At 37.8% G+C, this 70556-nt stretch overlaps 6 protein-coding genes and 1 pseudogene across 11 annotated transcripts in view; 5 read left to right on the forward strand and 2 right to left on the reverse strand.

The window, feature by feature from the left end:
- Window positions 1-3742, forward strand: part of LOC145902599 (uncharacterized) — a 4035-nt gene extending 293 nt beyond the window's left edge. The window contains exons 1-6 of one of the 2 annotated variants that reach the window (XM_082990633.1): window positions 1-22; window positions 915-1066; window positions 1440-1582; window positions 1738-1962; window positions 2019-2195; window positions 2646-3742. The exon at window positions 1-22 is cut by the window's left edge and continues 293 nt beyond it. In XM_082990633.1, the coding sequence (XP_082846759.1) occupies window positions 1759-1962; window positions 2019-2171 (357 nt within the window). In that variant the 5' untranslated portion in view covers window positions 1-22; window positions 915-1066; window positions 1440-1582; window positions 1738-1758 and the 3' untranslated portion in view covers window positions 2172-2195; window positions 2646-3742. Of the gene's footprint in view, window positions 23-914; window positions 1067-1439; window positions 1583-1737; window positions 1963-2018 lie in introns of both variants that reach the window. The other variant, XM_082990632.1, reaches the window with a different exon arrangement.
- Window positions 3743-10432: 6690 nt separating this feature from the next.
- LOC145902513 (uncharacterized) lies at window positions 10433-17248 on the forward strand. Its single transcript, XM_082990519.1, has 14 exons — window positions 10433-10840; window positions 10917-11083; window positions 11476-11650; window positions 11811-12004; window positions 12116-12254; window positions 12798-12849; window positions 13225-13390; window positions 14539-14705; window positions 14772-14952; window positions 15377-15447; window positions 15739-15925; window positions 16146-16247; window positions 16564-16666; window positions 16963-17248. The coding sequence occupies exons 1-14, from the start codon at window positions 10759-10761 to the stop codon at window positions 17103-17105; spliced, it is 1929 nt and encodes a 642-aa protein (XP_082846645.1). The 5' UTR covers window positions 10433-10758; the 3' UTR covers window positions 17106-17248.
- A 12161-nt stretch (window positions 17249-29409) lies between these two features.
- LOC145902291 (pancreatic secretory granule membrane major glycoprotein GP2-like) lies at window positions 29410-37112 on the reverse strand. 3 transcript variants are annotated; one of them, XM_082990215.1, is made up of 15 exons: window positions 37037-37112; window positions 36796-36962; window positions 36468-36564; window positions 36229-36403; window positions 34739-34944; window positions 34488-34626; window positions 33893-33944; window positions 33352-33517; window positions 32044-32210; window positions 31797-31977; window positions 31303-31373; window positions 30823-31009; window positions 30501-30602; window positions 30082-30184; window positions 29410-29689 (listed from the first exon to the last, which is right to left on the reverse strand). In XM_082990215.1, the coding sequence occupies exons 4-15, from the start codon at window positions 36371-36373 to the stop codon at window positions 29547-29549; spliced, it is 1662 nt and encodes a 553-aa protein (XP_082846341.1). In that variant the 5' UTR covers window positions 36374-36403; window positions 36468-36564; window positions 36796-36962; window positions 37037-37112; the 3' UTR covers window positions 29410-29546. The 3 variants fall into 3 exon arrangements, with proteins under 3 accessions (XP_082846341.1, XP_082846340.1, XP_082846339.1); XM_082990214.1 differs by lacking the exon at window positions 36468-36564 and having other exon boundaries at window positions 36304-36403; window positions 37037-37106; XM_082990213.1 differs by lacking the exon at window positions 36468-36564 and having other exon boundaries at window positions 37037-37106.
- Window positions 37113-40347: 3235 nt separating this feature from the next.
- LOC145902532 (uncharacterized) lies at window positions 40348-44711 on the reverse strand. 2 transcript variants are annotated; one of them, XM_082990544.1, is made up of 5 exons: window positions 44397-44711; window positions 42842-43508; window positions 42462-42686; window positions 42229-42405; window positions 40348-41778 (listed from the first exon to the last, which is right to left on the reverse strand). In XM_082990544.1, the coding sequence occupies exons 2-4, from the start codon at window positions 43010-43012 to the stop codon at window positions 42253-42255; spliced, it is 549 nt and encodes a 182-aa protein (XP_082846670.1). In that variant the 5' UTR covers window positions 43013-43508; window positions 44397-44711; the 3' UTR covers window positions 40348-41778; window positions 42229-42252. The 2 variants fall into 2 exon arrangements, with proteins under 2 accessions (XP_082846670.1, XP_082846669.1); XM_082990543.1 differs by having other exon boundaries at window positions 40348-42405.
- A 343-nt stretch (window positions 44712-45054) lies between these two features.
- Window positions 45055-49744, forward strand: LOC145901646 (ankyrin and armadillo repeat-containing protein-like). Its single transcript, XM_082989402.1, has 8 exons — window positions 45055-45634; window positions 45810-45961; window positions 46110-46270; window positions 46385-46467; window positions 46581-47823; window positions 48763-48992; window positions 49362-49487; window positions 49559-49744. The coding sequence occupies exons 5-8, from the start codon at window positions 47777-47779 to the stop codon at window positions 49567-49569; spliced, it is 414 nt and encodes a 137-aa protein (XP_082845528.1). The 5' UTR covers window positions 45055-45634; window positions 45810-45961; window positions 46110-46270; window positions 46385-46467; window positions 46581-47776; the 3' UTR covers window positions 49570-49744.
- Window positions 49745-49885: 141 nt separating this feature from the next.
- On the forward strand, window positions 49886-51642 carry LOC145903200 (ankyrin and armadillo repeat-containing protein-like). The gene is made up of 6 exons (XM_082991267.1): window positions 49886-49922; window positions 50179-50288; window positions 50352-50474; window positions 51033-51138; window positions 51224-51361; window positions 51518-51642. Exons 1-6 carry the CDS (start codon window positions 49886-49888, stop codon window positions 51640-51642), a joined length of 639 nt encoding a protein of 212 aa, XP_082847393.1.
- Window positions 51114-58122, forward strand: LOC145901645 (GATOR2 complex protein WDR24-like; annotated as a pseudogene). The gene is made up of 15 exons (XR_014402561.1): window positions 51114-51138; window positions 51224-51361; window positions 51518-51718; window positions 51837-51891; window positions 51953-53105; window positions 53421-53630; window positions 53989-54132; window positions 54435-54571; window positions 54724-54906; window positions 54994-55707; window positions 56172-56335; window positions 56547-56634; window positions 56779-57047; window positions 57381-57549; window positions 57820-58122. The product of XR_014402561.1 is annotated as a GATOR2 complex protein WDR24-like (transcript).
- The last annotated feature ends 12434 nt before the right edge of the window (window positions 58123-70556 follow it).

Consider the following 70556-nt stretch of genomic DNA (forward strand, 5'->3'; position numbering starts at 1 on the left):
AACTGTTCGTCGCGTCACCTCGGTGCGTTGTTTCGAATATCCAAGGGCGTCGGGTAACTTAAAACCCGGCCTTTTACAATAATCAGTGCGTCACACGTACTGTGAATATCTGCATATGCGTCGCACTGCAATATGTTCATTTACTTATTTGTTGCCACACCGGGATTCGAACCCGCGAGATCCTGTGGACGAATCCCGATCGCTCTTTTGTTTGTTTGACTCGGGTGCTTTAACCGATGTAGAAGTTTTATGTCATTCGATGTGCTCTCCAGCGACACCTATCGCATCAGCCACATATATACAAAGTAATTTCCTTCAATGACGTAACAGCGGTCGGTTTCGCTTTGCAATCAATTGTTTTGATCGCGTAGCGTTAAAATGAGTTGAAAGCGAGAAGTTGGTAAATGATATGTGACGTCAAGTAGCAAATGTGGAGACTCATAGTTTTATGTACGGTTGTGAATGCGTACAAAGCTGTTGTATTTGAACAAGAATTTGTATGTCAAATTTTATTTGTTACTCACGGAAAAGAAGATAACATTTATGATTTAATCGATAGCAAACAAAACAAGATCTTGGTTTATTTACTTGCGATAAAGTGCACAGCAGTAGTTTAGCGTTGATTAAATTATTCCGGCAATTACTAAGTTATTTATTCCAACATTTAATTTAGTTGATTAGCTAATTAAAAAGCATTGATTTGTTTATCAAATGTAGTATCACCCCATATTGTGCATTGTTGGAATGTGGCTGCACCGTATATGCAGAGAAACTTATACGCAGCAAAATGATGTAATATATAATATGCCCTGACGTGGCGTGATAACTTATCATATACCGTTATCATGTTTATACTTACTGGCACGTTTATGTAGGCATAACTTTAAACTGAAACTTTTAATGTTTTGTGGTAGGTCATTCCACACTGTAACGCAAGAATATTGCAATGTCCGTTGGGCGCGTTTGGTCCGGACACGGGGTAAGAAGAGGTTATTTGCTGTGCAATGTCTTGTGCCGTGGCCATGTACCTCAATTGCAAGAGCAAAGTAATTGTCAAATACTTCCGGTAGGCGTTCATTTTTGAAAAGGTAAACAAATTTTGCAAGAAAAAGTAAACATTTTACAGAAACTTATACGCAGCAAAATGATGTAACCCATAGTATATCCTGGCGTTGAAATGGTGATAACTTATCATATACCGTTATCATGTTAATACATAGGCTACTGGCACGTTTATGTAGGCATAACTTTTTTGCTTCAACGTACTGAACAATGTTTGGCGATCTTGATGATGACGTAGATCAAGTATGGAATGAGTGGATCGCAAAATACAGTACGTTTATTCCTGGTTTCCACCAAATTGCTTTAATAGGTTTCATTCTTAATTTACATCGATTTAACATTTACAGTTATGTTGCAGTTATTTCGATGGTTTGCAGATAAACAATATTTAAACGAGGACGAACTTCGTGAAAGAAAAAGTATTTGGGAAAGAAGTTTAGCTGAAGTGAAAGAAGACAATGAAGATTTCAAGACTGGAAAGTTCACATACAGGATTTCACTGACACAGTTCAGCGATCGGGTAAAAAACAACACATGTCCAAATCAACGCAGTAATGTTTCATACAATGGTGGCTGACACAGCTAGACTGCAATACCTGGGCTGCGAAACCTGTTAACCTAATGATTTCCAACTAAGTTTTGAGTAAACGTTTGTTTAAATACATTTCAACACAGAAAAACGATGAACTCCCATGGATGAACGATCGGAATGTGGCAGAATGTTACAGACCACCCTTGTTATTCGGAGCATCGAATCTGGGTGAAGAATGTCAAGAAACTGACCCAGATGTTGACATTGAGGAACTTAACCCTAAAAGTATTGACTGGAGGGTCAAGGGTTGTGTAACACCCGTGCAAGACCAAGGAACTGAGTTACCCGCTTGCTGGATATTCAGTGCAGTAAGCGTTCGTTACAAATGCCTAACTAGTATAGCTACTGTGATTTGAATATGCAGGTAGCAGCCGTTGAATCCCATCACAAGATAAACAACGGAGAATTGGTCAAACTTTCTGAACACCAATTAGTTGATTGTGACGAAAAGGGTGGAGGAACAGGAGATCTGGAATGGGCGTTTGATTACATTCGAAGGAATGGACTCGTTTTTTAACATGAATATCCGTTCATTGGCAAGGTTGATTTAACGAAAATCCATTTTTAATGTTAAACAACAATTGGATCTTTAGTGTGCTTTTTACCTCATAACATACTTCCCATAGACGTCCATTACTAAAGTACCTTGTAGATTGCCAGAGTTATAACGTAACCACCACTAAAGTACTGGTTTCTGCAAATGAGAGTTTAATTGGATCCTCCGGGTACTAGCTAGTTTCGAGAAACCAAACATAAAAATCAGCAAACATTTCCGCTCGCGCAACGCTTTTTAGATAGAACAATAATAATCTAAATTTACGACAAGGTCTTCAGCATTTATATTCGACAACTTAACATAATACATCATGATTTGGCGAAAATATGTGTACGACAATTAGTGCTGTTACATTGGACATTTTTCCTTGTTGCTATAGTCTTTAAACTTCTTACAAATAATTTAAAATTACTCAAATTTCCAATATTTGCTCAGTTGGGGAGTTGGTGAAAATGATTCAGGTTTCAAGACCGAGACAACAATTGTTTTGTTTCTGGACAAGCAATTTATCCTGTTCGCGTGGGTTGCTACTCACCATCAGAGGAAAGCCAGACCACAGTTAAATAATGTCAATGAATTCAGAAGACTAAAAACGTAGCGGACTCTTATATAAAATAGTTATTTTGACTAAAATAGTAAAATAGTTGTGTCCGATTAGTCCGACCACACTTTGTGAAATGCTTGTTACGTAACTACGTAACCTAGCAACCAAAATAACAAAAACCTTGGTTACACACAAAAAAATAAATAATAGATATAGTTTCCCTTGGCATATTGTTTACACGTAATATTGTTGTCATTTAATTTTCTGGTCATTGTTTGTTGGTCGTTTCCATGGCGCCAGTTTTCCTGTGTAAAGTTTAACCCGGTTTTCCAGTATCTGAATGTCTTCTGTTAAATGCTTGCTGTGAACAATACTTTTTTCAGAACCCCTACACCGTCACGCCTCTCTCTAGTATATAAAGTGTGCTTTTATCAGTCTCAGCCTTTACTACTTAACCTAATAGTCTCCGCTTTGTGTGTTAACTCTGTATGCTTACATACCGATAGTGTAGTTGTTAATGCGTGTGTCTAATTCTTTGACTAACTTTGTATCAATGTAGTTTTAATGAAGTAATAAAGATGTATTTAGTGTAATTCTCTGTGTTACATCTTGTTTGCCAGTAATTGCCGATTTCTATGAATGCGCATTTTTCTTTGCACTAATGTGTGTTGCAATATCATACGGTCTGTGACGCAATAATAAGAGACCAAGTTTTAAGTGACAACGCAACGTGGTTTTGTCCTTTTTGTGTCCGACAACTGTGCAGCACAGTGCTACGTCATTTTCATTCTTGCAAAAGGTTTTTGTGTTGCGAGCGGACATTTTCTGGTGAGTCTATTTGTACATATGTGTGAAACTACTCAAGAATCAAGTAACCGAGATGTGTAAATTGTAATTTTGGCTAATTTAACTGCGATGACTTAGAAGTCACAGTATAGTGAACAGTATAGCTGCCCTTGTTAATGTGATTAAGTTTACGCACGGTGTTGACGCTGTCTTTGTACTCACAGTGTCTCTCTTGCATTTGTACACACGTGAAGCGTGCGGTATTCAATCTTCTGTCGCCCAAAGTTATCGGTAAGCATTGTGTGTGTTACGTCATAGAGGCGCATTGTAGTTTATGTTGCCTGTTTCGTTTAGGTGTGATACAGTAACTGCTTGGACCGTCTTTGTGGTCCAGAGTTTCCCGGTTCCCAAATAGTTGGTGAGCCTTATGCTGTAATTATCTACGTGAAGTGTATTTGTTTGACACATTGCCTTCTGTGTAGAAACCGTGTTCTAAGGGTCCACGTGTCCTATACGTGTCTTTCGTCTCCTCCCGACGTCTGTACCGTCCATACTTCGAATACATTCCATCTTGCGTACGAGTGCGTACTGCACATTCGATAACAAACATAACATCAACTGAGTGAGCGAGTTTGAGGCCCATTAAAACTGCGGGAATTCCGCCTCGTGTGACGTCCCGCGCCAAGAACCGGGGCGCGTTCAACGGACGTTACACTCTGCATCAGGTTTTCAATTAAAGTCATGCTAGGGAAGAACATAAGAACTCACGTGCGACTTTATGTCAAATGTACTGAACAAATAGGATTTCACAATTAAATGTTACTCAAGTTATATTAGATTAATGTATCGCAAAAATGGGAAACAAATTATAAAAAATAGTAACGATTGAAGAGTGCAATTCATCATAACGTAATTAAATAATTGGGTAAACTCAGTTTGATCAAATGTACATAAAAAAAATATCAACAGAACAAAAGGTCATGTTTAATATTCACATCGCAGTAATAAATGCTTAACTGATCGGAACCGGGGGCACCCTGGGGTTGTGGATTATTGATTTAAGCGTGTGAGAAGTCACAAGGTTTGTGTTAAAAAACTTCAAATTTCAACATTCTGCCCCAGGCTTGCACAACCCCAGGGTGAACATTTTCGAGGTGCGAGTCAGACAAAATGACGTAAGAATCTGCATTTTGTCTCGCGCCTCGAAATTTTTTTGCTGCATTCGGGCAACTTTGAAACGTAAATTCCAATGCGAACCGTTTGTGGCCTTGTAATTATCATGCTTTTTGTCTTTAGTTAAAATTGAAGAAAGATAATTGTTCATGCCTCAGCGGTTTGGTCTTTCGACAATATCTACGAAGGAATATCAACCGTGAAGTTGTCATAAAATACCTTTGGTTATTCAGCCACAATTTACACTTCCGTCAGGATTTTTATATTATTTGTGGTACAATCTATCCGCGGTGGAGTTAGCTTGGACGTGAGCCACAAGCAAAACGTTGCGCGTCATCTTCTCCATTGTAGTGAATGCAGATATCATAGAAAATTTAATACAAGAGTTACAACTCTGTGATGTTTGATCCCGAAATAAAAGTGAGAACATGCATACGATGAACAAATTCTCCTTAGTTTGTGATCAACGTTGTAATTATCTATATATAGCGTCCTGAAACCCGGTAGAAATAAACATTGCTGGGCTTGCACGCACGTTCAATCTCCTTGCCGTGTTTACTGCAAACTGCTGGTAATTAACATTACTTGCACGCACGTTCAATCTCCTTACCGTGTTTACTGCAAACTGCTAGTAATTAACATTACTTGCACGCACGTTCAATCTCCTTACCGTGTTTACTGCAAACTTGTGATTGCAGTATTATAATGACGTTATGCAGTACCTGGTACAAGGCTTATCTCAGGTTGTTTGGTGGGAGACGAGATTAGAAGATGAAGTAAGCGCTTGGCGCTGCGTGTCGCGTAGTAGCGTTTGCCGCAAAAACTTGAAATTCACAATTGCAAACGCGTTCTTGAAAAAACCTATTGATAAAATTCGGGATGGTTGAACCCAGAATAATAGTTGAATGTGTCTGATATTCTGAATGTAAACGAAGAATAGGAAACATTGCAAACGAATGTCGTTTTGCGAAAACATTTCAACCACATGTCTGTAAAAAATGTGTAACTTTAATAATGACAAATTTATTGCAAAAATAACCTTGATACAAAGAATTCTGTTTAATCTTACCCTCCTGGTATTAAATGCTTAACTCAAGGTATTGACCTGAATGTGGAGTTGTTCTGTCATTAAAATTACCTGTTTGTGTTACTTTTGTTGGTTGTGCTGCAAGCGACGATTTAGAATAAAATTGCTCTTGCAAGTAAAACGTTTGCGCATCACCTCTGTTGCGATGTCTGCTCATATCATAGAAAGCATGAAACATTAAATATTCTGTGCATGGATGCGCGTTGAAATCACCTCATGTTTATTCACATATTCATGATGTCATGCAGTTCCTGGTACAAGATTAGTGCTTGGCGGTGCGTGTCCCGACTGCTGAAAGTAGCAACAACTTCACCTCATGTGGTTGGGAAGTTACCTGCTGCGTGTTTAGTGGTAATGCAGTTTTTCTATAAAGCCGGGAGTCTTGCAGCTGTTTGTCCGCATTCAGTTGCCTGGGACAGGAAGGTGTCGAGGGACAGGTAAAGAAAAGTGTTAAGAAATAATACGAGATCTAACTAACTTGGATGCAAATTACTTGGGTCGTATTACAAGAAATTGTCGATTAACATTGGTAGCTCACCTTGGCATCAGTTTCCTAACATTTAACATTTATCTATGAAGTTAGTCGTAACTGCTTGAGGTAACAACGTTGCTTATCCTCGACAACACGAAGTGTGTACGTCTAAAGTACAACAGGTTATCTTACATTAGAGATAATACAAGCCAGAGAATATGTGAAAAATGAATGCAGGAACCGACCTGTGCAGGTCGCGGTGACCGGTGGATCTGTCTTTACAAATCAATATATTATATTCCTGTGACAATGAGTGAAGCACGATCACCGCTTGTGTGTAATTTTTATTTTTTCTCATAAATAATAATTTCGCCTGTTGGCATCCTCAGTTTCTGTCTTATTCAAATTGAAATGTTTCCACTCCTTTTGGAGTCTCAGGAATATAACAGAGATAATGCAAGTTCACAATTGTTAATGCGAATACAAAACAAAGACGTGAGCAGAAGAATGTGATAAAAATAATGTAGTGTTGATATTAGTCACAAGAGTAAGTTTTGTAGCTGTTTCAAAACAGGTTTGTGTGTAGTTCGATGGAACGGTTAATGAAACACTTCTTTTCTAAAATAGGTCATGCTTTACCATTGCATCGACATTTTCACATGATTGTTTATATCGTTGTCATAGCACCGAAAGCGTGGGTGTGGCGCACCTAGTGGCCATAATTGAAAGTTAATTATTACGAAGTTTTACAATTGGTTTCCATTCTTTGTAACTTCATATGTGGAATTTATTGCAACAAGTTGATTTTTAAGATTCTCCCATCAGTCTTAGAAGTCAGTTCGCTGAACAGTATAGCTGCCCTTGTAAATGTGATTAAGTTTACACACGGTGTTGACGCTGTCTTTGTACTCACAGTGTCTCTCTTGCATTTGTACACACGTGAAGCGTGTGGTATTTAATCTTCTTTCGCCCGAAGTTATCGGTAAGCATTGTGTGTGTTACGTCATAGTGGCGCATTGTAGTTTATGTTGCCTGTTTCGTTTAGGTGTGCGACAGTAACTGCTTGGACCGTCTTTGTGGTCCAGAGTTTCCCGGTTCCCAAATAGTTGGTGAGCGTTATGCTGTAATTATCTACGTGAAGTGTATTTGTTTGACACATTGCCTTCTGTGTAGAAACCGTGTTCTAAGGGTCCACGTGTCCTATACGTGTCTTTCGTCTCCTCCCGACGTCTGTACCGTCTATACTTCGAATACATTCCATCTTGCGTACGAGTGCGTACTGCACATTCGATAACAAACATAACATCAACTGAGTGAGCGAGTTTGAGGCCCATTAAAACTGCGGGAATTCCGCCTCGTGTGACGTTCCGCGCCAAGAACCGGGGCGCGTTCAACGGACGTTACACTCTGCATCAGGTTTTCAATTAAAGTCATGCTAGGGAAGAACATAAGAACTCACGTGCGACTTTATGTCAAATGTACTGAACAAATAGGATTTCCCAATTAAATGTTACTCAAGTTATATTAGATTTATGTATCGCAGAAATGGGAAACAAATTATAAAAAATAGTAACGATTGAAGAATGCAATTCATCATGACGTAATTAAATAATTGGGTAAACTCAGTTTGATCAAATGTACACAAAACAAATATCAACACAACAAAAGGTCATGTTTAATATTTACATCGCAGTAATAAATGCTTAACTGATCGGAACCGGGGGCACCCTGGGGTTGTGGATTATTGATTTAAGCGTGTGACAAGTCACAAGGTTTGTGTTAAAAAAACTTCAAATTTCAACATTCTGCCCCAGGCTTGCACAACCCCAGGGTGCTCATTTTCGTGGCGCGAGTCAGACAAAATGACGTAAGAATCTGCATTTTGTCTCGCGCCTCGAAATTTTTTTGCTGCATTCGGGCAACTTTGAAACGTAAATTCCAATGCGAACCGTTTGTGGCCTTGTAATTATCATGCTTTTTGTCTTTAGTTAAAATTGAAGAAAGATAATTGTTCATGCCTCAGCGGTTTGGTCTTTCGACAATTTCTACGAAGGAATGTCAACCGTGAAGTTGTCATAAAATACCTTGGTTATTCAGCCACAATTTACACTTCCGTCAGGATTTTTATATTATTTGTGGTACAATCTATCCGCGGTGGAGTTAGCATGGACGTGAGCCACAAGCAAAACGTTGCGCGTCATCTTCTCCACTGTGGTGTATGCAGATATCATAGACAATTTAAAACGTGAGTTACATCTCTGTGATGTTTGATCCCGTAATAAAAGTGAGAACATGCATACGATGAACAAATTCTCCTTAGTTTGTGATCAACGTTGTAATTATCTATATATAGCGTCCTGAAACCCGGTAGAAAAAAACATTGCTGGGCTTGCACGCACGTTCAATCTCCTTACCGTGTTTACTGCAAACTGCTAGTAATTAACATTACTTGCACGCACGTTCAATCTCCTCACCGTGTTTACTGCAAACTGCTAGTAATTAACATTACTTGCACGCACGTTCAATCTCCTTACCGTGTTTACTGCAAACTTGTGTTCGCAGTATTATAATGACGTTATGCAGTACCTGGTACAAGGCTAATCTCAGGTTGTTTGGTGGGAGACGAGATTAGAAGATGAAGTAAGCGCTTGGCGCTGCGTGTCGCGTAGTAGCGTTTGCCGCAAAAACTTGAAATTCACAATTGCAAACGCGTTCTTGAAAAAACCTATTGATAAAATTCGGGATGGTTGAACCCAGAATAATAGTTGAATGTGTTTGATATTCTGAATGCAAACGAAGAACAGGAAACAATGCAAACGAATGTCGTTTTGCGAACACTTTTCAACCACATGTCTGTAAAAAATGTGTAACTTTAATAATGACAAATTTATTGCAAAAATAACCTTGATACAAAGAATTCTGTTTAATCTTACCCTCCTGGTATTAAATGCTTAACTCAAGGTATTGACCTGAATGTGGAGTTGTTCTGTCATTAAAAATTACCTGTCTGTGTTACTTTTGTTGGTTGTGCTGCAAGAGACGATTTAAAATAAAATTTCTCTTGCAAGTAAAACGTTTGCGCATCACCTCTGTTGCGATGTCTGCTCATATCATAGAAAACATGAAACATTAAATATTCTGTGCATGGATGCGCGTTGAAATCACCTCATGTTTATTCACATATTCATGATGCCATGCAGTACCTGGTACAAGATTAGTGCTTGGCGGTGCGTGTCCCGACTGCTGAAAGTAGCAACAACATCACCTCATGTGGTTGGGAAGTTACCTGCTGCGTGTTTAGTGGTAATGCAGTTTTTCTATAAAGCCGGGAGTCTTGCAGCTGTTTGTCCGCATTCAGTTGCCTGGGACAGGAAGGTGTCGAGGGACAGGTAAAGAAAAGTGGTAAGAAATAATACGAGATCTAACTAACTTGGATGCAAATTACTTGGGTCGTATTACAAGAAATTGTCGATTAACATTGGTTGCTCACCTTGGCATCAGTTTCCTAACATTTAACATTTATCTATGAAGTTAGTCGTAACTGCTTGAGGTAACAACGTTGCTTATCCTCGACAACACGAAGTGTGTACGTCTAAAGTACAACAGGTTATCTTACATTAGAGATAATACAAGCCAGAGAATATGTGAAAAATGAATGCAGGAACCAACCTGTGCAGGTCGCGGTGACCGGTGGATCTGTCTTCACAAATCAATATATTATATTCCTGTGACAATGAGTGAAGCACGATCACCGCTTGTGTGTAATTTTTATTTTTTCTCATAAATAATAATTTCGCCTGTTGGCATCCTCAGTTTCTGTCTTATTCAAATTGAAATGTTTCCACTCCTTTTGGAGTCTCAGGAATATAACAGAGATAATGCAAGTTCACAATTGTTAATGCGAATACAAAACAAAGACGTGAGCAGAAGAATGTGATAAAAATAATGTGGTGTTGATATTAGTCACAAGAGTAAGTTTTGTAGCTGTTTCAAAACATGTTTGTGTATAGTTCGATGAAACGGTTAATGAAACACTTCTTTTCTAAAATAGGTCATGCTTTACCATTGCATCGACATTTTCACATGATTGTTTATATCGTTGTCATAGCACCGAAAGCGTGGGTGTGGCGCACCTAGTGGCCATAATTGAAGGTTAATTATTACGAAGTTTTACAATTGGTTTACATTCTTTGTAACTTCATATGTGGAATTTATTGCAACAAGTTGATTTTTATGATTCTCCTATCAGTCATTTTGTCGAAGTTGAGTTGTTTTATGTTCAGAATAAGTTTCTGAGTAAAGGTGAAAATATCAATCAAGCCCAACAGCTCAAAGATGTTTAATATCAGACAAATATATTTCGCCTAAAGAGGCATCATCAGTTTCTGTGACTGCAGAGTGTATAAATCAGAAGCAACGTAACCATTTAAGTTAACACAAGGTTTATAACTTCTATTACAATAACTTCTATTCTCTTCAGTTGTCGATGTTAGGAAAAACATTTGAAATGGAAATTATTTTCCTCTTATGTTTGTTTCGGCATGTTGCAGGTTTTGTGCCAGCTGCAGGTATTTATATAAAGACATTATGTTAAAATCGTTATATGTTATTCACGAATATATATTAAACGCCATACTTGTGTAGATTTGATGGCGTCCAAATGCCGACCATCAGCTTATAGTGGACAGAGAACTATTTTCAGCATCTTTTCGTTTTGTCCAACGTTTGAGAAAGGTTTATCCACTGGAAATGATGGGGGAATTGCTGCAATACATTTGTCCTCCAGATCACTCGGCAACAAGATTTGTTCGGTAAATATGTCCGCTCTGTAGTTCTGCTCAACCAACCTTAACTTTGAGTTGTGGGAGATCTTGTGCTTACGTGAACCAAACTTATTACAACAAGTTTATGAATATTCCTGTTCGCAACTGCAATATATAAAAATAATTAGCGTGACGATAAATTCTAACGTTATTTTTGCGGATCGAATATTCTACTTTAACATTTGTGGCATTTTTTAATTATCTGTATAATTTATTCAGGCGTCAGTGGTTGAATTCTTTTCTGATAATGATAATAAAACAACCTGAAAGCGAACCATAGAAATAACTGACTAATGCGTTTAGAGGGCAAATACCGGTATGTGGAACAGGGAAATCCCTATTTTTCATACTAGTTATTTGTATGTTTTGTTATATTGTAGGTTTTCGAAGGAAAATTCGGACCCGGTGACATGACAGGAGCCTTGTTAGGAGAGTTTACTGGTGATGGAAGTGCAACAGGAATTGTGAAATCGGATACAGGTTTCATGTATTTATATTGTTGGTCGTTGGAAGGCATTCCTTCTGTGACTTTTCCCTTCGTTGCATTCATGGAAGGTAAGAAACGTAAAACCAAACAATGTAAGAAACAAGCAGGAAATGTATTTGAATATCATAAATCGATTAAAGTTAAGATGCAACGGCATTCGGCCAACTTTCAGTTTAATTTAATTTCTACAAACTCATGCAAGTACGTAAAATACGAAATGTTGTTTAGTTAACAAACAATCTTGTGATTCGGAGTTGAACGTGGACGATCTTCCAACAACTCTTGTTTTTCCAACTTCGAGCGATGGGAACTTGTTACAATACCTAGCTTGTAATTATACTGTGACAAGCCCAGTGAGATGTAATTTCACAATATCTGCTTCCTCTGTTAGCCATAGGTTTGAAGGCCCTGACGGACTCTATGTAAGCTGCATTCTGAAAGTTTTCGTGACTGCCATTATAGAGACGTTGTTGTTATCTTTGATATAAAACAAACTAAGTTCATTTGACCTACTGTACCTTGTTGTTGGATAGATTTTATCCGATGATCCTTCACATACTGGGGTAATTGATGGCGGGGATCAAATAATAAAACTTCAAGCCCGAAGAATTAATATTCAAATATTCGTATATGACTCTGACATTCCTCCTCCTTCAATCAGCATCAGCTCAGGTTTGTATTACATCAAGTTCGAGAATAATGTGAGGCAGAAGTAATGAAGTGGGTTGAACAAGTTGAGCAACCGATCATATAAAGAGACTTAAACACAAACCGATTACATAATTTAAAAATGCGGACACTGTGTAGTGCACAATGCTTAGTGTGTGTGGATGACGTAGTTATTATGTGTCTGACTTATGGAATTTTCAAACAAATATTTTTCATACAAGTTTGTGTTTAATTACACCCTGTTCTCACGGGGAAAGTTATGTGTCACCATAAGCACTTTCACTACATGGCTTTGCCTATGATATTACGCACTTCTTGTGTTTGCAAGATTTTGCTTGACATTTCGATGCAAAGCTAACTCTGTGATGGTCAGCTGCTTTCATTTTTAAAACTTCCAGTAATTAATGTAAACATAATAGTCAGAAAGATTAACTGAGAATATAAATTGAGACGAAATAAGGTTTATTGACCCAGGAATATTTTTGCACTAAAATCAAAGTAGTTTAAAACAGGAAAAGTGAAACTAGAATATTATTTTATATTCAGATTGCAAGATGTATAACGAAAAGGAATGCAACTCAAATTCTATCAAGTTAAAGTAAGACTTAAAACTTATAAAAATTGCTAGAGGAATAAATATTTTTTTCATGAATTTGTTACTTTGAATTCATCCAAACTGAACCAAAACAATGATATAAAATTTCTTTGTTTTAGTTATAAGTTTTGTTGCTTGCATGAAATTTGTTTTGATAAAACTTCAGTTAATCTAAAATAATAAACAAGTTATGATGAGTAATCACAATCTCATTCAGATGTCGCTCATCCGAACTTTTCTAACTGATTATAAATATAAACGACATCTTACACATCTATTATTTTCTTGTATTGCTTTTTTATACGTTATAAATTAGCGACGTATTTTACAACATCAAGTTCACCAATCTTATGGTTATTTAAACAACTTTTATTCCAGTGTCAGTTCCTATGGGTTAAGAGCATTGGATGCAAGTGGAAAAGATATTTTGTATATTTCAAATCGTCCCATGACAAGTCTTGATTGTCTCCCAGGAAGTTGTAAAGCTGCAGCGAAAGATCCTGTTTTCCAATTTGAACTGGGCGCGTGTTCTTCAACTCTGGAGGTATTTGTATTTAGTGAAGAAATATTATCCGATGTACATCTGAATTTATTAAATCTGGCAGTAACTGAACTGGTCCACAATACAGTTAATAATAACATGGTTATTACATAGAAATGTGGGGTTGTTCAGTAGCAGAAAACAAACTACTGTCGCCCCCCTTAGAGCGACCGAGGGATACGACTGCGTCTCGGGCGTCGCACCCAAAGGGCCCGACTGAGTCTCGATGGCAATTCGGCCTCGTAGGCAACTTGCCTACTCTATCTCAAGGTTACTGTTGGAGTTAAATAACTCCTTTACACAAGTCTGTGCGTCTTCTAAGTAGTCTAACTCCCGGCTAAACACATACATCCACCAAGCTTCAAACCAGTCCAAAGGTGTTCATAAATCCGTTTATTGTCGATAATCCAGTAAAGTAATACAGCACACAGCACAGAAGTTTATTTGACTTTGTTTATGATTTCAGTTATATATATGGCTTTATGGCCTAAATGTCGTGGTTTATGACACAAGTTTAATGTCGCTGCCTCTGCAGGCTAGCATTTTTTCACATGCTACTGACGCCGCTTTGTTGGACATCACAACATGGGCATTCGTTGAACGCGTGATTACAATGACTTTGGTTTTAACTCCCGGCTTGGTTTTAACATAAATTAGCTGTAAGTTTTAGTGCCTTTTTTCTTTGTAAACATGTGTTGTGCAGCGACACTACTGATGCAACCTGAGTCAATAGATAAGTTTCGTGTAAGAGGTGATTTCCATTAACTTAACTTACTTTGCACGTTAATGATGTCATCGTCGTTAGAGTTGTTGACCTATTTTCAAAGCGATAATATTTGACTTCACTCACAACTTAAGGCGTCACTCATGTTATGAAAAGTTAAAATGATAAGCAGCGTAACATGTGAGTGCACGTATGATAAGTTGCGATTTTCTTGATATTTTCTCTGAATTACTTACGAAGAAAACTAAAATCAACCCAAGTTTTGTAAACGAACTTAGCAATTAGGCATATTAATCTTGAATAAGACAAAGCATGTCATAAACCTTTAAAAAACATATAACGATTTTCATTATCGACCAACTGATCAGAGCATAATCTTCATTATTAATTATTCCAACAAAAATATACTTTACATGTTTTTTCGAAGAAATCCCAAAGCAACGTAAGCATCATGTACCAAGTTCGCAATTACAAATTTACCACTCAAGTTGTGAGACGGAGATCTTACAATCCACACTTGGAAATATCGTGCTTTATTTCGGAAATATTAAACAGAGATATCAAAACTGCTTCTAGAGCAATGTCAACTAAACTGTACGCATTGTAATTTAATTACTTTTTTAATTTGGTGACATTTATGCTTTTGTTGAAACTTAACAGGAAAGAAAGTTATCTGACTTCACATCGTAGTGTCGGGAATATTACGATTAGATTTGAGTTGTTTAGTGACGAGCAAATGAAAAATCCACTCAGATCAAATTCAATCGTCCAAGTTCCAAACTTCGTTTACGCTAAGGTTGATTCGGCCAGTGGAAGTGGAAAGTTTCACACATCTCTAAGGGTATGTTTGTTCAATAATAATTTGAAATAAATATGTATCAGTGCATTATTAAGGCTCTGCTGGTCATAAGTTAAGTCTTAGAAGTGTGGCCTGAAATACACATATATACGTTCACACACGGTAAAAATTTTATGCTAAATAAATAAATTCATTGATGGATTCCTCGAAGTCAAGTTTGTGAATATATTAACTTTTAATACAAAAACTTTGTTGACCATTCTACTCCTTTATTACTAAACTTACGTCATAAGTTATGTAGGTGGACTGGATTATTGGCTGGACCTAAATGCGCTCGTTGTTGTTGGCTGATAAAGCGTTGTTTATTTATGTATGGTTTCTATTAGATATATTAGGAATTTTTTTCATATGATTTGTGCAAGGATTCCATGTTTAGCCACTGTTTTAATGAAACTCTGTTTGTCAGTTAAAATCGTGCTGGGTCAGCAACATGGATTCTGATGAAGGAGGTTTGAAACATGAACTCATCACAGAAAGGTAAAATGTCGACGAAAAAAACCTTCCAAATACATTCCTGTCAATTATGTTCAAGTGAAAGTGAATTAAGAATGCCAGAAAACATAAGCACGAAACTTCACATATTTCCAACCTTACCCACTATTTCTCATTTAAATTCAGTGTTTTTTCTACTTCTATTTCATGCCACAATATTAACACAGGTCTATAGAAATTTGTTTTATTCTTGCTCAAAATGTTTGATGGCATCTTATTAGAGATTTGTTCGTGTTAAAATATAAAAAGTTTACAGATAAAATCATATTATCGCAGTTGCAAAGTCGTCCACGAGATGGAGTCTGAAGATTCAATCGTAATTTTGAGAAACTACCAAAGCACTTTCGGATCCTTTAAGTTTCGCTCATTCGTGTGGAACAACGTGCCTGTGAACGAACAATCACTGTACGCTCACTGTTACGTGCAATTATGCGACAACACTTCTGATGGTTGTCAACAACCGGTAAGGTTTTGTATAGACAGTAAAATTGACTCTTTCTTCCTTGGCAGAATTACGTACATAGTAACATATTAGCTGTCCTACACAAGAACAAAACTGATTTTACGAAAAAATACTCACACAATTTTCAATCGAATAATCTTGATAAGCTTCTGGATTTATTTACAAATTTTCAGAGTTTTATTATGAAAACGCAAAACATTTATTCATGTGTGTTTCACAGGATTGCTCACAAAGACGTGAACGGCGATCAGTGGATGCGGATATAGAAGAGATTTTAACGGTTGGACCATTCTACGTTTCAGCTCAGGATTTGTGTGGAAAGGTGAGTAGATGCATTTAAGCTCTCGGTTTATAGCATAGAGCCGTACTTAGTTGTACATCACGTTATATACTAAACGAAAAACAGATTATCTAATCTTCAAAACCACGTAAGCAGCTAAGTTAGTGAAAGGTCCAGTGTGTATTGGTGCGTTCGTATATTTAGTTTTACACATAAACTACTGACAGGGTTATCGATCCACAGTCTACCGGGGCAGTCATCAGTAATTCAGTTTGTTAATTTTTTTTTGCTATTTTTTTGGTTGTACAAATACTCCAGTCTGTTGTCTAGTCTGTATCATAAATATCTTTTATTGTAGGAAAATGGTGGATGCACAGATTTCTGCAACGAAGAACTTGGAGTTGTCCAATGTTCTTGTTTTAAAGGCCGCTATCTCGGGAATGACGAAAAAACTTGCATTGGTGAGAACTTATATCTTTCGCTATTTGAATATCGTCTGATCCGATTTTAAGCTGCAATTTTTGAGGAACAAAATTACCTTTCCAAGTCAAAGAACAACAAAAGAGAGTTCCACATCTTATCTTCAAAAATAATTGAAGTTGTCTGGCTTAAAAATTTTAAAACGTTTGCTGATGAAAATTCTATAAATCATGACAACCAATCACCAAATAAACAATACTGGTATTTCTTTTTCCATACCATGTAACTATATGTCCCAATAACTCTATCTTACCTTAATATATGTGTGTGTGTGCAGAGGTGGAAAAAGCATTGGAATCAGAAGGTGTCCAGAATATGAAAGGTGTTTACATAGTAGTTGGATTCATCGTCCTTCTGCTTATTATTGTGCTTGGGTTGGTTGCTTGGTTTATGAGACGTCGTTTCAACAAGGATGTTTAATGTGATAACTGAAGACATAAGTGTACCCTGCGTGTAACTAACTGATTGATTTAATTAACAGCTTAACGTATATTCGTATAATCCCGTGTATAACGCACACTTTTGTATCTTGCTGCAAAAATACAACCTGGCATATATCTGTGTGTGTAGAATTGCTGCTTTATAAGAGATTAGTTTCAAAGTGCTGCGTTGTCTCCAAGCACAATCCAACCACTCAACTTAAAAGCTGACTCAAAGTTGGTAATGAAACAAACACAACGAAAATATACAAACATAAAAACGCATACAATGACTTCAGCACATTCAGATTTGCATTAATTCGTCAATTTGTTGTAAACCAAAGCAGCCGACCGTGTAACTCCACTTACAAACTAGTAATTGTATTTCACCATAGTAATTGAATCTTAACAGTCTGTTCTTCTGGCACATATATAAAAACGTAACTTTATTCACCGACGTTTCGCCTGTTATCCAACAACGCTTTCTCAGGGTAATGATACAGGTACAGCACACAACTAACGCCAAGAAAACGAAAAAATAACGGTAACACCGCTTGGGAAATCACGTGATGTTATCGAAATACAATATGCCTGACAGCAACAGAAACATAAAATAGTATTTGAACATACGCATAGCAATGTCTATTCATTGCACCAAGAAGTATCAAGATTCACTTTTAACATGAGATTATCGCTATTATGGAAAACGCCGTTTGGCAGAAGGTTATTTAACGAAAGGGAGTTTACTTATCTAAGTAAGGGTCACTTGTTTGCGGAAGAATTTGCTTCATACCATATGGCGCTGATGTACAGCGACATGGTCTATGCCTAGTGTCGCTGCACAACATATGTGCATACAAAAATCCCAAACTTACAACTTTGTTGTGCCTGAGAGTTAAAACCAAATCATTATAATCACGCGTTCAATGAATGCCCAAGTTGTGATGTCAAACGAAACGACATGGGTGAAAAAGTGCTAGCCAGTAGATGCAGCGACATTATAGCTATGTTATAAACCATGTTATGTAGGCAATCAAGCCCTATATAATTTACTTAGGCAACCAAACTAACTACGTAAATAGTTACATTAAACATAGGTACTTCTTTGCAAATAATAAATAACGTTAATTTAAACACAAATACTTGTTTCGCAAATGATAAATAAAGCTAAAATAAACATAACTACTTTCCGATAATCGGAAAACAAAGACTTGGATTTCAACATAAACAACATATTTGGGGCACTTACGTAATCTAGCAATATAAATAACTGACGTAATCGACCAAATCGGTAAGCAAGTTCAAGTTGCGCAATAAGGTGTATTTGGTGGTCATCCACCCCTTTAAAAATCACGAGGCCAGCGTTCACGTCGTCAATATTTAACTGTAGTTCATGCGGATCTAAATATAATAAATGTAGAAATGATTGTGAAATAACTTCAGGAAAGACAAAGAAACAAACAACCAAAATATGTTACGGAGAATTCTTACCATCAACGAGCATTACCAGTTCATCTGTGGTGCAGTTGTCTGACGTTGGTTTATTTTGTATTTGGAAAATCAAACCAAACATACGTTAATGTTGGTTTGTATTCTGTTGGCTTGTTTCGAGCGATGCATTGATAACCGTCGCCAGAACATTGATCCAGACAAAGCAAGTTTTGTGAGCAGTAATGCGCGACGAGAGAAGAAAAACGTTTTTGAGGTCGAACTATGAACAACGCAGTGTAAATACCTCAAACCGTTACCGCGCAAAACAGCAAAGTTATCTGCGTATTTGATAATTTACCCAACACTATATTGTCAATCTTTCCGCTGTCAACTCACTTGCTTTGTCTGCGGTAATATTGTGACTCAACAAATATCAGCTGTTCAGCCAAGCGGGACCCCAGTATTTCCTCTCTCAGCGCTCAACGAAAATGCGGAACTAAATTCACAGCCGTTGATTGAGGCAGCATTTGTAGGGAAACTATTACTTTGTGAAAGCGGATTGATTCCTTTATTTGTTTTTGAGTAAAGATTGCAGCAAGCAAACCTTTATCACAAACAAGTTCAAAATATGTCCAAGCATGAAATTTCGAAGACAATAAAATAATTGTTTAGGCCGGGTCCACACAGAAACTGTCGCGAGCGTAGCGTACGCCCGCGCGCTCACGCGCTGGCGCATTGGCTTCCACACAGAGAGAGAAACTTTGGGCTGGCGAGCTCGCGCGCTGGCGGAAAGAAAAAATCGGCGTCCTCACTCACGCTCGGCGAATTTTCGCTGCCAGTTATCACACTTGGTCCTTTGTTTTGTATGGCTTTCAAAAACGTGAGAAATGTGCTGTTTATTACCGAAGACATTACGGCCGTGGTGAATGCTGGTGTTAATGATGAGAAAGTGCTAAAAGGCAAAAAGTATTGCATTAGTCCAAACCATTACCAAGAACAACTGAAGTATGTTTGGCTGGTTTTGCACAACTCATGCAATTACCACATTCACAAGGCCCTGTTTAAAAACTTTTGCCTGCATCTACAATGGAACAAGAACACCAAATGAAACCTTTTTATTTTGTGGAATTGACTAAAACACAAATGAACAAGTAATACGAGAAATGAAATGAGAAGTTACTGGTTTGAAATCAATGGCGGATATTATGATCATTATGTTTATTAGTACTTTAATTACTGGAGTAGTTCTCATGGTGAACTGGTATTCTTTCATGTTGTTGAATTTATTGGGTTCCTTTTTAAATTTTTCTGAACAATGCTGCTGAGTTTTGGCAACGAGTGCTGAATAAACACAGAAAAATGTATAGGCAACATTGAAGAAAACCTCGCAAAGAAATAAGAGCACATATTTTAGACAAATATACAGTATCATGAAACCAATGTATGTATCACTTAATTAAAGCATCACATCACATGCAATTTTTAAAGCTAAACAGTAGATGATGCAAAAGATAACTATACCAAATATAACAATTCAACATTTTGAAAACATGAGCAACCTTTATTATGGTATGATCAAAACCAGCAACATTTTCTTAAACATGTTGATTGTTAGTGGATGCATGTTCATATTCCAATGAAAGATACTTCACTTTAAAATAGAAAGGAGGCTTGCTTAAAGCATTTCAAATAAAACCACATGAAATACTGCTCCAAAAGATATTGAAATCATGTCTAAATATCAATTAGTTTATTGTACAACAAAAAGCTGTTTGGTTTTTAGGTGAATTGGCCAGCAAGAGCACAATTTACATTTTCTATTTAAACAGCTTTTTCACTAGCTAAATGGAAATACCTAAACTATGCAAAAGCTGGAACCTGGAAGATATAAACATGCCATGGTATAATCAACGTGTAAATTATCTTGATAAGTTGATTTTGCCCTTCTACATAATACTAGACATGTTCTTTTGAAGCGTTAATTCAACTAAAACTGTTCTTACAACTTTATAAAGCTAACATGATTTAACAAATTTCTATTTTGGTTTCAAAGGTAAAATGTCTTGTTAATTAAAGTTTTTCAAAAAAACAGTTTGTGATTAATTTTCGAAAGTAATTAAACTCAAAAAATACTCTAGACCACATCAAACTTCCACTAACAACACCTATACCTTCGACCCACAACCTAATTCCAAAGCTTGCGGGCGTGAGCTAAATCAAAATGATTTCGCCGGCGTATACGCTCAGCGGCAAGTCGAGAGCGTAATACGCCGAGCGCTCGCAAGCCCGCGACCTCTTGTGGGCGAAAGCTCACGCTTCCAAGCTTTGTCCTGAGCGTACGCCCGCACGCCGGCGTATACGCCCGCGGCAATGAAACAAACAAAGAATCCGCAGGCGCAAAGCGTGAGTGTGGACCCGGCCTTACGAAACTTAGTTGAATGCTGCAATATTGGAAGTTGGTGTTGGTATAATTATGTGAAACCCGAGGTCAGCTGTTACTGAAATCGTCAATTGAGGTGTAGTAATGTTGTATTACCTGTAGAACAGAGAGTAAAAATTTTAAATTTCCAGGGTTGCAACAAAAAATAAAGATTGTTAGGTAAAGAAGCTACATGTTTTTTCCAGCTTTTCTGCAACAGTACAGACGTTGCTTTCATGTTTACCGCACAGCTTTGTAAAGATATTGTCGGTAAAGAAAACAATTACTAAGTTCCATGGCCACTTTTCAGGCGCAGTACTCGGCCCGAAGCCCGAAAAACGGAAATGACATAATAAAACGAGGCGCTTTGCTGCGCCTCAACTGCTGATCGGTCGGTCGGTCTAGGGGGTTGTCTGACGGAGTTGAGGCGAAGTATGCTCGGCCCGAAAGATTTCGGTTTTGTTGACGTTGTAACTGCGCAGGTGTGTTGGTGATAAGAAATGGTTCTACGAATGCTGTTAGTGTTGTTTACCTGAGTAGTAGCAATTTATTGAAAATGTTTTCCTTGCTGGGGGACAAAAACGTAATTAGCCACCTTGCAAAAATGCGATGAACCTGATTGTGGTAGACATACTTTACAGCAGGTTGCTGATGAAATTAGAAAGGACACAGCTTCATCATTTATGACTAATTATTTGCAATCTAATTCTTTTTGTCAATTTATGGATAAAGGGTTGTCATGCAGCTACAGGCTTGAAAGTTCAGAAATCAAGTTGTATTTAAAGGAAGGGTTAAAGCGGTTGATGCTTTATTGCGAGAGTCGGAAAGGGGCGAGCAACACAAAACACATGTATATAAGGCGCCATCGCGACACGGGAAAAAGGCAATAGCACGCTTCAATGCACAGGCGAACACTGCAGTTCGGTCGCCACAGGACCTGCCTCCAGAAGCGTGCAAGTGTCACGCTGAATAGCGTTGCGGTGGTCGTACATTGCGCCGTGGTCTGTCTCTCGCTAGGGGTACGGCAACTGGAACTGGTACCGAAATGTCGACGTGAGCCGGCTTAAGGCGGTCGATCGAAATCGTTTGTGAGCGACCTCCAATGTCCAAAGTGAAAGTTTTGTCCGACGCTAGCAACACCTTGTACGGGCCATCGTATGGTCTGGTCAGGGGAGGTCTATGAACGTCGCGACGAACGAACACATATGGGCTGGTCCTCAACGAGGAAGGGACGGACGGCCGAAGGTTGGCGTGACGTGACATCGGCTGCGGGAAAATTTGTTGCAAGGTGTCCCGCAATGACGGCAAAAACTTGACGGTGGAGTCGCCTGCAGGGGCGATAAAATCACCAGGAACGGTCAAACAAGCTCCGCGGAAGAGGCCTGCAGGTCATCTTTGGGTGCGGTACGAACACCAAGTAACACCCATGGTAACTCGTCCAACCAATTGGAGTCAGTTAGACGCGCCATCAACGCGCTCTTTAAATGGCGATGAAATCGCTCCACCAAGCCGTTCGCTTGTGGGTGAAAAGCTGTCGTGCGGTGAAGACAGATACCGAGCAGTTGACCAATGGTTGTCCACAGTTCGGACGTGAACTGAGGGCCACGATCTGACGATACGTGACTGGGAATGCCGAACTTCGCAACCCAATGAAAAACGAAAGCACGTGCACAAGTGATGGTGGTGGCGTCATCGATTGGTATCGCTTCCGGCCATCGGGTGAAGCGGTCGACCACAGTTAATACCTTTGACCTCGACAAAGTGGAAGAGGACCAACGATGTCGATGTTTATGTGTTTAAGTTGTTTCTGTGTAATGTTAAACTTTAGGTGACTTTGCTTACATAAAATTTGTCGTCAGCTGTGACGTCAACAATTTGAGAGCGCTCAGCTCGGTAAATACTCAAACCACCTCACAGATGGTCGATGGGAATTTCCTTGGTTTATGCGTGGCATGGTTAAACCAGCGCGTTCTGCTTCTCTATTGCGAGTCTTGACAAAACAAATCGTAAAACAAGTGATGTCAGAGGTCAGGTGCTTCATGGAACAACATGTTTCCGTCCCAAATTTAGTCAATACGATTTTAGTCAATTTTTGTTAATTTAAATTCTATGCTAGAAGGTACAAACCGCCTGAGGGCGCCAAAGAATTAAATGCAGAGTTACCAAGTTTATCGGCGACTGTTGAGCGGGCAATTATCAAACCGATAAAGGCGTTTGTCCTATATACACCGAATAAAACAACTGATCGGGATTTTGCCCATATTCGAAACGTGCTGGTGCGGCAAAACAATCGATCACATAATGCGTGTTGTAACGATCGTGCTTGGTTGATTACAAGTGTAACGTATTTGTGCAGTAGATCGCCCATGCATCAACATTATTTTAACAAAACGGCAACACGTACGTCTCCTCTTTTGCTTTTGTAATATATATTTCTTGAACTATTTTTGCAATACAAAATCACTCTACCTTGAATCGTTGTGGGAAAACACAGATCCGCTCCGTTGTCGCAATCATTAACCTCGTCCCACAATAGCTGTTGTGGAAGATGACAATATTTTCCACTTCTCCAGCAGAAAAAGCCACCACCGTTTACCCATTCGTCATCTTCAGGGCAACCGTTGCACGAATCACCATCGCATAAAGTTGCACGTGGAACTCACGTGTTGCTGTTCTCACATTTGTAATGACTCGGACAACTGAGGTCAAAAGGTGTCAAACCGTGACACGTGACCGTTTCGTTGCAAATATAATCTCGGTGGATTGAGCAGGATGGCTTCCTCACAGAGACCTGACAACCAAAGTTATTAAATGCAAACATGTGAAAATTTCCTTGAAATTGTTACAGGGGTTATATTTGAGTTTTCTAAATATTTTATCCAGAAGGGAAATGACAACGATGTGATATAAACATAGAAACTAACAATACAATTTATACACAGAAACTGACGATATCATACAAGTATGTAAACTAACAACTCGATACAGCGTAAGAAAGAATGCAGTTTGTTTATGGCATATCTTATCAATAGTGTGATATATCAACAAATATTTCGCACTGATCTGCTTACGGATCATTTAACCGCAAACTGGAAGTTATGCCAAGTTATTTTAATTGTTTTCAGTATCATGAACAAACTTTTTTGCGTACGTAGAATTGGAGTGAGATTGAAAATCACCAAAAATTTGCACCTGATTTGAAGTTTGCTTTTCCTTTCACTCGACTCATCTTCTTAGATCATCGCAGTCGTTAAATCCGTCGCAAAAATTCTCAGCCGAAATAACTTTGCCGTTTTTGCAAGCAAACTCTGGAAAACATAAATATCTTGTTACTTACCCCATAAGTTCATCGTTTAAGAATTACGACTGGAACATTTCCGTATTCCGTAGAAAGTAAATTGACTTGTTTGTTTAATGATATATGGCAACAACTTTGTGTTGTGAAGTGCTACATTTTACTAAATACGTATATTTTTTAATTTATATGGAGCAGAGACATTTGCAACTTGCACACAGACAATATTTTCGCATATTACTGTAAATCCTCGTTAAAAACAAAATTATCTCAAAGAACGTTTTTACCTTTTTCCTCCACGCCATCAAATCTTCCGATTGGAAGAAATCCAAAAAAGAGCAGCAGCAACATTAAGTCCCAATGCATGTTAATTCTTATCTATAATGTGATTCCTCCAACTAGATTAGACTCAAAACGGCAAATTGTTTGAAAAATAGATCAATTATTCAGCTGCTAAAATTTAAAATGCACAGTTTTCAGGACCAATTCTTTGAATTGGGAACTATAGATCCTGTGCGGAAGACATCTGCGCAAAGTAAACATACTTTTATTTGTCCTGGGTGAATTTAACGTTCACCAGATGGATAATTCATTACTGCAGCTAGTGAACATAGAGAAAAACCAGCTTTTAAACTAGCTGGATCAACTCAATTTATATGGGTAACAGAGCCACTGTTTGACCAAATTTGCTTTGTTTATTCTCACGTTGTTTTAGGTTGACTTTTCCCTCTCTCGTCTTTGCTTTGAAGTCTTCAACTACACGAAAAGCTTCGATTGCTTCCAGATCGCATTTTGCTCGCAAACCATACCAAGGTTGTTCAGGAGGTGTCCGTATGCTTGATATTCTGAATCTGCTTTAAACTTCATTGATGGTTGCTTTCGTCAATTGGCAGGAATCGATTAAATCAAAACTCCGTTTGTGGGCCTGAATACATTCGGTCACTTGCCCAGTGCGTAGTTTGTTACATTCTGTACTTGTTGGAGAAAATCACTAATCAAGATAATGACGTATTCCTCGACAATAGGTTTACCTGAATATGAATGTGTTTCCCTTCTGTAGCACCTTTTCCTCGTTAAACATTTTATTGCACATACAACAAGAAACAAACACACAATGATGGTAAGGTTGAAATAAGTGCTAACTATGTCATCGTAGTGAATATATTTGGCCATTATAGGCTTATATTTACGCGCAAGACATAGGTGCAACGGTGAGACGTACTAAACATATTCTGCAATGGTATAGATGTGATAGTCAGATAAAAGCATGCCAGTGTCAAGGACAAAAATAAATATTAAGACAATCCTATGACTGATGTTAGTTTCAGTATTGAGGTATGCTGTCCACCATCCTCCCGGCACGCAAAATGCAGGGGCAAACATATGCAAATGCAAACTAACGTGTTTGTGGGCTTTTGTGGTTGGGTTTAGCCAAAAATTTCGTCTGAAATGATTTGAGACTGAAAGAATAGATAGTATTCAACAACTACACCCTATTTTCATATGGTTTTTCACCCTATTTTCATATGGTCCACTATTTAAGAGAAAGAAGAGTATGGCTTTCCAGATATCACCGCCGGAATGCTTTGATTTCAACAAGCTGGAATGCTGGAGAACATCGATTCGCAGGTTTGAATGCTACAGATCAGCATCTAAATTGTCTGACGAATCAAGTAAAAAGTAAACTGATACACTAATATACCTTATCGGCGATAAGGTCGATGATATTCTGCATTCTTTTGGTATTTCTGATGAAGAAAATTAAAACGTACAACATTGTAAAACGAAAGTTTGATGAATACTTCGATTTTCGTAAGCATGTAATTTATGAACGATGCCAGTTTAATTCACGTGCGCAAAGACCTGGGGAAACTATTGATGAATTTATAACTTCACTATTTTCACTAGTCGAAAGCTGCAATTATGGCGAACTAAAAGAATAATAATAAGAGAGATCGTATTGTGGTTGGGTTGCTTGACAAAAGTTTGTCTGAGCGATTGCAACTAGATCCTAATCTAACTTTGAATAAAGCAGTCAACACATGTAGAAACACTGGGATTGTGAAAAGGCAGCAGGTGGAACTACGTCGCACATCGCATTCTTATGCCGACCTGGAGTGAGATTTTATTTATACACCAAGATTTTATTCGGGATTTGGAAAATTGGCACCCACTTGTGATATAAAACTCATGAATTCAGCAAAACCATTTTGTCTCACTTCACGTCGTTGAGTGCCACTTCCTTTACATGATAACGTAACAACGGAACTAAAAAGAATGAAAGAGTTATTTCTCGTTTACTTTAACCAACTGATTGGTGCGCCGGCATGGTTGTTGTCCCAAAGAAAAACAAACTAAGAAATATGTGAAGACTACACTCACCTAAATAAACATGTTTGTCGTGAACGACTGATGCTGCCTACTGTAGATGCAACACTTGCTCGCCTATCCGGTTCTAAATATTTTTCTAAATTGGACGCTAATTCGGAATTTTGGCAAATTCTACTCTCAAAAAAGTTTCTGTTTTAATACATTACCTTTCGGTATATCTGTTCTGTTCAAACGCATTTTCAAAGAAAATGTCACAAATATTGGACTCACTTCAGGGAGTTTTGCGCACATGGACGAGAACGACGAGCGTTTGATGGGAGTCTTGTCGCGCCTACATCAGGCTGGAGTAACGTGAAATGCAGATAAGTGTATTTTTTCTGCTAAACTAATCAGTTTCTTAAGTCGTATCATTCATGAAAATGGTATTTATCCAGATCCTTATGTCCATCCTTCTCTTCTGTCTAGTAGACCATGGGAAAAAGTAGCAACACATTTGCTGCATTTCCAAGATAAAATATATCTATTGGTCATAGATTACTTCTCGAGGTTTATTGAGTTGTCCCTTCCTGCTCATGGCACGAGCTCATCGGACATTATCAGTCACTTTAAGTCTATATGTTTTTCCCGCCATGGAATTCCACATATAGTGATGTCGGATAACAGCCCGCAATACAATTCCTGTATTTTTACTATTTCGCCAACGAATGTGGCTTCATTCACCCGACCAGCAGCCCACTATCCACAAAGCAATGGAGAAGCGAAGAGGGCTGACGGTAAAATGTCTACTAAGACGGTAGACATTTTACCGTCAGCCCTCTCCGCTTCTCCATTGACGGTAAAATGTCTACTAAGCAAAGCCGAAGGCCCCCATTTGGCGTTACTTTCTTACCGTGCTACAAAGTTGGTTTCCGGATTCAGCCCAGCGGAGTTATGTGAAGACGGTTGAAGACGACAATTCCGTGATGGACGTCGTCCCTTGTCCTGGTCTTATTTATCGAGTTTCAGAGCTAAAGATCTCGAAATCTAGAAAAATCAAAAGCAAAATTACGACAAGCGACATCGGGTACGGCCTCTACCTGAACTTTCCCCGGAAACCTACGCTTGGATCGGTGAAGAGGTTGGCATTGTACGTTCCCAAACCTCACTTCCACGCTCTTACATCGTCTATACCCCAAACCGGTGATTGGGAGGTAACTGTCGACACATACGGCCGATTCCAGAACAACATGAAATGCGTACTCGCTCCGGTCGGTTGGTAAAACCACCCGTTCGTCAGGACTTGTAATTCCGATTTCACATTTTCAGTAAAGAGGGGATGTAGTGTGTTTCGCATGAGTGCTTGTACAACGTGGTAGTGTTACGTGACCCCCTCCTATATAAGTGATCCTCTGTGTCGTCAAGGGCATTCTTTTGTAGCCTACGTTAGTGTGCACCGCTGTTCCGTTCCGTTTATGTTGCACTGTTAAAAAATTTTACTGTGAAAACCACTGGCAGCAGTTTTTACATGTTCAACACGTAAAATCTACTGCGACTTTCACCGTAAAAACTTACGTTCATTTTGACGTTAAAAGGAAAAATTACTGCTTTTCATTGTAAGAAATACGCGTATTTTCCAGTACATTTTACTGCTTTTATCACTGTAAAATTTACTTGCTAAACCACTGGCAGCAGTTTTTACCTCAATTGTCCTGGTAATTTTTACCCCAAAAATAACCGCAAACTGTGCACACAAAAATTGCCAAAAATTTGTTTATTGAATGACTTTGCAAACCATTAAGTGGTACATGAATGCTGCAAAGAATGTATTAGCCTGCCCAAGGCCAACACTTTTGGATGTGTTCCTCCTGCACATCGTCGCTTATTGCTTTTGGAACCAGCCTGATTTATTTCAGCAAAGTATCTGCACAAAACCAAAATTTACTTTCATGTATTGCAACATTTCCAAAAATTTGTCCGCACCTAGCTATAATGTCGCTGCATCTACTGGCTAGCACTATTTCACCCATGTCGTTTCGTTTGACATCACAACTTGGGCATTCATTGAACGCGTGATTATAATGATTTGGTTTTAACTCTCAGGCACAACAAAGTTGTAAGTTTGGGATTTTTGTATGCACATATGTTGTGCAGCGACACTAGGCATAGACCATGTCGCTGTACATCAGCGCCATATGGTATGAAGCAAATTCTTCCGCAAACAAGTGACCCTTACTTAGATAAGTAAACTCCCTTTCGTTAAATAACCTTCTGCCAAACGGCGTTTTCCATAATAGCGATAATCTCATGTTAAAAGTGAATCTTGATACTTCTTGGTGCAATGAATAGACATTGCTATGCGTATGTTCAAATACTATTTTATGTTTCTGTTGCTGTCAGGCATATTGTATTTCGATAACATCACGTGATTTCCCAAGCGGTGTTACCGTTATTTTTTCGTTTTCTTGGCGTTAGTTGTGTGCTGTACCTGTATCATTACCCTGAGAAAGCGTTGTTGGATAACAGGCGAAACGTCGGTGAATAAAGTTACGTTTTTATATATGTGCCAGAAGAACAGACTGTTAAGATTCAATTACTATGGTGAAATACAATTACTAGTTTGTAAGTGGAGTTACACGGTCGGCTGCTTTGGTTTACAACAAATTGACGAATTAATGCAAATCTGAATGTGCTGAAGTCATTGTATGCGTTTTTATGTTTGTATATTTTCGTTGTGTTTGTTTCATTACCAACTTTGAGTCAGCTTTTAAGTTGAGTGGTTGGATTGTGCTTGGAGACAACGCAGCACTTTGAAACTAATCTCTTATAAAGCAGCAATTCTACACACACAGATATATGCCAGGTTGTATTTTTGCAGCAAGACACAAAAGTGTGCGTTATACACGGGATTATACGAATATACGTTAAGCTGTTAATTAAATCAATCAGTTAGTTACACGCAGGGTACACTTATGTCTTCAGTTATCACATTAAACATCCTTGTTGAAACGACGTCTCATAAACCAAGCAACCAACCCAAGCACAATAATAAGCAGAAGGACGATGAATCCAACTGCCATGTAAACACCTTTCATATCCTGGAAACCTTCAGATTTCAATGCTTTTTCCACCTCTGCACACACACATATATTAAGGTAAGATAGAGTTATTGGGACATATAGTTACATGGTATGGAAAAAGAAATACCAGTATTGTTTATTTGCTGATTGGTTGTCATGATTTATAGAATTTTCATCAGCAAACGTTTCAAAATTTTTAAGTCAGACAACTTCAATTATTTTTGAAGATAAGATGTGAAACTCTCTTTTGTTGTTCTTTGGACTTGGAAAGGAAATTTTGTTCCTCAAAAATTGCAGCTTAAAATCGGATCAGACGATATTCAAATAGCGAAAGATATATTGCCGAAAAGTATGAATGTGCCCGAAATATATGTAAGCATTTGGGCCACGGTGCGTGGGAATAATTCAAACTTTAAAGAAAGTGTTTTTGTTGCCAAGTTCTCACCAATGCAAGTTTTTTCGTCATTCCCGAGATAGCGGCCTTTAAAACAAGAACATTGAACAACTCCAAGTTCTTCGTTACAGAAATCTGAACATCCACCATTTTCCTACAATAAAAGATATTTATGATACAGACTAGACAACAGACTGGAATATTTGTACAACCAAAGAATAGCAAAAAAAAAAGTAACAAACTGAATTACTGATGACTGCCCCGGTAGACTGTAGATCGATAACCCTGTTAGTAGTTTATGTGTAAAACTAAATATACGAACGCACCAATACACACTGGACCTTTCGCTAACTTAGCTGCTTACGTGTTTTTGAAGATTACTCAATCTGTTTTTCGTTTAGTATATAACGTGATGTACAACTAAGTACGGCTCTATGCTATACACCGAGAGCTTAAATGCATCTACTCACCTTTCCACACAAATCCGGAGCTGAAACGTAGAATGGTCCAACCGTTAAAATCTCTTCTATATCCGCATCCACTGATCGCCGTTCACGTCTTTGTGAGCAATCCTGTGAAACACATATGAATAAATGTTTTGCTTTTTCATAATAAAACTCTGAAAATTTGTAAATAAATCCAGAAGCTTATCAAGATTATTCGATTGAAAATTGTGTGAGTATTTTTTCGTAAAATCAGTTTTGTTCTTGTGTAGGACAGCTAATATGTTACTATGTACGTAATTCTGCCAAGGAAGAAAGAGTCAATTTTACTGTCTATACAAAACCTTACCGGTTGTTTACAACCATCAGAAGTGTTGTCGCATAATTGCACGTAACAGTGAGCGTACAGTGATTGTTCGTTCACAGGCACGTTGTTCCACACGAATGAGCGAAACTTAAAAGATACGAAAGTGCTTTGGTAGTTTCTCAAAATTACGATTGAATCTTCAGACTCCATCTCGTGGACAACTTTGCAACTGCGATAATATGATTTTATCTGCAAACTTTTTATATTTTAACACGAACAAATCTCTAATAAGATGCCATCAAACATTTTGAGCAAGAATAAAACAAATTTCTATAGACCTGTGTTAATATTGTGGCATGAAATAGAAGTAGAAAAAACACTGAATTTAAATGAGAAATAGTGGGTAAGGTTGGAAATATGTGAAGTTTCATGCTTATGTTTTCTGACATTCTTAAATCACTTTCACTTGAACATAATTGACAGGAATGTATTTGGAAGGTTTTGTTTCAGCGACATTTTTACCTTTCTGTGATGAGTTCATATTTCAAACCTCCCTCATCAGAACCCATGTTGCTGACCCAGCACGATTTTAACTGACAAATAGAGTTTCATTAAAACAGTGGCTAAACATGGAATCCTTGCACAAATCATATGAAAAAAATTCCTAATATATCTAATAGAAACCATACATAAATAAACAACGCTTTGTCAGCCAACAACAACGAGCGCATTTAGGTCCAGCCAATAATCCAGTCCACCTACATAACTTATGACGTAAGTTTAGTAATAAAGGAGTAGAATGGTCAACAAAGTTTTTGTATTAAAAGTTAATTTATTCACAAACTTGACTTCGAGGAATTCATCAATGAATTTATTTATTTAGCATAAAATTTTACCGTATGTGAACGTATATATGTGTATTTCAGGCCACACTTCTAAGACTTAACTTATGACCAGCAGAGCCTTAATAATGCACTGATACATATTTATTTCAAATTATTATTGAACAAACATACCCTTAGAGATGTGTGAAACTTTCCACTTCCACTGGCCGAATCAACCTTAGCGTAAACGAAGTTTGGAACTTGGACGATTGAATTTGATCTGAGTGGATTTTTCATTTGCTCGTCACTAAACAACTCAAATCTGATCGTAATATTCCCGACACTACGATGTGAAGTCAGATAACTTTCTTTCCTGTTAAGTTTCAACAAAAGCATAAATGTCACCAAATTAAAAAAGGAATTAAATTACAATGCGTACAGTTTAGTTGACATTGCTCTAGAAGCAGTTTTGATATCTCTGTTTAATATTTCCGAAATAAAGCACGATATTTCCAAGTGTGGATTGTAAGATGTCCGTCTCACAACTTGAGTGGTAAATTTGTAATTGCGAACTTGGTACATGATGCTTACGTTGCCTTGGGATTTCTTCGAAAAAACATGTAAAGTATATTTTTGTTGGAATAATTAATAATGAAGATTATGCTCTGATCAGTTGGTCGATAATGAAAATTGTTATATGTTTTTTAAAGGTTTATGACATGCTTTGTCTTATTCAAGATTAATATGCCTAATTGCTAAGTTCGTTTACAAAACTTAATTACAAAACTTAAAGTAATTCAGAGCAAATATCAAGAAAATCGCAACTTATCATACGTGCACTCACATATTACGCTGCTTATCATTTTAACTTTTCATAACATGAGTGACGTCTTTAAGTTGTGAGTGGAGTCAAATATTATCGCTTTGAAAATAGGTCAACAATTCTAACGACGATGACGTCATTAACGTGCAAAGTAAGTTAAGTTAATGGAAATCACCTCTTACACGAAACTTATCTATTGACTCAGGTTGCATCAGTAGTGTCGCTGCACAACACATGTTTACAAAGAAAAAAGGCCCTAAAACTTACAGCTAATTTATGTTAAAACCAAGCCGGGAGTTAAAACCAAAGTCATTGTAATCACGCGTTCAACGAATGCCCATGTTGTGATGTCCAACAAAGCGGCGTCAGTAGCATGTGAAAAAATGCTAGCCTGCAGAGGCAGCGACATTACACTTGTGTCATAAACCACGACATTTAGGCCATAAAGCCATATATATAACTGAAATCATAAACAAAGTCAAAGAAACTTCTGTGCTGTGTGCTGTATTACTTTACTGGATTATCGACAATAAACGGATTTATGAACACCTTTGGACTGGTTTGAAGCTTGGTGGATGTATGTGTTTAGTCGGGAGTTAGACTACTTAGAAGACGCACAGACTTGTGTAAAGGAGTTATTTAACTCCAACAGTAACCTTGAGATAGAGAAGGGAAGTTGCCTACTAGGCCGAATTGCCATCGAGACTCAGTCAGCCCCGTTGGGTGCGAGGCCCGAGACGCAGTCGTGCCCCTCGGTCGCTCTAAGGGAGGCGACAGTAGTTTGTTTTCTGCTACTGAACAACCCCACAAATTGTATGTAATAACCACATTATTATTAACTGTATTGCGGACCAGATTAGTTACTGCCAGATTCAATAAATTCAGATGTACATCGGATAATATTTCTTCACTAAATACAAATACCTCCAGAGTTGAAAAACACGCGTCCAGTTCAAATTGGAAAACAGGATTTTTCGCTGCAGCTTTACAACTTCCAGGGAGACAATCAAGACTTGTCATGGGACGATTTGAAATATACAAAATATCTTTTCCACTTGCTTCCAATGCTCTTAACCCATGGGAACTGACACTGGAATAAAAGTTGTTTAAATAACCATGAGACTGGTGAACTTGATGTTGTAAAATGTGTCGCTAATTTATAACCTATAAAAAAGCAATACAAGAAAATAATAGATGTGTAAGATGTCGTTTATATTTATAATCAGTTAGAAAAGTTCGGATGACCGACATCTGAATGAGATTGTGATTACTCATCATAACTTGTTTATTATTTTAGATTAACTGAAGTTTTATCAAAACAAATTTCATTTAAGCAACAAAACTTATAACTAAAACAAAGAAATATTATATCATTGTTTTGGTTTAGTTTGGATGAATTCAAAGTAACAAATTCATGAAAAAAATATTTATTCCTCTAGCAATTTCTAGAAATTTTAAGTCTTACTTTAACTTGATAGAATTTGTGTTGCATTCCTTTTCGTTATACATCTTGCAATCTGAATATAAAATAATATTCTAGTTTCACTTTTCCTGTTTTAAACTACTTTGATTTTAGTGCAAAAATATTTCTGGGTCAATAAACCTTATTTCGTCTCAATTTATATTCTCAGTTAATCTTTCTGACTATTATGTTTACATTAATTACTGGAAGTTTTAAAAATGAAAGCAGCTGACCATCACATAGTTAGCTTTGCATCGAAATGTCAAGCAAAAGCTTGCAAACACAAGAAGTGCGTAATATCATAGGCAAAGCCATGTAGTGGAAGTGCTTATGGTGACACATAACTCTCCCCGTGAGAACAGGGTTTAATTAAACACAAACTTGTATGAAAAATATTTGTTTGAAAATTCCATAAGTCAGACACATAATAACTACGTCATCCACACACACTAAGCATTGTGCACTACACAGTGTCCGCATTTTTAAATTATGTAATCGGTTTGTGTTTAAGTCTCTTTATATGATCGGTTGCTCAAATTGTTCAACCCACTTCATTAATTCTGCCACACATTATTGTCGAACTTGATATAATACAAACCTGAGCTTATGCTGATTGAAGGAGGAGGAATGTCAGAGTCTTCTACGAATATTTGAATATTAATTCTTCGGGCTTGAAGTTTAATAATTTGATCCCCGCCAACAATTACCCCAGGATGTGAAGGATCATCTGATAAAATCTATTCAACAACAAGGTACAGTAGGTCAAATGAACTTAATTTGTTTTTATATCAAAGATAACAACAACGTCTCTATAATGACAGTCAACAAAATTTTCAGAATGCAGCTTACATAGAGTCCGTCAGGGCCTCCAAAGCGGCCAAACGCACTACTGCTAATAGAGGAAGCAGATATTGTGAAATTACATCGCACTGGGCTTGTCACAGTATAATTACAAGCTATGTATTGTAACAAGAATCCATAGCTCGAAATTGGAAGAATAAGAGTTGTTGGAAGATCGTCCACGTTCAACTCCGAATCACAAGATTGTTCGTTAACTAAACAACATTTCGTATTTTACGTACTTGCATGAGTTTGGAGAAATTAAATTACACTGAAAGTTGGCCGAATCAGAGCAAGTCCACTTTTTTCGACTTAGTTTCAGTATTTGACCGAATCTTTAATATTCGACGGAAAAAGTTTAAAGGTGGCAAATAAGTTGGTGTCGTATTGGAGACTAAATCAAACAATTGTTGCCACCTTAGTTAAAAATGTATTCACAAATACAAAAGTATGCTTAAATCTGATCGTGGTGCTTTGGATATCCTGGGTTCGAATCCCGGTGTAGTAAAAATATATGTTTGTGATATGAACTGCGCTGTACGATGGTGGTCAACTGCACATATGTGAAGCTAGTCTGACGCGTTGTGAGCTGACGCATAAGTGTAGCTTAATCCACTATACAGGTTCAGACCGGAGAGTTATATCAGCTTAGCAAAAAGGACGGAGGATGCCTGGAATGCTGAAGGTCAAACGTTTTCGAGTCTAGCCCGGACTTTAGATGAAAGTGGTTTCAATGCAGTTCAGCTCAGATTCCAAGTTAACCAAATATTTATCATTTTAACACATTTTGTGTGGATATTTGTTTCGCAGATGTTTTTCCACCAGCTCGGTTACAAAACTAATTGTTTTTCAAAAGTTTTTGTGTTCACTGTATGTCAAGCATGTTAGATTTATTGCAATCTTTACATCATCTGAATCCATCGATGCCTTACCGAGAGTTTAAGTTTCAATCGAACTTTCTTCAACGCGATTTTTTATCACCAGCTTTAGAATTATTTTCACATCAAACTAATTCGAACTTTAGTTTTCACAAAAAAAAATATAAAACGTTTAAATCTCAAAGTGTTTAATTGTTTTTAAATAAACACCAGAAACATTTTGTTTCTGACGCTGCCAGGCATAATGTTGTAAAACCACATAAGCTCTTGTGGCAAATAATTATTTGCTTGGTCGACATTTCGGTCGTTATGCAATCGAACTTTATCAGGACAAACACCAAAAATTGCTAAAGTCGTTGAGTGATTCATTAAACAATTCTTTCGAAAATTCAGAAAAAATACAATTTTTTTTTGTCTGGGAAACTTCTTATTATATCAAAACCGTGAAGGTTCAGTGAAGCTTGACCGTTTAGCGCTGTTTAATATGCGTCCACAAAACCGATGTTCAACATTTGATAACGAAAACTAAAGAATGCCAATGCATCTTAACTTTAATCGATTTATGATATTCAAATACATTTCCTGCTTGTTTCTTACATTGTTTGGTTTTACGTTTCTTACCTTCGATAAATGCAACGGCGGGAAAAAGAGGAGAAGAAAGGCCTTCCAACGACCAACAATATAAATACATGATACCTGTATCCGATTTCACAATTCCTGTAGCACTTCCATTACCAGTAAACTCTCCTAACAAGGCTCCTGTCATATCACCGGGTCCGAATTTTCCTTCGAAAACCTACAATATAACAAAACATACAAATAACTAGTATGAAAAATAGGAATTTCCCTGTTCCACATACCGGTATTTGCCCTCTAAACGCAGTAGTCAGTTATTTCTATGGTTCGCTTTCAGGTTGTTTTATTATCATTATCAGAAAAGAATTCAACCACTGACGCCTGAATAAATTATACAGATAATTAAAAAATGCCACAAATGTTGAAGTAGAATATTCGATCCGCAAAAATAACGTTAGAATTTATCGTCACTCTAATTATTTTTATATCTTGCAGTTGCGAACAGGAATATTCATAAAATTGTTGTAATAAGTTTGGTTCACGTAAGCACAAGATCTCCCACAACTCAAAGTTAAGGTTGGTTTAGTAGAACTACAGAGCGAGTATTTTCACCGAACAAATGTTGTTGCCGAGTGTGCCGCACTTCAAATGTATTGCAGCAATTCCCCCATCATTTCCAGTGGATAAACGTCTCTCAAACGATGGACAAGAGGTTAAGATGTTGAAAGTAGTACTCTGTCCACTAAAATGATCTGGTGCGCACATGGGGTGTATAAAATCTACACAAGTATGGCGTGTAATATATTCGTGAATAACATATAACGATTTTAACATAATGTCTTTATATAAATACCTGCAGCAACTTGCAGGAACAAACATAAGAGGAAAATAATTTCCATTTCAAATGTTTTTCCTAACATCGACAACTGAAGAGAATAGAAGTTATTGTAATAGAAGTTATAAACCTTGTGTTAACTTAAATGGTTACGTTGCTTCTGATTTATACACTCTGCAGTCACAGAAACTGATGATGCCTCTTTAGGCGAAATATATTTATCTGATATTAAACATCTTTGAGCTGTTTGCTTGATTGATATTTTCAGATTTACTCAGAAACTTATTCTAAACAAAAACAACTCAACTTCGACAAAATGATTGATGGGAGATTCTTAAAAATCAACTTGTTGCAATAAATTCCACATATGAAGTTACAAAGAATGGAAACCAATTGTAAAACTTCGTAATAATTAACTTTCAATTATGGCCACTAGGTGCGCCACACCCACGCTTTCGGTGCTATGACAACGATATAAACAATCATGTGAAAATGTCGATGCAATGGTAAAGCATGACCTATTTTAGAAAAGAAGTGTTTCATTAACCGTTCCACCGAACTACACACAAACATGTTTTGAAACAGCTACAAAACTTGCTCTTGTGACTAATATCAACACTACATTATTTTTATCACATTCTTCTGCTCACGTCTTTGTTTTGTATTCGCATTAACAATTGTGAACTTGCATTATCTCTGTTATATTCCTGAGACTCCAAAAGGAGTGGAAACATTTCAATTTGAATAAGACAGAAACTGAGGATGCCAACAGGCGAAATTATTATTTATGAGAAAAAATAAAAATTACACACAGGCGGTGATCGTGCTTTACTCCGAGTCACAGGAATATAATATATTGATTTGTAAAGACAGATCCACCGGTCACCGCGACCTGCACAGGTTGGTTCCTGCATTCATTTTTCACATATTCTCTGGCTTGTATTATCTCTAATGTAAGATAACCTGTTGTACTTTAGACGTACACACTTCGTGTTGTCGAGGATAAGCAACGTTGTTACCTCAAGCAGTTACGACTAACTTCATAGTTAAATGTTAGGAAACTGATGCCAAGGTGAGCTACCAATGTTAATCGACAATTTCTTGTAATACGACCCAAGTAATTTGCATCCAAGTTAGTTAGATCTCGTATTATTTCTTAACACTTTTCTTTACCTGTCCCTCGACACCTTCCTGTCCCAGGCAACTGAATGCGGACAAACAGCTGCAAGACTCCCGGCTTTATAGAAAAACTGCATTACCACTAAACACGCAGCAGGTAACTTCCAAACCACATGAGGCGAAGTTGTTGCTACTTTCAGCAGTCGGGACACGCACCGCCAAGCACTAATCTTGTACCAGGTACTGCATGACATCATGAATATGTGAATAAACATGAGGTAATTTCAACGCGCATCCATGCACAGAATATTTAATGTTTCATGTTTTCTATGATATGAGCAGACATCGCAACAGAGGTGATGCGCAAACGTTTTACTTGCAAGAGAAATTTTATTTTAAATCGTCGCTTGCAGCACAACCAACAAAAGTAACACAAACAGGTAATTTTTAATGACAGAACAACTCCACATTCAGGTCAATACCTTGAGTTAAGCATTTAATACCAGGAGGGTAAGATTAAACAGAATTCTTTGTATCAAGGTTATTTTTGCAATAAATTTGTCATTATTAAAGTTACACATTTTTTACAGACATGTGGTTGAAAAGTGTTCGCAAAACGACATTCGTTTGCAATGTTTCCTATTCTTCGTTTACATTCAGAATATCAGACACATTCAACTATTATTCTGGGTTCAACCATCCCGAATTTTATAAATAGGTTTTTTCAAGAACGCGTTTGCAATTGTGAATTTCAAGTTTTTGCGGCAAACTCTACTACGCGACACGCAGCGCCAAGCGCTTACTTCATCTTCTAATCTCGTCTCCCACCAAACAACCTGAGATTAGCCTTGTACCAGGTACTGCATAACGTCATTATAATACTGCGAACACAAGTTTGCAGTAAACACGGTAAGGAGATTGAACGTGCGTGCAAGTAATGTTAATTACTAGCAGTTTGCAGTAAACACGGTGAGGAGATTGAACGTGCGTGCAAGTAATGTTAATTACTAGCAGTTTGCAGTAAACACGGTAAGGAGATTGAACGTGCGTGCAAGCCCAGCAATGTTTATTTCTACCGGGTTTCAGGACGCTATATATAGATAATTACAACGTTGATCACAAACTAAGGAGAATTTGTTCATCGTATGCATGTTCTCACTTTTATTTCGGGATCAAACATCACAGAGATGTAACTCACGTTTTAAATTGTCTATGATATCTGCATACACCACAGTGGAGAAGATGACGCGCAACGTTTTGCTTGTGGCTCACGTCCATGCTAACTCCACCGCGGATAGATTGTACCACAAATAATATAAAAATCCTGACGGAAGTGTAAATTGTGGCTGAATAACCAAGGTATTTTATGACAACTTCACGGTTGACATTCCTTCGTAGAAATTATCGAAAGACCAAACCGCTGAGGCATGAACAATTATCTTTCTTCAATTTTAACTAAAGACAAAAAGCATGATAATTACAAGGCCACAAACGGTTCGCATTGGAATTTACGTTTCAAAGTTGCCCGAATGCAGCAAAAAAATTTCAAGGCGCGAGACAAAATGCAGATTCTTACGTCATTTTGTCTGACTCGCGCCACGAAAATGTGCACCCTGGGGTTGTGCAAGCCTGGGGCAGAATGTTGAAATTTGAAGTTTTTTTAACACAAACCTTGTGACTTGTCACACGCTTAAATCAATAATCCACAACCACAGGGTGCCCCCGGTTCCGATCAGTTAAGCATTTATTACTGCGATGTAAATATTAAACATGACCTTTTGTTGTGTTGATATTTGTTTTGTGTACATTTGATCAAACTGAGTTTACCCAATTATTTAATTACGTTATGATGAATTGCACTCTTCAATCGTTACTATTTTTTATAATTTGTTTCCCATTTTTGCGATACATAAATCTAATATAACTTGAGTAACATTTAATTGTGAAATCCTATTTGTTCAGTACATTTGACATAAAGTCGCACGTGAGTTCTTATGTTCTTCCCTAGCATGACTTTAATTGAAAACCTGATGCAGAGTGTAACGTCCGTTGAACGCGCCCCGGTTCTTGGCGCGGAACGTCACACGAGGCGGAATTCCCGCAGTTTTAATGGGCCTCAAACTCGCTCACTCAGTTGATGTTATGTTTGTTATCGAATGTGCAGTACGCACTCGTACGCAAGATGGAATGTATTCGAAGTATAGACGGTACAGACGTCGGGAGGAGACGAAAGACACGTATAGGACACGTGGACCCTTAGAACACGGTTTCTACACAGAAGGCAATGTGTCAAACAAATACACTTCACGTAGATAATTACAGCATAAGGCTCACCAACTATTTGGGAACCGGGAAACTCTGGACCACAAAGACGGTCCAAGCAGTGCTGTATCACACCTAAACGAAACAGGCAACATAAACTACAATGCGCCACTATGACGTAACACACACAATGCTTACCGATAACTTTGGGCGAAAGAAGATTGAATACCACACGCTTCACGTGTGTACAAATGCAAGAGAGACACTGCGAGTACAAAGACAGCGTCAACACCGTGCGTAAACTTAATCACATCAACAAGGGCAGCTATACTGTTCAGCGAACTGACTTCTGAGTCATCGCAGTTAAATTTGCCAAAATTACAATTTACACATCTCGGTTATTTGATTCTTGAGTAGTTTCACACATATGTACAAATAGACTCACCAGAAAATGTCCGCTCGCAACACAAAAACCTTTTGCAAGAATGAAAATGACGTAGCACTGTGCTGCACAGTTGTCGGACACAAAAAGGACAAAACCACGTTGCGTTGTCACTTAAAACTTGGTCTCTTATTATTGCGTCACAGACCGTATGATATTGCAACACACATTAGTGCAAAGAAAAATGCGCATTCATAGAAATCGGCAATTACTGGCAAACAAGATGTAACACAGAGAATTACACTAAATACATCTTTATTACTTCATTAAAACTACATTGATACAAAGTTAGTCAAATAATTAGACACACGCATTAACAAATACACTATCGGTATGTAAGCATACAGAGTTAACACATAAAGCGGAGACTATTAGGTTAAGTGGTAGAGGCTGAGACTTATAAAAGCACACTTTATATACTAGAGAGAGGTGTGACGATGTAGGGGTTCTGAAAAAAGTATTGTTCACAGCAAGCATTTAACAGAAGACATTCAGTTACTGGAAAACCGGGTTAAACTTTACACAGGAAAACTGGCGCCATGGAAACGACCAACAAACAATGACCAGAAAATTAAATGACAACAATATTACGTGTAAACAATATGCCAAGGGAAACTATATCTATTATTTATTTTTTTGTGTGTAACCAAGGTTTTTGTTATTTTGGTTGCTAGGTTACGTAGTTACGTAACAAGCATTTCACAAAGTGTGGTCGGACTAATCGGACACAACTATTTTACTATTTTAGTCAAAATAACTATTTTATATAAGAGTCCGCTACGTTTTTAGTCTTCTGAATTCATTGACATTATTTAACTGTGGTCTGGCTTTCTTCTGGTGTGTAGCAACCCACGCGAAAAGGATAAATTGCTTGTCCAGAAACAAAACAATTGTTGTCTCGGTCTTGAAACCTGAATCATTTTCACCAACTCCCCAACTGAGCAAATATTGGAAATTTGAGTAATTTTAAATTATTTGTAAGAAGTTTAAAGACTATAGCAACAAGGAAAAATGTCCAATGTAACAGCACTAATTGTCGTACACATATTTTCGCCAAATCATGATGTATTATGTTAAGTTGTCGAATATAAATGCTGAAGACCTTGTCGTAAATTTAGATTATTATTGTTCTATCTAAAAAGCGTTGCGCGAGCGGAAATGTTTGCTGATTTTTATGTTTGGTTTCTCGAAACTAGCTAGTACCCGGAGGATCCAATTAAACTCTCATTTGCAGAAACCAGTAGTTTAGTGGTGGTTACGTTATAACTCTGGCAATCTACAAGGTACTTTAGTAATGGACGTCTATGGGAAGTATGTTATGAGGTAAAAAGCACACTAAAGATCCAATTGTTGTTTAACATTAAAAATGGATTTTCGTTAAATCAACCTTGCCAATGAACGGATATTCATGTTAAAAAACGAGTCCATTCCTTCGAATGTAATCAAACGCCCATTCCAGATCTCCTGTTCCTCCACCCTTTTCGTCACAATCAACTAATTGGTGTTCAGAAAGTTTGACCAATTCTCCGTTGTTAATCTTGTGATGGGATTCAACGGCTGCTACCTGCATATTCAAATCACAGTAGCTATACTAGTTAGGCATTTGTAACGAACGCTTACTGCACTGAATATCCAGCAAGCGGGTAACTCAGTTCCTTGGTCTTGCACGGGTGTTACACAACCCTTGACCCTCCAGTCAATACTTTTAGGGTTAAGTTCCTCAATGTCAACATCTGGGTCAGTTTCTTGACATTCTTCACCCAGATTCGATGCTCCGAATAACAAGGGCGGTCTGTAACATTCTGCCACATTCCGATCGTCCATCCATGGGAGTTCATCGTTTTTCTGTGTTGAAATGTATTTAAACAAACGTTTACTCAAAACTTAGTTGGAAATCATTAGGTTAACAGGTTTCGCAGCCCAGGTATTGCAGTCTAGCTGTGTCAGCCACCATTGTATGAAACATTACTGCGTTGATTTGGACATGTGTTGTTTTTTACCCGATCGCTGAACTGTGTCAGTGAAATCCTGTATGTGAACTTTCCAGTCTTGAAATCTTCATTGTCTTCTTTCACTTCAGCTAAACTTCTTTCCCAAATACTTTTTCTTTCACGAAGTTCGTCCTCGTTTAAATATTGTTTATCTGCAAACCATCGAAATAACTGCAACATAACTGTAAATGTTAAATCGATGTAAATTAAGAATGAAACTTATTAAAGCAATTTGGTGGAACCAGGAATAAACGTACTGTATTTTGCGATCCACTCATTCCATACTTGATCTACGTCATCATCAAGATCGCCAAACATTGTTCAGTACGTTGAAGCAAAAAAGTTATGCCTACATAAACGTGCCAGTAGCCTATGTATTAACATGATAACGGTATATGATAAGTTATCACCATTTCAACGCCAGGATATACTATGGGTTACATCATTTTGCTGCGTATAAGTTTCTGTAAAATGTTTACTTTTTCTTGCAAAATTTGTTTACCTTTTCAAAAATAAACGCCTACCGGAAGTATTTGACAATTACTTTGCTCTTGCAATTGAGGTACATGGCCACGGCACAAGACATTGCACAGCAAATAACCTCTTCTTACCCCGTGTCCGGACCAAACGCGCCCAACGGACATTGCAATATTCTTGCGTTACAGTGTGGAATGACCTACCACAAAACATTAAAAGTTTCAGTTTAAAGTTATGCCTACATAAACGTGCCAGTAAGTATAAACATGATAACGGTATATGATAAGTTATCACGCCACGTCAGGGCATATTATATATTACATCATTTTGCTGCGTATAAGTTTCTCTGCATATACGGTGCAGCCACATTCCAACAATGCACAATATGGGGTGATACTACATTTGATAAACAAATCAATGCTTTTTAATTAGCTAATCAACTAAATTAAATGTTGGAATAAATAACTTAGTAATTGCCGGAATAATTTAATCAACGCTAAACTACTGCTGTGCACTTTATCGCAAGTAAATAAACCAAGATCTTGTTTTGTTTGCTATCGATTTAATCATAAATGTTATCTTCTTTTCCGTGAGTAACAAATAAAATTTGACATACAAATTCTTGTTCAAATACAACAGCTTTGTACGCATTCACAACCGTACATAAAACTATGAGTCTCCACATTTGCTACTTGACGTCACATATCATTTACCAACTTCTCGCTTTCAACTCATTTTAACGCTACGCGATCAAAACAATTGATTGCAAAGCGAAACCGACCGCTGTTACGTCATTGAAGGAAATTACTTTGTATATATGTGGCTGATGCGATAGGTGTCGCTGGAGAGCACATCGAATGACATAAAACTTCTACATCGGTTAAAGCACCCGAGTCATACAAACAAAAGAGCGATCGGGATTCGTCCACAGGATCTCGCGGGTTCGAATCCCGGTGTGGCAACAAGTAAATGAACATATTGCAGTGCGACGCATATGCAGATATTCACAGTACGTGTGACGCACTGATTATTGTAAAAGGCCGGGTTTTAAGTTACCCGACGCCCTTGGATATTCGAAACAACGCACCGAGGTGACGCGACGAACAGTTTGAGAACCATTAAATTACATCCTTAAATTCCAACGTTGGTGAGTTGATTGATCGCATGTATCATCATAATCATAAAATCCAATGTTTCTTTTTAACTTCTACTATAACTCAAACCGTTTCCACATAACGTTTCCTCAGTTCAATATGAAAGTAGACCCCTGTCCACTTCACAATAAGCCAGAGTTTCACGGTTTCTTAACTGATTGCTCGCAAAGTCAGCTAGAACAAACTTAGTGACAAATATTAACCCTTGCAAACCTTCAGTGAATCAGCAAACTACTACACACTTAGCAACTGAATGCTGGTTGCGAGGAGACAGGGTGTGTTTAGTTTCAGTGGGTCGTAACCGTTACATAGAAGTTGATGCGTAACTTGAAACCTACACAGGGTTTCGCGTAAGGGGAGGTTCTCTTCGGACACAAATTTTGTTTCTATTTCTGTTTGGAAAATGTATTGTTATGGAAAGAAACAGATAAAATTATGGCATTACAAAAAATCCATAATTTTTTATGGCGTCAGTTAAGAGGCCCCTCAAGACCAACCATTTCTGATCATTAAAAATAGCTGACGTCACTATTTTTGCGAATTGGGAAATCCCCTATCGGTCCAGTGCAAAGTCACGTTTTTAGGAAAAAATGGAAACTCAGAAAAACAAATGAATGATGACTTTTAAGCTAAGCGTCGCAGAGAGTTTACCAGCGAGGTTTAATTCCAATGCTGTGAAAGCTTTTGTGTATTTCTTCTGATTTACAAAAGTTTTGTTTTCACGTTAATTTTAAATTTATATTATCAAGATTTATCATTATCATGTTTTAGGAAAAAATGTCAAATAATTTTGTGAAAATTTACCGATAATCCGCAAAATATTAATGAACTAATGCATTAACATATGAAAAAAACGTCTGCGAAATTAACGATCGCCGAAACAAAATCCTCTGAGCAAAAAACAAACTTTCCACTCTGGGATCCATGTATTGATTTGCTGTGGTTTGTCAACCATTTGTGAATTTTTTTATATATTTTATCTCTCAACCCCGTTGTAAAAGGTTATTAATTTTAATACAAAACCGATGGTGCATTTTTTGTCAACAAAATTTTGTAGCTAATTCTTAAATACGTGGGACAAAACTTTCTATGCATCCACTTTAGGTGGTTATACTTGGTACAATGACAAGTACCTCAATATCATTCCATGTAAATGGACAACTGTATACAGGTTTGTTGAAGCTTATTTGCAAAAAAACTTCTGCGTTTCTTTTTTTTAGCTTTTTAATGCATTTTTATTAAGTTAATTTTAGTTGTTGGCAACAGATAACACAAAAATGTGGACGTCCTTGTTAAAGATAGAAATAGAAATTATTAGTTGTTGTAAACCTATTTGTTTACTTCAGTTGATGATGTGGATACAATGATGAGCCTGAACTCATGGCTCTGATCACAACCAGGACTCACTGGTACAAAAGTGATGTGTTATGAGGGAGGATGTGGATGTTGCGTGGTTGCCATGGAGAAAACTCCTGGAAAGATAGAAGCTGTAAACTCGGTGATTGTTGAAAGTTAAACTTTATGTCTTGGTTTGTTGTTTAATCATAACTGATATGCAGATGCTTCCTATTCATGAACTAATTTTACTGTGTTTGACATAAAAATGCATATTTAAAAAAAATTTATGTATTGACAAATGTATTTAGTGCCTCAGCCTGCTTGCTTCAGTGGACGGGTGCAGAGTAACAACTGTGGAAGGACTTGGGTCAAGAAGAGATGGCTACAATACAATACAAACTCGTGTAGCTGAGTTCGATGGTTTACAGTGTGGTTATTGCACTCCTGGCTTCGTCATGAATATGTACAGGTTCGCTTATAAATTAGAATACAGAGAAAATTTGTGGTGGGTTATTCAGAGTATGTTTTTCTGGCCTTTCAACTGTGCTTATTATACAACGACAAATGTTTCCATTTTGTACAGGATATCGTCCCTTACTTGATGCAATGAAATATTTTGCAACAGATGCTGACCCAAAACTGCTGAAAAAATTTTCAGACATTGAGGTACAACATGCATTAAGTTGTACAAACTTCCTGATTCCTTTTCTGTGACCAACAAATACTTTAAGTAAACAACATTGTATCTCAAGAAATGTTTAACAGTTTTTGTTTCTCAGGATCTTGAAAAGGATTTTTGTCATTAAAAATGCAACAAACGAAAGTTGGTGCAACAAAAAGCAACCAGGCTTGAATTATTTAATGGTGGAACTTCATGGATCCGACCAACTTCATTCAATGATTTAGTTGCAGTTCTCAAATCCCAACCAACTGCTCAAATAATTTGTGGAAACACTGCGTCTGGTAAGTCTAACAAGACAAATTTCTGTTTTTTTGTTTGTGATCTCATGATGATCCATGGGAAAATACTTGAACCTGCGGTATGTGTTAAAATGAAGGCAAAAATGAGGTACAATAAGTTTGGGGTCAAAACAAAGCTGTGATAATGATTAAAGTAATTGTGGTTATAATTCAACTTGCATTTACAATGTCAGAAGTTGACCCAAACTTTGATTTGTCTGTGGTAAGAATTTCTCACCCTATAACCTGAGTATTCAGGCAACTGTTTGTTTAAACAACAAACATCAATAAGTTTATATTGTAACATGTTGCTAGTCATCACCCAATAAAATCATATAGTTGAAATAATTCACTGAACCTAATATTTGACATGATCAACATTCCTGGTCATCGACATGTTAGTCCTAACACATAATTAGCTGATGAAAACTAATGGAGCAGTTGTAGCTTGGGATTTAAACACTCCTGGTCGTGAGAAGAAGCTCGCTATATTGTCTGAACATCGTCGCATGGTCACCAAAGTTTCACAACTCTGATGGAACTCTTTTGCTAAGTGGATCACAGGTGTTATATATATGTATGGTTTTTAAATAAAAATGAGTTTCTTATGTAGATGGGACCTGTCAAGACCGTTAGACCAGTTTGTTTAAATTTGCATTTTTATGTGACACAAGCCTTTTTCGCAATCAGCAAATCTTGTTCGTTGAAGTTTATTTTCGTGCTCAATGTAACTTGTAACACTTCTTACAGGAGCAGAGCATGTACATTTTTCTGCAAGAAAATATATGCATCACAAGTGGTATTTTGCTTTTGGCTGCATACAAGTCAAAGCAGAGTGTAAAGTTTATAAAAATATATTTTATGTGTTTATTCAAATAACAAGCTTAGAAGCCATATTGTATCATTTGTTTTTTAAAGGACGGAACGATGAAGCTGTTTGATTTGAGGAGAAGGGAAAGTACCTACACGTTTCAAAGCAAAGCTGATGGCGTGAGAAGTGTTCAGTTCACTCCTCATGAATATTTTATTTTTGCTGCTAGCTTCGATAATGGTTATGTACAAGTAAGTTTTTGGGGTGTGCTAACTTATATAAAAATACCTGCAGCCAATTTTCGACTGAATCTGGATATTTAATGCTGTCGTGTTGTGAACATGTTATCATGGTAACATGTTGTAAAAAGGCACTAAACCAGCTTATACTTTAAATCTATAATGAAGTGCAGTATTCTGACTTTAAACAGAATCAGTCAAACTACAAAACAAGCACAACGTGTGTTTCTTCCTTACAAGCAGTAAAGAGCCATAATAATCCATGAGAACTGCAGACACTTGCACACAATATTTCATTCTATAAGGTCTCATAAGTGCAGTTTGGTGTGACTGTGGCACTGGGCTAGCTTGTAGACTACCATGCACACTTACACCACAGACACCATGAAGTTAAAATATGTGTCCCTGTCAGTATCCAAGCTGCCCCAGCCAGTGTCACAGTCACCAGCTGCACTGATGAGACCTTTATAGATTGAAACAGTGCGTGCTTGTGTCCGCAGATCTAACACACATCCATAATTACTGTACTAACCAGTATATATCAACCTAGTTTATTTTTACTTTCAACTTGCCGCACATTTATCATATATTGCTAGAGTTGCGTCATCAATTCTAATTGGTCTCAAAAGAAACAGCGACATTATTATATAAACAGGTGTGTGATTCCCAGCGACGTTGTTACAATCTGAGTGGAGCGCATTCCACGTACGATATTCGGGTCTGACTCATCCCTGTGTATATGCACTTATTTAAACTAACCCGGTATCCAACCACTGCTAATTTCGTCATCAATGAAACAAGTACGTCACGAAAATGGGAATTTAATGAAAAACAGCTGCTAATTTTTTACCACACTGGGGTTCGAACCCGGGCTCTCCTTGCTATGAATCCCGATCAGGATTTTTGTGCTTAATATAACGTCGAGCGCCTTCACCAATATTGTTGAAACAGAGACAACGCTATACCACTGCTCGTTGCTGCCTCAAGTGGAGCACTCGATTGCCTCAAATTTCACATTAAGTCTGGCGCCACCGTGCAATCGCGTGACGTCAATGATGGCGGTCCCGTGCAAAGGGCAGCCCTCAGTTACCACACTGACGTCATCAAATATTTGATTAGTTTGGAGGGGAGGAAAGATGGTGATGACGAGGAAAGTTTAAACGTGTGGCCAGCTTTGTTTGGTGAGTGACGTCATTGATTGCGTAATATTTAATAACTCAGAAACTCTGTGTGTGACAAATGTGACAATTTATTGATTTATTTATTATTCCCTAACATTATTGTAACCTCACAATAAGTCACTAAAAAAAGCTGCACTGATAAAACCTAATGGTCGAAATACCCACTAAACCTGACTGGCACTCACTAAAAGACGTGTGTTGTTTGCCGCTAGATGTCGCTGCAACGTTTATATTCCCGCAATAAGCTTCGTTAAATCTTTACGCGGATGCACTGAGTGTGTGTTTGTGGTTGGAGTCCAAGTTGTAACTCCAGAAATCCCAAACCATCGAACTTTGTGGTCGAGGACTCAGTGAACATTTGCGTTGAAGGTTTAGGGAAGGATTTGGAAGACGAGACGACTTCTCCCATAAGATCACTCGCTTGTTCTGTTATTTGCCTCATGTCGGAACAGGATGACGTCAGAGTTGAGATTGCGAGCGCTGGCGCGATTCCAAGTAGGTGTTAAGTCACGTGGTTAATATTTCACTTTTGTCAGGGTAGAAATCGTAGTTGAATACCTGTTCAGTATTTTTTTGAAAACCACGTATAAACGGAAGAGAAGTTGTGTGTCTGACTCGGAAACCCTCAAAATCAAAAACAGTGTATGTCGGCAAAACAAAATGACTTCAGGAAACACAAGATCCCAATCAGTGGAAGTTGTCGCTAAAGTATTTTAGCAAAACGATTTTATGATGTCAATGGCTGGAATGGAGTTGACTCGTTTGTAGGTTGCCAGGCGGTGGCAGCATGGAGCTGGAAAAGTTCATCGAGTCAGGCGCGTTTGTCCCGTGACAACACTATCCCTCCGCTCATCCGGTTGCTCAGGTTGGAGAAAACCAGTCGGAAAGTCGTCATGGGAACACTGGATGCTATCAACAAGATGTGCATTGGTGCGTGACAATTTTTCCTACCTCTGTAACGTGCATTTCAGGTATTATCATAACGACAATGTCTGCGCGTGAGGCTTTTTTGTTTTCTAAAGCGTTAGAGGGAGCTTGAACGTCTGGTGTTGGTTTTTAGCAATTAGAAAATATTGGTTTCGTTCAGAATGCAATATTTTGTGTTTGTAAAATCAGTGAATTTCCTAAAGTTTGTTTTTGATAAATTTCTTAATTATTATTTCACTTTATTTTCACATCGGTCCAGGTGTAGCCCTTATAAACAACAAGAACTCTCAACTCACAATTGCCGAAGAGGGCGCCATTAAGCTGCTGGTCAACAGAGTGTGGAAAACGTCACGTGACGAGAAGATGCAGGTGACGCGATGCCAGAAATTACGTCATAGAGTCGCGATTAAACAAAAGATGTTTGTTCTAAAGGTCGATCTTCTCCATTGTTTATCGTGTCTTGTTAGCGGTTGTCAGGAGAACGAAGACAGACTGAACGAATTGGACGGATTCGGTCTCGAAATTATTCTGCAAGTCTGCAACTCACCCAGTATGGTGGGTTTGTTGTAAAACCTTTGTGATGTAATAAAGAATGCTCAATATATAGTACCGGGTGGGTAATCCCCACCTCTACTACTTGTTTCTCACAACTCCTGTTGAATCTGCGAAGCTTGCTTTAAGCCAGGGTATTTACTTTCTATTGAAATTTACGTACAAATAATTGGCGATAAAGTTAATTGCGTGTGCATAGTTTATGTGTGAACGAATTGGACGTAATTTTTACAAACAGTTGTTTTGTTCTTTCTAAGGCGTTGAAATTACAAGCAGTATCCGCTCTAACCATGTTCTCATTCAACCGAATCCAACAACAACAACGGATTTCACGCTTGGGTGGTTTGAGCCTCACAACGTTTGAGGATTTATTTCGGTGCAAGGATCCGATTTTTTAAACTACCGCAGCTTTTCAGGTAAAGTTGGAAAGAAATATCTTGTATCTGAGAAAGCTTTGTGAGATGAATTAAAACCTCATGCAATAATATAAACCTTGTGGTTTATGTGGGACGAAAGCGTGGAGGAAGTGGTTTTAAGTTATAGCAGTTGTGTATTTAACAGCTGGTTGTTCTCGCTCGCATCATAACAAACACTTCCCTTGTCGAATCTTCCGCTAGAGGCGTCATTACGCTCGTCAACTTCCTCGATGACGTAGTGGCAATGGCAGGTACGTGTTGAAATATATATTCGACTTTTTGGGTGATTTGTAGTTTCACATGAAAGAAAGATGACGTAATGATGACGTATTACAGCGGATTATCTTGCGTCACTCGCCCACACGAGGGCGGGCGTTCCTGAATCTATCGTAACTTGCGGCGCTGTGGAGAAACTTCTTGGTAAAGTGAAGTCGGAGAATCAGTTGATTCGACAAACTGCTGCCCAGGCATTAGGTTAGCTGTCTATATATGATTTCTATGGAGTTGTCGGGTGACAAAATAACGTGAGATTGTTTGGGAAAACATGCACTTGGTTTCCCTATTACCTTATTTATTATATTGACATTTATCTATTTCCACGTGGTTTAAACTTTATTATGACATTTACAGGATATTTATCTTTTAACCGAACGGCGAGCAGAGAGTTGATGACGTCATGCAGAGCGACTGAAGGCCTTTACGTCACTCTTACAGAGAATTTGGGTGAAGATGGAATCTTCGTGGAATTTGGGTGAAAAGTGTCTGATGAGTTTGTAGCCGAGTTTAAACGACAGGCGACCATCGGTTTGCCGATTGTTAAAGAAAAGAGGAGTAAGTTCGTTACAATTTGTGTTAACGTACATTCTACTGAGCTCAGACACAAGCTTTCATGCAGCAAAAGTTCTGGGGTTTATTTCAATCATAAAAATATCAACCTTTGTTTATTCAGGGCCGTCAAGACCTCAAACAGCGCAAACGAGGGGAAACACCTTACATGTTAACGGGTAGGAAATGCCTCGTGGTGTGCGTTAAAATACAGGAACACTGAAATGTGGATTTTTTCAGAACTGCTCACCGGACGATGAGAGCACGTTCGATTTCCCCAGCCAACAGAAAAGTTTCTACAAACAAATAAAACTTTTCTGTTCTCAAGTTTTACTTATTTTTGAACAACAGTTTCCTGTTTTTCTTGTCAGGTTCAAAACATTGTATGCAGTTGCGCGACAAGTTCGTGTAGTTTGTAAATATTTCACTGTGAAAATTTGTATGCTTCCTGTATTATGTGAAAGATACGATGCTGTTTTTTTATGTTCTTACATTCCCTTTTGAAGTGACACGTTTTGTGAGATTTATAAAACTGTGAACATCCCAGATTCTTCCACTGATGTAACATTTTTTTACTCATAATTGCATCGTGTGTACTTAGTAAAGAATGTTTGACAAAGTTAGACATATGCATATTTAACTTAAATTTTTGTAGAAATCGAGTAGCTTTACTACAATAAATTGTTGGCTTTCAACCGAATATTTGTAATATAGAATATTGCTCGTTCGTGCAAAATGTATATCAACTTGATTCAATCTGCCTACTTTGTGTATTCAAAAAATTAGGTGATTATTGCAAGTCAGCAATCAGCATCAGAAAAGTTAATGTTCTGGTTGCGAGGATAAAATCGCTGTTCGTGTTGGAAAATCACTGAAGCGTGCAAGAGACGAATTTGTTTTGTTTACATTTTCTCGGGAATTAGTTTGTTTAAGAACTTACTGCTACAGTACTTATTTAGTTAACCGTAAGCAGGTTTCCTTATATGTGAAAAATCACCTTTGCATCTGCGCTTAAATGGTTTTTCTGAGTCGGATTGGAATAATTGTTGTTATTGTGTAATTTTATCAAAAATTTGCAAAGGCAAACAGAGCCAGTGTGTTGTTCTTTAAATATACAATAAATTTCATGACCTTGTCTTCTGTAAACCAAAGTGCTTATGTGTTGTGGAAGTGATATTAAATATAAAACACCGCATATTTCATCGGAAAACTTGAAATTATGAAGAGAAACAAAGCTGTTTCAATAGATGTTGGAACAGCAGTGAATGCACTTTGCCTCAGTAAAGACAACAGTAAAGTGGTCATCGCTGGACGGTCTCTGTTGAAAATTTATCATGTTGATGAGGTTAATGGTTTCAGCGAGCACCTTAATCTTCATGTTGGAAGAAAACAGGTGTGCTCCGATGGAATTAATGTGTGCCACTAAGTTTGATAGTGCTGATTGTGTTTCGTTTCATGTTATGAGTGTATGTTTTTGCAATTGCTGTTGTATTTTTAAGGGAGGGATATTGGTATTTTTCTTTGCTCATGACTGGCCAAAGCCAGTTACCACCCAACAAAATAATACATCATAAGTTATTGAAATCAAATTAGCTTTTACCTGTGGCTGCATGCTTACCCTAATTTTTTAAGATTACAATTGCTGTTCATCAGCATAATTAGTTTACACATACACAATTAATTAAAATGTTTTGTTTTTTCATTTCAGGGTTTGAACATGAGTTGTTCTGACGTGGGTTGGAGTCCCGTGGATGAAAATTTGATTGCAACTGCTGCTACTAATGGAGCGGTTGTAGCTTGGGATTTAAACACTCCTGGTCGTGAAAAGAAGCTCGCTATATTGTCTGAACATCGTCGCACGGTCACAAAAGTTTCGTTTCACAACTCTGAAGGAAATCTTTTGCTAAGTGGATCACAGGTGTTTTATATATGGGTGGTTTTTAAATAAAAATGTGTTTCTTATGTAGATGGGACCTGTCAAGACCGTTAGACAAGTTTGTTTAAATTTGCATTGTCATATGACACAAGCCTTTTTCGCAATCAGCAAATCTTGTTCGTTAAAGTTTATTTTCGTGCTCAACATAACTTGTAACACTTCTTACAGGAGCAGAGCATGTACATTTTTCTGTAAGAAAATATATGCATCACAAGTGATATTTTGCTTTTGGCTGCATAGCCTACAAGTCAAAGCAGAGTGTAAAGTTTATAAAAATAAATTTTATGTGTTTATTCAAATAAGAAGCTTAGAAGCCATATTGTATCATTTGTTTTTTAAGGACGGAACGATGAAGCTGTTTGATTTGAGGAGAAGGGAAAGTACCTACACGTTTCAAAGCAAAGCTGATGGCGTGAGAAGTGTTCAGTTCAATCCTCATGAATATTTTATTTTTGCTGCTAGCTTCGATAATGGTTATGTACAAGTAAGTTTTAGGGGTGTGCTAACTTATTTAAAAATACCTGCAGCCAATTTTAAACTGAATCTGGATATTTAATGCTGTCATGTTGTGAAAATCCCCTCACTGTCATATTGTAACATATGAAACCATTTCAAAATCTAGGTTTTTTTGAAATAGTTGTTATGTCCTTCCAGTGAAACAGTAAACCAGTGCTTGTGATACTAAAAATGTTCCCAGTATAAATGCAAACTCAGCATTTTAGTGAGAACAAATTAAAATATTGCACCAAAAGTTTTCATGTTAATTTTGGTTGTTGTTGTTACTAGATATGGGATTACAGGCGACCTACAGGTTACGTTCACCAGTTTATCGCACACAAGGGATCTGTGTATACTCTTGACTGGCACCCTGATCCAGATCATAAATGACTCTTGCCACTGGAGGGCGTGATAACATGGTTAAGGTGAGTGATTGTAATAACACGAATAATTTTTTCACTCTGTTTTTGCACTGGAGGGCGTGTGAAAGGTGGTTTTCATGTCATTGCTGGTAATGGATCTAATCATTGTCCATGTTAAATATTGTTTTCCAATGTTTCCAATTGTCACATTCCAGGTTTGGTCGATTGAACACAACAGGGAGAAAGAAATAAACAATGTTCCAACTATGTCGTCCGTAGCTTCGGTTAAATGGAGATCCCACCATCCAGAGCAACTTGCTACTATATCTATGATGCTTGAATTCAGCGTGAACATTTGGCATCTGCATAGGAAATATGTCCCATTTGCTCATTTCCAGGTATGAATTATAATTGTAGTTGTATCAAACAACCATTTGTTTTTTGATTATTTTTCTGTTTAAACAATGAACTAAACATATTTTAAGGATCACACAGACAGCCCCTCTGGAATAGTTTGGAAAAAGTCTGATCCAAATTTTATTTTGTCTTGTTCGAAAGATGGCCGTCTCATGATGCATTCATTACTTGACGCTTCTTGTCCAGCTAAGCAGGCCATGAGTAGTGGACTTGCCATCAGCTCATGTGGTCATATCGCCCTCGCAAGTCAAGCCACAGCATCAACACCCAGGGCACAGAGTCCCACTGGTTCTGCTTCAAAACTACCAACAATATTTGGATGGAAGACTGGATCAAAAGACGTGATTGATTTGGACGGTTTGAGTATTTCCAGTCCTTCTTCACCAGTTGCATTTCAAAGACAAAACAACTTTCTTAATTCCAGATCAAAGTTCAGAATATTTTCAAGCACCAAGTCTGATTTAAAACCAAGTTCTGACTTTGATGATTATCCAACTATGACAGACTCTGTTGTAGAGCAATTAACTCTTGACCAATTTAGGTTTGTTGCGAAAAACTATGTTTTAGATGGAAGTGGGACAAAAATGACATTCGAAGAGCTTTGCTCGCACAACTCTGATGTTGCTTTGAAAGGTGGATTCTGTAATGTTGCTCGGACGTGGAAATTGCTTGGAGTTTTTTTCAACAAAGAGATTCATTTGAACAAATCACAACCTGAAGTTTCAGAAAAGTTAGAAAAAGCAGAGGCAAAAAACAAAAGGCACTCACTCACTGTGAAAAAGGTAAGGTGGTTTTAGTGACGTAATATCTGCTACTGAATAAACAATTGTTGCAGATCTTCACCTTATAAGTAGTTGCAAAATGCCTGGTATGCAGAAAGTTGTAGGAATAGATATAATTATGCCATGTTTTTTTATGGGGATGGAATCGAAGGATTCTTGTGACCATGGTTTGATGTTTAAAAAACAAAATGATTCTATTTGAATAAGTTTTGGTTAATGGAGAAACTGATGATGCCGTTTTAGGCGAAATATATTTTTCTCTAAATAAATCGATCTGAGCTGTCTAAAGATCGCTGTTTTGGGATTTTAATACATTATTATTGATACGGTGTGCGATCGACAGCCTGCCAGGGGCCTTTGGTTTTTTGATCCAGTTTTGATTTACTAATCACATCACTAATTGTTGGACATGAATTTTACCAAGATTGCTTCTACACACAATAACTGATTTGTGTTTGCTGTAGGATGAACTGCATGGTTCACATGCATTGAATGGTTCAGCAAACCATGGTGGGGAAGCTGATCAACGTTCTGATGATGGAAGACTTGAGGTAGAAGATTATCTCACTGATATCGCTCGAGGACGACAATCAGAACCTGATCTCTACATGACAGATGATGACCCTGGGTAGTTTAGAGATATTATTCTCAAATATAAAATCATGCTAAGTTTGTTGCAACACAATTGTGCATAAACTAGTAAAAGAATATATTATCATGCTTTCCTGTTGCTGCATCCGCAACAAAATTCACGGTGTTATCTACAATTAAACACCAAGATGTCCAAAATTAAAACATGTAGTGGAAATTATAATCTGTAATCTAGTTTAATGATTTAGGTTTGGTTATGGTGGAATAACATCGGAAGCTGAGTTTTTGTCTGAGCACGAATATCTTGTTCCAACTGAAGCGTTCCAACAGAGAGAGGTGTGATCAATATATATAGATAGATAGGCCACAGTGTTTTGTGTTGCTAAACATATGGTTGCTGTGAACACAGTTTTAAGGTTGCACCACAGTACACACCCTAAGTAATGAAAGATGTAAGAAACAATCTCCTGTCTTTTTCAGGACATAGAACTGGATGCAATATCAAAATTTGGTCGAATAGATGCACCTTCTGGAATGAATATTGAAAATGAATCTGAAAAACGAATCCTGACTGCTCACGGTGGGAGGTGGCATGAGAAGGTCGTTACCAAGGAGATGAATTCTTCTTCCTCAACATCTCCTGCTGATGAGGAGCTTAACATCTCAGATGGAGTCATCAGTGTGTGTCCCACTCTCTGGCCGGCTCCACTCGATTCAATCAAAGAAGAGATTGCCTGTCAGCAATTAGAGTAAGTTTGTGCAGTTCAAAGCATTCCGGCAAAACATCGTATTTTTGAAATTGACAAAGAAATACAACAATTTATCAACAGCATATTTTTGAAACAACAGAACTAACACTTACCAGACAATGAGATAAAATAATCTGCCAACTGCTTGTACGTAGGTAAAAAGTCTTTACAAGAATGTTCTTCTCTCTAATGTTGCCATCCACAACCCACATAACCTTCAATAATGTTTATTCACTCAAAATTAGTTGTGAAGTTGAATTTCTTTTTCTATTTTTTCACAAAACTCTAACAGTTTTCAGTTTGCTACATGTGTTGTATTCAATGTATTTGCAGATTTTTTGCTGAAATGAATGATGTGCAAAGTCCAGTGTGTATGTTGCTTGCAATGTCATCCTATCCATCCACATATAACCTTCCTATTGATGTTGAAACAGTTGATCATTGGCAAAACTCCTATCTTGATTTGTTGGCAAAGAACAGGTTATGGATACAACATGCTCAGGTGAAATAACTACTCTATGATAAGCAAAGTGGAGCCAATAATATGAATTGTGTAAGTTGTATACAGATGTTATGCCAATATAAGTACAATTACTTTTAGTTTGAAACTTGCACAAGAACATCAACAGATTCAACTCTTTCACATTTATCAATTAAAATAATTTTCATTCAAAGCTGCAGACAGAGTGTGTACACGCACTGTTTCGGCCTGTCAGGTCTCATCAGTGCAACTGTTGAGTGGCACTGTGCTAGCTTTACAATTTTCATTCAGGTTGTAAAACTGAGCCGAGTTCCTGCAATCCAATCTCTCTCATCCTCTTCAACTTTCACCCTGGGCTGCCAAGTCTGCCAACGACGAATGCCCCAGAGTAACCCCTGGTCATGTGACAGACGCATTGATGCGGAACACAAAAACAAACCAGTCACGTGTTTCTACTGTCAACTTCAAGTGCGCGGACTCTACACATATTGTCAAGGCTGTAGCTTCGGGGGACATTCCAACTGTGTGGCAACTTGGATAAAACAATGCCAGAAAAACGATATTCCTATAACATGTAGATATCACTGTCTGTAAAATAAAAATGAATGCATGTACATGGTTGTACGAATTACTAACGCAGGAACTAGACAGGATCGTGTAGAGATGTGTATTGTTTGTTTGTTTGAATTGCGTGTTCAACTGCGAGATGCGTTTCCCTGACTCCTGACTCCTCTTCGTAACTAACCAAACTTGTGTTAGTATGTTTTATTCATCAAGACGATAGATATAGGTTCAGAATACAACTCAACCCCAGAGTAGAATAAACAAACGTGATTCTACGCCAAGGCGTACCAACAATGTAGAATGGAATGTTGAAACTACACTAGGCAAAAGCCCAGCGCAGAGTAGGCGACTCCACAATGTGGAATGAATTCGGGCCACAGAAACCAGAGATTTAAAGACAATTCATATTAACCAGTTATGCGGCTTGCGTGAGAACCGCGATACATAATTACATGTTACGAGCGATCTCCTGTGTCGTTTCAGAAAATGGTATTTATCTGGGCGGTACAAAACTGCAAGTCACTCTCCATGGAAAATTACGTAATTGTGAACACTACGTCATAGCATAAAACGTTACACTCGTCTCATCCCAAAAAGTGTTTTACAGAATAGGCAAAGAACAACGATATAAGAGAGAAAAGAGAAAAGGAAAAGAAAAAATGGTATTTTAGCTTTGTCAAAGTACATGTCACAAAAAAATGGCCTAACATATGTCAATCAGCAGTTATGTGCTTCATCAAACCAAAACAAAACTAGAGCAAGGATTTTTCCTATTGGGGCTTCAGACATAATAAAGAGTGCTGAGGAGGCAATATATAAAAGGGCGACCTTGCTTAATTATGCGCCATGTAGTATAAAGGTATCAGGCCCCTTCTGACTTGTCATGCAGACTCGTTAAGGGTTGAATCCACATTTCACATTTAACAGACGTCAATTACGCAAGGAATAATATTAACTAACGTTTCGGTGACAATAAGACTTATCAAAGTTTAAAAACCCTTTTACAGAAAGTGAACATAAGGGGATTAGTATTACGTAACCACTAAGGGCTAGGCATGGCTTAAAAGAGTAGAAACAAAAGTAGTAGGCACATTACCGGGTAATTTTCGATAACGTTCCGACGTTTGTAGCCAAGATTTCTTGAAATATCCTTGATGTTTGCAATGGCAATCCATGACTGTTGAATAGCGAAATTGTATAGTCCAACAGCATTCCATAGGTTTGATTGTGAAGTTCTTGAAATGAAATCCACCTTCCCTCGCACAACAGACTTTGTCGTGTTGCATTCTTGCCGGTAGGCATCGGTTCCAACACAGCGTGATGGTCCGCCGGAATATACGGTGCGATTTCCCGCAGAGACAAGCCAACACCCGCCGGCCGCCCAGGCCAAAATAACGAGACGGAAATTGTGCAGGGGGAAACGAACAATCACGGAAAATATCCAACGTTGCATATGGGAAACGATGAAATCCGTGCGTACGCGAATTGAATCTCCTCTAAGCTCGATTAAAGCGCAGGGCTGGAGTTGACGAATCCTCAGGAAAGCACTCGTGAATGGAAATTGGGAAGAACCGTCGATGAATCCAAGAGAAATGGTAGCAGCAACGTCCAGCAATGGAAAACGAGGAACCTTGAAAATCTCAGCAAGATTTGAGAAAGTTGCGCGTCAATTTGCAACTGTGCGCAATCCAAGAAAACAGCGAAATGAACGCCGAGACTATGGCTTGAATATGGCCTGATAAATATTCAACCAGATGGCAATTTTGATGAAAGATTATAAAAGAATCCTCGTGGCAATTAGATGATGGAAGAATGACGACCAAAAGTACAACTGGTTTGGTACTCACGGTCAAGATTTGTCGTTCGTCTTGGAAGAATATCCTTCACTCTTCGTTGAAGCTTTACGTTCGGGAAACTTCGCAGTCGGGGTCGACCAAAAATGTAGATCGTTCATCTTGGAAGAATGTTTCACCAATGGACGAAACGCAAAAGGCGATCCAACAATGTAGAATGGAATGTTGAAACTACACCAGGCAAAAGCCCAGCGCAGAGTAGGCGACTCCACAATGTGGAATGAATTCGGGCTACAGAAACCAGAGATTTAAAGACAATTCATAATAACCAGTTATGCGGCTTGCGTGAGAACCGCGATACATAATTACATGTTACGAGCGATCTCCTGTGTCGTTTCAGAAAATGGTATTTATCTGGGCGGTACAAAACTGCAAGTCACTCTCCATGGAAAATTACGTAATTGTGAACACTACGTCATAGCATAAAACGTTACAATCGCTCTACTACGAAAACCCGTACTTGGCAACCTCATCTGCAAATGCAACCTTCACATATGACATCGCGATACATTTCTGCGTGGTTTGATTAGTGGTAGAGATGTGAAGATCGTTAGGAAAGTTGTGTGCTGACTCACCAGTGTATCTTGACCATTATAAACTACCTTCAAATCTCTGAAATCGCGTAGCTCAGTTGGTAGAGCGTTGGGTCAGGTTGGCCCATAGCCTTTAGTATAAAACTTGCCAGCAGGTGGGGTTATTTGCATTTGCAAACTTAATATTAGAGTTTGCAGCGTACTAATGAATTCCCTGTCGCTGATTGCTGTGCTAAAGTCTGCTTGCGTGTTCTTGCTGTATAGGTTACTAAGTTCGACTCCGTGGCAGACTTGTGTATTAATTGAAAGACACCATTGCAATGCCAGGCGGCTTAAGTATAATTTGTTTCAAGCGCGTTTAACAAGAGTTTAACACGTGACTGAATTGCTGCGAATTAACTATTAAAAGAACGTGCGAACGTTACAGCGCGATGGCGGTAATAACGAAGTTCAAGAAGGTATGCATGACCTGGGGAAATCCCTATCGTCCGTTCGTGACGTTTTAGACTCTAACACAGACAGTTAGAAGTGTCTACTAGAAAAAGTAGCCTAGTTCCAGACTCCTTTATTGCCCTAGCTGCGATTCCAGTGAACTAAATTACATAATGACGTTTTTTCCCAAAGCCTGAATGACGTTTTCCCAATTGTCAATATGTTGCTTGTCATAAGCTGTCTTGATTTTGTGATATCTTTTCAATTTGTGTTTATTCGAACATGATATTTAATTTTGTTTTAAAAAACAATTTTGACGAAATGACAGAAGTTGGAAATCTTATTACATTCGCGGCATCTATTGGTTTGGTCGTAATGTGTTCAATTTACAAACAGATATTAACTAAAATATCAAATCCTTATATTAAAAAGGGTAAACTCTTCTTTGAAAATGTGAATAAAACTACTCGCAATTTAAAAAGCGCATCAAAACATATGCCGGACACTTTCCGTACATCGGTGGAATTGCGATGTGTGTAAAGGAAAAATATTCTAAACAAGGAATTGCAAGAGCTTTGTACAAGTAGTAGGTTTAAAATTAACTTGTGAATAAATGCTTCAAATATTTTTGTGCGATTGTTACAAGGCATTGTATAAGGTAACGGCGTATGCTAAGTATCGCGCTTTTATTATTGCGCCCTTGCAGACGAATGGAAATTGCCAGAAAAGACGGATTCAAATATTACTCTATTATTTGCTCGTAATTGTACACTGTAAAGGCTGTTCAAAACTTGGAAGCAAAATGCATTGTGGAGATTGATTAACGAGATTACGTGGATCCTATAACTGGAGAGAAAGTGTTAAAAAACGTCAAATCTCCTCATCGTTCAGCAAAATAAATGTTTCTTGAATAAAGTGCATTTGCATATTTTGTTGATCTTACTAATTTTAAGTCTTTTATTCGTTAGAAAATATTTTGTAATTACTTACATCTTAAATTTAACAGAAAATTCTACAGTTGTTATCATTTTAAAAAGGTTTGCTATTGCAAATCTGCACTATAATATGCTACAACTGATCACACTTGCTCTCAATTGTTCAGAAACATAATTTAGCCACGAGCACAATGAAAAGGTAAGAATCAATGCCTTGCATGGATGACTTGAAATTTGTTCACAGAAAATTAATAAAATCGAGTCGTGATGCTTATCTAGCAGGCTAAACGTTGAGTCAACATCAATGACATGGCGTCTTTTCGCAACTAGCAAAGTAAAGGGTACACAAAGCTAATAAACCTGTGTAAGTTTGTATGGTTTGAGCCGCGGAATGTATCCTGACTTTATCGTCCTAATTTCATTTACTTTTCGCTCAAACAGTCTATATATGTGGGTATGTCCTCTGATAAATTTGACGCTGAAAAGAAATGTTTTGCAATTACCTCAGAATGCTGATGTGTACAATAAATTATACCCAATGCCTTTACCAATACAATGAACAAGATTTGACCATTTATAATTGAAGTTTTTTCAAGAACATGTACATTCAATATGTCTGCAGCTGAATTTGTTATCGATGGACAAATGATTTAAGATACTTTTTTATATACGTGTATTAATGCGCAATCGGAATGCTGATCAATAATACTATAGCTCTTGTCCTGATACATAAGTTGGATAATTCAAACTGCCTTTGGATATTTAGTGACATGCACATACATAGGCTACCACATGATGCAATGTTAGGCCTATATGCGAATACATGTATAAATACGTGTATGTTAACTACATGATTGCAAAAATTACTCGTAGAAAAAAGCACCAGACAAGAAGGGGCACGTTTGTACATTTTGACTTGTGTGCGTTAATAATTCGATGTTTCGAAGCATTTTGATTCAGAATTATGTTTCAAACGAACAACCAACAAAGTAAAGTTAGCGTTGTAAAACTTCATTACAACCAAAAACATCCGATTAAGGTTTTCAAAAACGAGGCCGTGAGACATTTGTGGGGGAATCCCCGATATAGAAATGGTCTTGAATCGGTCGTCATCACATATCTTCTCACACCAGTCAAGGAGCCAGAAGAGAACTTTGCTGGTAATGTTTTTTTAACATTTTCGTCCATTGTAGGGCCTAGAAAGTAAGAGGGTCGGAATGTGTTTTATTGTTTGAATTTCTTTTTTACATTCGAACATTCAATTTTTTGCCGGGTTTCATTTTTGGAGGTTATCATTAGTTCCATCGACTTTGCATCAGGCTTTGTTGAGGCAGCACCAATCTTTTCTCAAGAATGAGTAATGCGTTGGAGTTTTTTAAAGGGGTGGGATTGCTGGATGCAGATTTTGTGAAAGTCGCCAGACGGTTGTTGTACACATGCATTCTAGACCGAGAAGTTCAAACTTCGTGTGACATATTTGTACACTTTGCGACACTTAAAATTCGTCGTTGGATCCTTCAGCGTCAGGACTTCAAGATTAGGATGCCCTGCTCTACATATACGAGCTGCTGTCGTGTCAGCTTGTTCCAGTGGCAAAAATTCTGACAAAACTCTTGCGGAATGTGAGTCTCACCAATGCGGATGACGTGGATCACAGATCTGCTTTATTCGTTACGTTATCTGGGAATTGCTGTAGTGGTGGCTACACAGTAAAGATTTGGGAGTTAGTCGCAGGGTACCGGCGATGGGTCTAAATGCTTTGTTCAATTCTGGGTCGATAACTGAAATCGACTTTTTATATTCGTACTGTAATAGCAACTTATTTCTCTAACTACTCTAGTTCACATGAAATACGAAACACGTCCGTGGTCTTCTCTGCTTCTGTGTATTCGTCCGGCTGTGCTGAAAGTTACACATATCTGGCTAAAGGTGGGAATTGGCACTGCTTTAAGACATTGTTATAGCCGTAGTTTTTGACCATTTTTAAGGAAATTGAAGTGAAAGATGAGCCCTGGCGACGAAATTTTGTGTTGACCAATGACGTAAAAATATGTGCAAAAAAGGCCATGATAATAAAACACCATTTGTCCAAATCGCAACAGCTGTCATGCTATTTCTTTCTGCATCGGCGTAAGGTGTATTTTGTATGTATCTGTTTTATAAAAGCAGGTGTTCTAAACTATGGTTTTGCCCAAACCTATAAATAAATTACATTCGTATATATTTTAATATTCTTTCTAATTTTTTGTCTCATATGTTGGTTATGTTGAAAACGTATTTTGATGCTTACCGAAAATACAATTTTTTTATGGAGGGGTACCATGACCACTGATTTTGGCTTGGCATGTGATGTTTTTGGTTGTGTATCGATGCACAAAATAATCCTTCAAGAGAATCAAACTATCATTGAATACTGCTATGGATATTTTGACAATGTGAGTGGACTAAAACTGTGCAGACCTTGTTCTGAGAAATGTTCTCAAAAAAAGTGTAATTTCAGTATATTTTTACTCTATAGAAACGATTTGTTTAAATGTTTAAAATCTTCCGTCATGGATTTCAGACTTGTTTTCTGCCTCCGTTTTTCTTTACAAAAAAAAACTCCAATTTACTTTGTTTAAATTTGTCACAAGTCTAAATATTACTTGAAATAATGGAAGAGAAAGCGTTAAAAAATAATTAATCTCCTCATCGTTCAGCAAAACTAATGTTTCTTGTATAAACTATATGTATATATAGGCTATAAGTTATATGTATCTATACTGTAACTACATGTGTATATGTTTTTGTAAATCCACGAAAACCATCTAAATAGGCCGAGTTTTAAACGTAAGTTGACTTCCTGGGATATATCTTATCGAGAAGCGGCGTAAGTTTTGACTCAAACAAAGTAAAGACCGTGTCTCAATGGCTACAGCCACGAACTTAAAGACGCTCACCAATTTCTCGGCTTGACGTCCAATTCCGCAAATATATACAGAATTATGCATATCGCTGTCCCTCTTCACCGACTTACGGATAAAGTAAAGATTTCAGATTTGATCAAAGATTTACGAATGCTTTTGGTGATTCCAAGGAGTGTTTAACTTCGGCGCCCATTTTACAATACCAAATTTCGCACAGCCGTTTGTGGTCGATACAGACCCTTCCTATATCGCTGTAGGATGTCTTTTGTCGCAGAGCGTGAACGATAAAGAGAGGGTAATTGCCTATGGGAGTAGGTCTCTAAGCAATGCCGAAAGAAACTTTTTAACGATTTGCCGGGCATATATCTAATGTTAGTCTTATAAAAATCACTGCACAAGAAAAAAAGGCACCATTGGCCTACTCGATGCAACGTTTGGAAGTCGATGTATTTTATCCTCTACCACCCAAGCGATCTGGGTATCAGTTTATTTTGTTTGCATGCGATATATTTACCTTTCCACATTTCGTTCGTCCCTGACCGATGCGTCATAAAATGGCAAACGTAACAGGTATTGCTGAAATCTCTTCGTCTTTGATTTTGGATATTTGTGAAATGAACAAAAATGTCGGTTGAAACTTACTGTCTGAGCTATCCCCGTCACACCCGGTGTTACCCTTGCACCGGTATTTGATGTTACGCCGGTTCTAATTACAACAAAATAAAATTTAGGAATGTGGTGCATAATTAAAAAGTCATATCCATAAGTAATACCCCGCCATAAACGCTCCCTGGAGAACAATAATAAATACTTTGCGACGCTCCTACAATGTTAAAACAACACATCCACGCGTCATTTGTGGAAACCTTGGGTTTTGCGTAATGTTGAGTACCCCAAGTAAGAAAGCATATTTCTTGAATGTTTTTATTCAGGTATTGGATCTTTACCGAGAAATTAGTCTTTACCGACGAAAAATAGCTGCATATAAATTTAATTCACTTTGTTCAAGATCTACCAACTTTGATCAAGATCTACCAACGGAAATTAACTGAAACTAAAATCCTTTCAACGACAAGCCTAAGACATGTGTGTTGTTTATTGAGTATATGTTGAGTATATGTTTCTTATTATAAGCCGACAAATGTGGCGTTCCGTCCTGTTTTGATGTTAAGCAGAAATGACTCCGTCAATCCACACACGCACGTCGGCTATCTGTGGAAGAAATTTTCTTAGTCAAGTATCAAAGGTTAAGATTTCCACTCAAAACCTGGGACTTGAAGTACCTTGTCGTAGACATTCCAGATATCGCAGACACTTTGACCGTATGACAAAACTCCATGAAGGAAGAGCTGATTACCTTGGTTGGGATGGCGGCAGACAAGACCGCCTCCACCATCGTGCTTTGAATAAAACGATATTATTTGAAACTGCCAAAAAATATGGGAATTCTTGTGACTGGCAAAGTTGTTGACGCCATGTAAGTGAAGCTTATTATCTTTAAAAGTTGGTTGCCACCAGTTTCGTTACCAGAGTTGGCAATTTCGTCCATCACCAGGTTTTCCCTCAGCATGTTTTCACTTGACCATTTTAATGTATATTATTAATACTTACAGTGCAAAGGCCTTCCCCAGCAATGCCTTCAGCACAAAACTTTGGATCTCCGGCGGACACGCGGAATGTTCCAAACGATGCAGTTTACGAAGAGCAATTTGTGATCGGAACGATGTCAGAGGCATGTTGGAGCAATACGTCGGAAGCTGGACCGCTCGGGCCTGCAACAAAATCATGTTTTTCCAATGCTTTTACGGGTATAGTTTTATTAATTTATTATATTTATTTGAAATAATCTTCACCTAAGGAGAAAAAAGATCATTTTGTAGTTTACAAGGTCGAAGAAATAGGATTCATAAACATGGTTCTCTGTAAGAGCCAGTGCAGAACCGCATGGCGAAGGGTGTGTGTTAGTTTATACGGAAAGCTGTATATACAAACTTGTTTGTCCCCAGCCCGCTATGTAGCAAGTAGTCCCGGCAAAGGAATTGCTGTCATCGTCTGTTCTTGTTCCATCTGACACCAAGTTAACTGGCATCACAAATTGGTTGAACGTAGCTTTTCTCGACAGCTGTGGAATAAACAGTTCTTTGCTATTACTCAGTTTCGCAAGTGGATCCTCATTTATTGCAACATCAATGGTCTTTCGCAAGCAAACTGAATGCAGTTGAACAATAGAATAGTGTGGCGGTGGACACCACGTTCGAAAATGTAACCAGTGAACTCTCAATTTGTGCAAGTTCTTTGGCAACAAATTAATTTTTCCGGCCAAAAAACAGAAATGTAGAGCAGTAGTTGCAAAAAGGTTTTTTTTAAATTCTATAAATAGGCGCTTGAATAATCCCTGTATCTACATTTTGTTTTCACTTTAGTATCTTCCGCTTCAAAATTATACTCACTCTGAGAAGTGCAACTTTGTAGTTGAAGTTGATTCATCATAGTTCGGATGAGTTATCAATTCGGATATGGTGAAGAACTGTTCTGTTCCGGAAACACTCGATCGAATCCGATCTCCCAAAACAACTCCCATCGTCTCCCTTGCGAAGCTATAGTTCGTGATATTTTGTTTTAAGGAAGTCAGTGAATACAAACAAGAAAATAAATAGCCTGGTGTTTGGTGTAGTTTAAACGACAGAAACAAAAAAAATACCTGGGGATACCCGTGATCACCCATTCGTCAGAAATCAGAGATCCCCCAAATAAAATATTTTGCACATTAGACAACTGATACATGTAAGCCATAAACGGATAATCTCCTTTGCACGTTTCTTCGCCACCTGCATTATTCCCAAAACAAAAAAAATAATTCGGCTCTATACTTTCATGCAGTTGCCGTAGTGTGTTCCAACAAGATTTATCAACGGCGGTTTGTCTCTAGTTACCCAGCTAATGACTGCAAAGTTTGACTTTGCTTCGCGACTTGGGTGCCAAGACCGAAGTTGCATTAATGAAATATAATAGTTGTCGTGGCCGTGTCTGAATCTTACTCAAAAATTAATACAACTAAAATATTGGTTTGGACGGGAATTTGTTAAAACAAAATTTAATGTACCCCAATTAAAATATATTCGTTAGTACAACTGGAAACTACAAAGTCAAAACATTATAAGTTACCCAAGATTCTGGGTGAAATCGTTGTCTGTAAAGGAGTGGCTCGTTCTAAGCAAGTGCATGGATCCAAAAGACTAAAAAACGTCGTCCCTTTAAACAAAGCGATAAGTTTTTTTTCAAGTGGAATATATTTACGAGCAAAACAAACTATAGCAGAATTGTAGCGAATGATAAATTCAAGTACGTTTACATACCGTGCTGTGACTTGCAACTTGCTACACATTCATCACACCGGGCACAATCACAATTTTGTGTGACGCAAGCTGTCGAATCTGCGGTACCTGCAACACATTCACACCATTAAGTTGTATGTGGTTTAAATACTACATATATCATAACCGCAAATTTATTTATGTTTCAATAACAGCAAGTCGTACAGGGTTTGCACCTCCAGTGGATCGGAAATGCTCACACTGCACTTTACGTGTAATAATACTGCTCGTGAGTGGCGATGGAAAGCCGTGAGATTGGTGCAGGTGTACATGAACTCACCTGCGCACAAGGCACGACAAAGAGCACACTGAACGTCGCTGGGAAAAGGAGGTCGTTGATCTTTGCAAGTTTTTAAACAAGCTGACATGCCTGAAAACGAGCAGCAAATATTGTGACATTATAGGATGTGCATCAGTCAGGTAAAATGTTATGAAATATAAGAACATAGACAGGTTTTGTACCGGCACATTCGCTAAGACAGATGCCGCATTCGGTCAGACGGATCATAATGGTAGGGTTTATAGGTGGGCATGTTGAACCGCCATCTTGCCAGGCCTGGATCATACATGTTGAATTGAAACCTGGAAAATGTATACAAGTCATCGTTGAAGCTCCTCGAATGTGATTTTTATCATAATATTATGTGAATTCAAAAAAGAGCGGCAGTCGATCAGCTGTAATATGCATGACTGAATCCGAATATTGTCTGCAAATCCTACAAACATGTGCTTCCTCACATTTCAGTATGTACTTAAACAGGGAAATAGCACTAGCATTAAAAGTGTAAGGTTTATGTGTGCGTAATTATCCTTCTGAGGAAATTTGACTAAAATAAAAATGTCACAATGTCCGTTGTTAAATCCCCGTTAAATCCCCGTTACGAGGCTAGCTAGCTGTGGAAACTGTTGAAATAGCTGCATTACAAAGGGAATTTAGCAAAATTATTTCGCTGTAGAGAAATTAAAAACCGTAATGAAGAGAGGTGTGAGTTGTTTTCCACAGCCATTATTAAAATTAATGACGTCAATAAACATTTGCATTCGGTTTGATTGCTGATAAAAGGTATTCGGAGTCGACCGTCTTTTACTACGCTGGCGTACTCATTCAATATGATCTTTAATTATAATAGCGGCAATACTTCGCTTTATGATATACAGTTTCTGTCCGTATTACGCGAATCCGAAATACCCGAGGTTTGCCAAATCTGATCAGAAACCGACGATGCCATTGGAGAAAAATTAATTCTTCAGTTGTTTAAATAAATAATATAAGATCAAGTTCTCGAATTTATTGCCACAAGTCACGAATTCTTTTCTCCTAAGATTTAGTGGTGATGTTCTTCCTAGGCCCGTGTGCAATAAACGTCCGGAATATAAAACTAAAGTGGTTTAACTAGTTGCTGTATGTGACTACCTTGTGGACATGTAGCTTTTAAATGTGCACGGCAGCTCGGATCCAGTTCATCAGCAGTAAAGCACATATCGTGTCGATAGCAGCTTCCGCATTCTTCAGTAACCTCATCAGCTACGCACTGCTGTGGGGGGTCGGCGAAGTCGTGTGGAATCTCCGGACGGCATTGAGCAACCCCGTTCTCCATAGCATAGTCTATTTTATAAAATTCCTGTTAGCCTATTCCGATAATCGCTTCCCATTATAGTTGCAACGATTTCCACCATTTGTTATTACCACGTTTGTGAAAAGCTATGTTTCAAACGTAGTTTTGGTCTTGCAATGATTACAAGGGCGAATTTTGCGCTTAACGTGAGCTTATAAAAGCTTGATTTCAAGGAAAGTGTAGACGTTAACGCAAATTATAATTTAGCAAACACGTTCAAAAAAGTTTGAAGAGCGACTGCGCAAAATAATGCATGTAACTTGACACCGAACACGTTCAACGAGAAACTGTGGAGGTTTTTTGTACATCGTCACCAGACTACTTAATAAACATTACGCTTATGCTGTGCACTTACCGACACAGGGACTCAAGCAGGATTTGAAGTTCATTAATCGTTGTTCGTGTTGAGCAGTGAAATTGGGACAAGAAGAGGAACATAAGGTTTCGTTCATCCAACTCGTTTTTATGCAGTCGACTCCTCTCGACGCCAAGTTTCGTAAAGAAAACTCCCTCTCTGATACATTAAAATGACGCTCTTAAATATAGGACTACCGTATAATTGTTGTTAATTGTCACACATACATATATACTGCGCATTGTATTGTTTTCCTTACAATGGCATATTGGTAAATTAGCGCCACGATTTTCGTAACGTAAACTCAGTCTCCGATACATTTAAATGAAACTCTTGAAAATACAAAACTGGTCCAACGCAAAACGCAAGTTTATATTTCTTATTGTTGTTGTTCTATCACAATGCGGTTGATAATTAGGTGAGCACAACATCCCGATCATACACATTACGACAACAGCAT

Source organism: Ascidia mentula, chromosome 5 (genome assembly GCF_947561715.1).
Source record: "Ascidia mentula chromosome 5, kaAscMent1.1, whole genome shotgun sequence".
NCBI classification, from domain to species: Eukaryota; Metazoa; Chordata; class Ascidiacea; order Phlebobranchia; family Ascidiidae; genus Ascidia; species Ascidia mentula.

What these genes read in the sequence shown, in the direction of transcription:
- LOC145901646 (XM_082989402.1), top strand. Translation starts at nt 47,777, where the DNA reads ATGAATATTTTATTTTTGCTGCTAGCTTCGATAATGGTTATGTACAA. An exon ending in TCGATAATGGTTATGTACAA is followed by an intron (nt 47,824 to 48,762) that starts GTAAGTTTTTGG and finishes TTGTTGAAACAG; the next exon opens with AGACAACGCTATACCACTGC. An exon ending in CGTGTGGCCAGCTTTGTTTG is followed by an intron (nt 48,993 to 49,361) that starts GTGAGTGACGTC and finishes TTTGCGTTGAAG; the next exon opens with GTTTAGGGAAGGATTTGGAA.
- LOC145902513 (XM_082990519.1), top strand. Translation starts at nt 10,759, where the DNA reads ATGTTAGGAAAAACATTTGAAATGGAAATTATTTTCCTCTTATGTTTG. An exon ending in TCGGCAACAAGATTTGTTCG is followed by an intron (nt 11,084 to 11,475) that starts GTAAATATGTCC and finishes GTTATATTGTAG; the next exon opens with GTTTTCGAAGGAAAATTCGG. An exon ending in TTCAATCAGCATCAGCTCAG is followed by an intron (nt 12,255 to 12,797) that starts GTTTGTATTACA and finishes TTTTATATTCAG; the next exon opens with ATTGCAAGATGTATAACGAA.
- LOC145902291 (XM_082990213.1), bottom strand. Translation starts at nt 37,103, where the DNA reads ATGTTAGGAAAAACATTTGAAATGGAAATTATTTTCCTCTTATGTTTG. An exon ending in CGCCGTTGCATTTATCGAAG is followed by an intron (nt 34,945 to 36,228) that starts GTAAGAAACGTA and finishes AATGTTGTTTAG; the next exon opens with TTAACGAACAATCTTGTGAT. An exon ending in AGAGCAATGTCAACTAAACT is followed by an intron (nt 31,978 to 32,043) that starts GTACGCATTGTA and finishes GAAACTTAACAG; the next exon opens with GAAAGAAAGTTATCTGACTT.
- LOC145903200 (XM_082991267.1), top strand. Translation starts at nt 49,886, where the DNA reads ATGGGAACACTGGATGCTATCAACAAGATGTGCATTG. An exon ending in CACGTGACGAGAAGATGCAG is followed by an intron (nt 50,289 to 50,351) that starts GTGACGCGATGC and finishes TTTGTTCTAAAG; the next exon opens with GTCGATCTTCTCCATTGTTT. An exon ending in TCTGCAACTCACCCAGTATG is followed by an intron (nt 50,475 to 51,032) that starts GTGGGTTTGTTG and finishes TGTATTTAACAG; the next exon opens with CTGGTTGTTCTCGCTCGCAT.
- LOC145902532 (XM_082990544.1), bottom strand. Translation starts at nt 43,012, where the DNA reads ATGTTGCAGTTATTTCGATGGTTTGCAGATAAACAATATTTAAACGAG. An exon ending in TGACACAGTTCAGCGATCGG is followed by an intron (nt 42,687 to 42,841) that starts GTAAAAAACAAC and finishes ATTTCAACACAG; the next exon opens with AAAAACGATGAACTCCCATG. An exon ending in CTTGCTGGATATTCAGTGCA is followed by an intron (nt 42,406 to 42,461) that starts GTAAGCGTTCGT and finishes TTGAATATGCAG; the next exon opens with GTAGCAGCCGTTGAATCCCA.